Genomic DNA, 72,089 nt, shown 5'->3' on the forward strand with positions numbered 1-72,089 from the left:
GTTGTGATCTCCCCATATTACTGAATACGTCATTATAATTATAAGTAAGTGAAATGCTTACTAATGGACTCACTGGTTTACACGAGAAAGGCTGCTCTGTGAAAACGTTGTGATCTCCCCATATTACTGAATACGTCATTACAATTATAAGTAAGTGAAATGCTTACTAATTGATTCACTGGTTTACACGAGACAGGCTGCTCTGTGAAAAGGTTGTGATCTCCCCATATTACTGAATACGTCATTACAATTATAAGTAAGTGAAATGCTTACTAATGGACTCACTGGTTTACACGAGAAAGGCTGCTCTGTGAAAACGTTGTGATCTCCTCATATTACTGAATACTTCATTACAATTATAAGTAAGTGAAATGCTTACTGATGGATTCACTGGTTTACACGACACAGGCTGCTCTGTAAAAAATCGCAAACTGTACTCCTCCAGTGATGGGTCAAACGACAGGTTAATCGTCCCAACGGACCCATCTTTATCGCTGCAAACATTATTGTAAACAGTTTGCAGACCACTACTTTCTCGACTTTGAAAACGGGCAAATATGGTGATATCCTTGAAATCCGTTCCCATGAGCTTCCAGCTCAGAGTGGCGTATATGTCATTTCCAAAAACAGACCCGCCGTCCATGACTGTCATGTTATTCTGTCTGGTAGATGGAGATACTGAGATCCAATTCCCGACTTCGTCGGAGCTCACTCGAACCGATGTAAAGTTCTGGTCCAGCAACCTTTCGCATTTTTCCCCTGGAAAAAAGTGTCGCACAAGAAAAATACAGAGTGCATGAATTATGCATATTCATCAGATTGCGAGAATGCTACAATACACGCTTAAAAGAAGGCAAGATTTAATTTTTATTTGATTAGTTTAGAAAGAACTATTTCGTTCATAAAATTTTTATGGCATCAGATTTATGGGAGTCAGGAACCCGAATTCCTGGAGTAAACCACCGCCCTTCGCCAGATATCTGACAAACTTTATGACTTAAAGCCGCAGTTGAAGTATATTTCAGGTATAAGAAGTTGAGGGTGCAATTATACACTACACTAAATACACATAGGAATGCCATTAAAGGGTAAAATGCAAATTAACTATGTATCATATGTACAGCGCATTGTCTGAGCAAAGGTAGGGCAGTCCCCTTGTGTTACAAGAGAATAATGCTCAGCCCGGCTTGCGATGGGAAAGTTACACCACTGGTTCAACTCTTCAACTCTTCAGCCTACGCCTCTTTGTACCAACTCCCGGGTGTATATTTTCTGCATGTGACCCGTGGTTGGTTGTCAGAGAATGCCTACAAAATATCCGTCATGTCTACAGTGTTTCCTACTTTCTGTAAAAATTATAGTTTTATAGTTATACAGCATATGTGTGCCTTGACCTTGTGCACTGTCGCCAATTAATTCCATGCAAATAAGGAGCTTACCTTCACCGACAGGGCGACTTCTTACATTGTCGGCTTCTGGGGTCCAGTCACATCGACATCCGGTTAAATTAAAGAACAATGGGTTCACATTCTGGTCTAAAAAGTAATTCACAATATTTCCTGGTAGTAAATCGTAACAGGATTGTCTCACATACAGCTCCTCGATCGTCTCTCTGTTCAGACTAGGCACCAATATATCGTATTCCTGAGGTCGGTCCCTTACAAGTCTGGCTTGACAAGGTTGTTCTAAGAGCGCGCGAAGCTCTGGGGCGTAGAGGCATAAGCATGTCCCGTTGACCTGGGAAAACACCTGAAGTTTTGTAGCACAACTTGTTTCCACTACAGCTGCGCCCATCTCAAAACCATTAGGTGATTGTTGAAACTTCCTCCGGTCTGTTGGGTGTGGAGCGTGGTCGTTGGTGCAATCTAAAGAAATATTGAAATACAGATCAGATCAGAAAAATAGTCGAATAAAATAAAAAAAAATAAATAGTACAATAAATGGAACACAGAAAAGAGAGTTTAACATAAGGCGAGACCATGACGCAAATGCAAAGAGCAAAGTGATGCCAGGAGATAATTTACACCCGTTGAAAAAGAAAACTGCATGAGAAGATTATAAAAACTTGAATAATGCTTTTTTTCTCATATTTCTGACTATACATTGATGAAGACAAGTAACACCGATGATCACTTATTATCACCAAGGCCCTGTGACACCGCTTCTGTGGCCTAATAGTTAGTGTCCGCCTCGAAGTCGGGAGACATGTTCCGTTCATACCAAAAAACTAAGAGGTCATAGCAGGGAAACATGACTGGTTGGCCTGGTGTCAGTATAATGTGACTGGGTATGGTGTCATGTCTGGTGTCTTCGGCATGATACTTCAGTGACCGCAGCACTTTGGCGGCATGGATTCGCCCTACACACCTAATAACCCATCGTCGCAATACGGCTGAAAAATTGTTAAGTAGGACGTAAGTCCAGTGCATCTATATATACATACAATCTAGAAATGATTTATTTATTTGATTGGTATTTTGTGCAGTACTCAAGAAAATGTCACTTATACGTCGGCGGACATCATTATGGTGGCAGGAAACCGATCAGAGCCCGGGGGAAACAACGACTATCTTCAGGCTGCTAGATGACCGTCTCATGCCTTTGTAATGAGTCAAGGCTGGCTCCCTACATTTACTATGGTACATAGTAATCGTTATACCGATTCCTATCCAAATGGCAATTTTCTGTCAGTTTTACAAGCAAGACCATTTACCCCATTTAGTTTCACCCTGAAAAAACGTGTTCGGTGGTGACGGCGTTGTGTTCGGTGCAACCAGCCCAAAAATAACAACCGTGATTGCGAGCCACAGCATGATGAAAAGGCGGTGTCGCTGAAAATAACAAAAGATCTAGCATTAGTGTAAAATGAAACTCAAACTGAATCTATATATAACATATATCTTCTGAGAGTCACCCGTAATACGGGTTACCATTTTCCCAATTATCACACTGTCGTCGTTTGTCTGGAATTACTCCCTATGCTGTAGTCCTTTTATATTTGAGAGGCCTACACGGGTTCAAATGAAATTCTGAGGAGGGTTATATTTATTTATTTGATTGGTGTTTTACGCCGTACTCAAGAATATTTCCCTTATACGACGGTGCCCAGCATTATGTTTAATAATACGCAGGTTTCGAGATCCGATGTTACGACAAAAGATTGACGTCGCTTTGTGGTGTGACATCGCCGCTGACATATAGGCCCAATCCAGGGATAGTATATAGAAAACATAATTAAAAAGCATGAGACTGTACTTGTCATAATGACTTGGCTCGAAAACTGCGTCCTGTGGGACTATATAGAATCTCTGTGCTGTAACACATATTGTAAACTGTAAATCTAGTGGCTAGATTTAAACATTTACACATTATCAGATGTCAATTAACACCAGAACGTTGATTTGAGAACTGTTTCATTCTTCCCAGCTTCGCTTTCCGAAATATAGATCTGTCCTCTTCGATTCACTAACATGGAACTCAGTCCTTTGGAGCTATCCTCAACATGCCATCGCTGTACGCTAGGAAAACATTCTTCCTTTTAATGGTATTGTATAATTCTTACTTCATATCACTTATTAGTAAATAATAAAGACTATAATGTTACAATTAACACAAATGTACCAAGTACATTGACAGCAAGCCAAACTTAGCTAACTGCCATTTTTGATTCAAGTCGGCCGCACTCAGTATCGTCCGGGAATGATCCGGAAAACTAGTGGAACATCTGAATAGATAACAACTTCTCGTTAAAATGGTGAACTGTAACTTGTTCGAGAACCCCTGCTTTGACCATTACTTTAATAGTGAGCCCATGGAACTATGGTGAAAAGAGAACATGATCTTAATTTTGGGAAGGCCAGTCGAATCCACCGTAGCAACGGAGTCAGATGATTCAAAAATGGCGGTGTGCGAAGTTCTGATGTTGTCCGAGTGGATGCGTTGGTTAACGTTGTGTTGAATAAGAACTCATGACTTTTACATTTTAGTACTAATTAAAGATCACGGGAAACCTATTTTCGTCCCCTACATCTCTTAGACTTTAAAGAAAGCGCAGGCGCAGGACTGAGATCTAGGCTAGTGAATGTAACGATTCAGAACGGTCAAACGATCTCGGAGCTAACCAGATCGGTACTCCGATCTTAGGGTGACTGACACAGTATGATAATTTTGTTGTGTTACAATTGATACATACAGCCGACACAGTATGATAATTCTGTTGTGTTACAACTGATACATACTGTTGACACAGTAAGATAATTCTGTTCTGTTACAATGATACAAAATCGGAACCTCCCCCACTGACAACTCATACAACGCTGTGACTGTGTGACGTTGCCATTTGCACAAAATCGATACTTTTTGCTTTGACAACTGATACCGTGTCGGAATTCTGTAGTGTTACAATTTGCACAAGTGATACCCTTTTGTGATAACTGACACGTCAGTAGAAGTGTGTGATTTCTATGATACTGTGACGGTTAACACAGAAACAAGACTCTTTGGTGATGCATTTGACTTTGGATCGCATATCTGTTGTGTTGTAGATTACACAATTCGGTACTTTGTTATGTGACATTTGATACAAGTGACTCAGTATAAGGACACTGTTGTGCTATAATTAACACAACTACATATGTGCTGTGACGAGTGATACGGTATCTGGACTGAGTGGTGTTGCAATGAGTGCTTTCTGTTGTTACAGTTACGTAAGGTATTACTTTGGCATTCATGTTTGAATATATTAAACAATACCAAAGCAATGACCAAAATGCTATATCTGAAAGTCCCAAGTCATCAAAAGATCAAAAAGAAACAAATAAACTTCTTTGATCAAATGATAATCAGTATTAGAGTGGCTTATCGGCAAACTCCAGGTTGTTTACAGTTGGTTAACTAAGGGCTAGTTATTGCATGACATCACGGAAAATCCACTCATCAGCAAACATACAGGACAGAAGTAAGCTGCAATCAAGTACTTACGAACATAAAGTGTTAACAATCATAAGTTTCGTAACCCTACCGATCTAGTAACACACAGCTTTACGTCTGACCATTTGCCAGCTATTACACTGTCGTCGCTGCTCTGGTTTTACTCTCTCTGCTGTAGTCTCTGATTATATTATATACTTCTTCATAAAACTTGTTCTAAGAATGTGTGAATTACACATGTACATCACGAAATAAAATAAACCCTGACATTAACCGTGTGACATTTATTATATCACATTAATAGTCCTTTTTCTGGGTTTATTGTTTTGTTTAAAATTCACAAAATTTATTTCATGAAAAAATATGTTGAGTGAGAAAAACGAAACGTCCAGTACAATCCACAGCTATGTACAGATATTCATATACATTATAAAGTGTCATTTTTATGTATTTTGCAGCTGGGTGCCGGCTTTTGTTTAGCCGTGTGTTTTGTTATATGTAAATAAACCAACACGTTTTTTTTTTCATGGACACATAGACTAAAAAGTTGTAATAAAAGTAAGAAAGTATTAAATGAAAGAATTGAAGTAACGTTCCTACCTTAGACAAGTGTCAAAATTTCTGTTCCATTTATGATCCCTTACTTATGAATAACCCGGTGCATCCGGTTTTTATAGCAAGACCAACGTTTTCCTACAAGCTGTGCTGCTCTTATTAACGTCAAAACCAGTTGTTCGTAAAGTAATAAAAGGATGCCGCCTACTCACCGATTATTTGACTATTTCCAAGGCTGTAAATCCATTTTTTATCTTTATTATTCCATCTAACGGAGTCAATGACTTGGAAGTTTACCACAGGCGACAATTAGCTTCCAATCTGGCCTTCCATTGTCAGAAGCTTTTCACCTGGAAAGTGTAGCCCAGTCTTAACTGGGGTCAAACAACGCACACTGTCTGCATATGAATAAGTATATGGCTACATAAAAACCAAAAAAAGGCAGCTGAGATACTTTAACAGACCTTGCACTTTAGGTATGGTTTGCCTTTATGAACATATGTACATGTACCTTTGAACTGTCACTAGTACATCTCTCATAACGAATTATAAATTTATTATTGTACACTTGTATAACTTAAAAGAAATGACAACAAATAATATAACCTGAGTTGTTTAGGAAAAGAGGTGAAAACGGACCTAAACGGTAACATACATTTACTTGGTATCTGTATAAATCAATTTCTTACGAGGACATCGGATGCTCTATGTTAGAGCACACGGTGTTGTGTCTCCCATACCCCACGCACATATGGTTCAATTGGGGCACTTAATGTTAAAAGAGGGCTCGAGTGACGTAGGAGAAAACAGACGCGTCCTCGGGTTATAGAAATAACTCACGATTGGATAACTCATAACATAGCGGCGCTAACTCATAACATAGCGGCCATAACTCATAACATAACTCATAAAATAGCGGCGCTAACTCATAACATGGCGGCCATAACTCATAATATAACTCACAACATAGCGGCGCTGTAGTTTGTCTCAGTGTGCGTGATGTTCTTACTTTGAGTTGCGATATCTCGCTTGTGCAACAGCACAAAAATAGAAAGCTTTTAAATTTCCTATTGAACACTTTATCGAAGCGTGTATGCATGGTCTAGAGTTGTCTTGTCTTAAAAATTCGTTGCAGGTGACTATTACAGCCTTGCCTCGACTGCTAGATTGATAATAAATGGTTTGATTTTAAATGATTGATTGAGTGATTGATTGACTGGTGTTATACCATATACTCAAGAATATTTCACCTATACGACGGCGGCCAGAAGATGGAGGAAGCCGGAGGGCGACCAGAACTGGGAGGAAGCCGGAAGGCGACCAGAAGTGGGAGGAAGCCGGACAGAGCTCGAGGGAGACTCATGACTATTAGCAGGCTATTGCATGACCTTCCCACGTAGGACCAGAGAGGAAGCCAGCACGAGCTGGACTTAAACTCACGGCGATTGGTGAAAATCTCTTGAACCTGTGTGCTGCGCTAGCACGTTCACTCAGATTTAATGAGTTAGTTATCACAAAGCCATGGACATGAAGAGAGGGCTGTGTCATATGGCGTTTAAAAAGAAGGTGACTGTTCACATAAACTCGACCATTAAACACAGGAAGTTGAAATGACCGACAGAGTGGTTACTTACATTTTATGATTTCTGATGCACATTTCTGATAAAATATAATGTTGTATATTTTTCTAGGTGTGATGCAGAGCCACTTCAGCATTTCCTGTGATGAGTGGCATGCTTAAACGGTTCAAAAACAAGACATCAGCCAGGGGCATAGAGCCTCCTTTGACACGAGGACGAAGCCTGGATTGGAGATCATGCTTGGCTACCTTCATTCTCATTTCAGAGTGTTATTTCACTGTGAAAAAGGACAAGTAAAACATGAACTAAAGTGACTCATCAGGAGTATATATACGTATGTTGTAATATCAGAACAATATAACCAAGACTGATTTAGTTCAAGTCATTTTTCTTGCTTTTGTTTGGATTGAGTAATTTTGATGTTGAGCGAGGACGACAACTTCCCTTCAGCTGTAAGAATATTCGAACACCTTGACGGTGGAGCTTGTCTCCATGGTTCTGTGGTTTGATCTTCTGCTCTCAATGGCTTGTTCATTTTCATCGTTTTACACGCCTACAGCATACAATGTGGAGCTTTGTCTGGACTTAAAGTCTCGAAAAACACAACATAAACTGTGTTGATATGATATAATTTTAAAGGTGCGGTTATTTTGTAAACGTTACAAATGACTACATGGGTGCCCTATTCATAGCATCATTTTCTAAAACTCAACTAAACCCTTCTGTAATATGTGTTGAAATTAATTTTTTTTTTTGATTGGTGTTTTACGCCGTACTCAAGAATATTTCACTTATACGACGGCGGCCAGCATTATGGTGGGTGAAAACCGGGCAGAGCCCGTGGGAAACCCACGACCATCCGCAGGTTGCTGGCAGACCTTCCCACGTACGGCCGGAGAGGAAGGAAGCATGAGCTGGTCTTGAACTCACAGCGACCGCATTGGTGAGAGGCTTCTTGGTCATTACGCTACGCTAGCGCGCTAACCGACTGAGCCACGTTGGCCCCGTGTTGAAATTAAAGGGTGATAGGTCTAAGATACAACATCGATCTACCTAATTGAAACAACACATGAAAATATCCAGAGTACTGATACGTTAAATTTAATATGCCTATTATGATAAAATCACCAAGGTAAAAGACTACTGAGTAGAGAGTAAAATCAGAGCAGTGATTACAGCGTCATAATTGATAAATGGTCGCACTTCTTACCGGTGAAATCTGGCCTCTTTTCAATTTACCTCTCTCAGGGTTTTATTCCAACTGTTCATGTATATGCTTACAAGTAGCAACGTACACACCCCTTAGCACCATGGCTGAGAATAAGGTGAAAACATGCAATGGTGTCAGTTGCAATTTATTAGACGTATCTGATCTAGAATTACTCAAAATATTGTGTTCTGAGGCCTCGAGGATACCAAGTCCACCAGCAGAATGGTGAATACTGAGCATAGAGTAAAAGCAGAAAAGCGACGACGGTAATATGGTTGTCAAATAATCACACGTATCAAGTGAAATCCGGCCTCAAATACAGAACACCACGCCTGTGATAATTGCAACCCACGGTTACACCGCTTGGCCAGAGGTTGTACCCATTTCACTTCAGTTACCCTGTCAAAGTTTGGACCTGGCCTTCCAAGTGTAGTTATAAAATGACTTGCAACCCTAACTGAGTTAATAGAGTAAAATTATAATATATTAATATGGAAATATTTTATATTATATATTCATATGCAGGTCAACACAAGAAGTGATCTGTCAGCAACCTGCCGTGGGGTTTCCCCCGGGCTCTTCCCGGTTTCCCCCACCATATGCTGGCCGCCGTCGTATAAGTGAAATATTCTTGAGTACGGCGTAAAACACTAATCAAATAAATAAATAAATCAACACAAGAAGTTAGGCTGTTTAGGTCACCGTACTCAAGGGAGGTAACACTGGGTTCAATGTCTAAGGTGTGCGGTGATAAGCAAAGATCCAGCACTGGCCGTCATGGTCTGTTTCCTTTCTAGGTCTCTCTGATGGTAAAGGATGTGTCAAAACAAAATGGCGCCCTTCACGGCTGTAGTTCATGTATGGAAGCTAGATTAAGAGACACGGTACGTTGTAACAGTTTCATTACGATCATAACGCTGACAATCTACAGCTGTACACGACTCTGGCTTACGAAAGCAATTAACATTGTTTCATAGTATGATATTTTTGTCAACAGAAGTTTTCTTCGTAAACACACTGAGATCACGCTTAAGTTGTGTTCATGCTACCGGCCCCTAAATAAAGTGTACCCTGAGATACCGTTCTCAATGGTATGGCAAATGGATTTGTTTTTGAAGCTTTATGATTGTGGTTTTGTTTGGTAATCTTTAGCTGACAACATGGTTAAATGCAATATATATGGTATATGTTCAGAGTCTCCTGGGTAGGACGTTATACCTGTATACCAGTGCTTACCAGGCTATATAGAAATGTGCTCCTTCACTACTACCTGAATGGCGCCTCAGTATATTTAATGCTGTGATATGTTTTAATTTGTATTTTCAGGTCAGAAGACAACATGGGGAGGATGTTAGCTATGGAATCCCTTGATTTTGTGCTATTTCATTCCCTTGTCCTGACAATAGTGACCTGTGTGGAATTTGGTAGGCTTTTATTTATTAATTAAGCATCATTATCATATTTAAATAACAAGGTACGTATCGGGTGTAAGATAAAACAGTAATAATTTATCTGTGTTATCGTCATGTCATTTTTATATGTATTTATACTGTATATAATCTACAAAACATATTGCCTCTTAAAAGTGTGTATTTATTCTTTTCCAGAATGTTTTCAATACAGCGACCATTTGACAGACAAGGCAATGTACAGATTGAAGGAACGAGGACTGTGGAAGAACCTAACTTGTAGGCCCGGCACCAAGTGGAACCGGAACGGGTGCTACTGTGCCACTGACTGGACGGAAGAGGAAGCACATGACCCGCAGCACACTCACTGCGACAACTTTCAAACTGTGGCCGGTGAACCGTCTCAGTATAAGCAAAAGAATCCTACCAACAACAGTTGGGAAACCAAGGACTGTCGAGACTTTGATGAAAAACTCTCGTGGAACCAAACAGTTTGTCAATGTGTACAACACCAGGAGACGATCAATGTTGATCCGGGTAACACTCATTTATATTCATTTAAGCGACCAATCAAAAGGTTAAATATAAACGAGTGAGTCCTCCACTATCCCCAGTATAACAACCACAAGCTACACTATTAACAAGTCATTTACGTGTTCTCCAAGTGTATGCATATTCAGATTATACTAGTATACCCAAATTTGCCGAATGTAGTTAGGCTACCTTTGATATAGTCACTCCTCGACCGCCCTCAGATTTTCCCTAATGTACAAAGATTTCTCTAGTGTAGTCAAAATTCCTTAGTGTACGAAGACTCTCCTGGTGTAGTCAGATTTCCCCAATATACGAAAACTCCTCTAGTGTAGTCAGATTTCCCCACTGAACGAAGACTCCTCTAGCTTAGTCATATTTCGCCAGTGTACGATGACTCCTCTAGTGTAGTCAGATTTCCCTCAGTGTACAAAGACTCGTCTACTGTAGTAAAATTTCACCAATGTACGAAGACTCCTCTAGTGTAGTCAAATTTCCACAGTGTACGAAGACAGGTGTAGGGTAGTCAGATTTCACCAATGTACGAAGACTACTCTAGTGTAGTTAAATTTTCCCAATGTACGTACAAAGACTCCTCTGGTGTAATCAGATTTTCCAAGTCTAAAAAGATTCCTTCTAGTGTAGTCAGATTTTGAAAAAAATGTACTATGCATCGTCAGAGTTTAATTATATTTAACGAATGCACTCCCCGAGTAAAGTCAAAGTGCTTGAGTTGATTTCAGTCAGATTTTCGGAGTGTAGGTAGATTACCTGAGTGTAGACAGACCATCGGGGTTAGTCTGATTTTCTTGGAGTGGGCAGAGTGCTCGCGCGTAGTTCCCCTGATGTAGATGATATTTCAAGTACTCCCACGCATGCCTATTAGAAAAGTTCTCCGATTACAACCATATAGTCAGATTCCCATATTCGTTTTATTTTTAAAATTTATGCGTATATTCTAGCCTGTTATTTCGAATTGGATGTGAGTAATTTCCCCTTCACGGACACTGCAAGTTTCTGCCTTGAGCATTTTTGGGGCGTTGGAAATGTGTCACACAACTACAGTTGTACGTCACTATAGAACAATTTCGACAAAATGGTAACATGAGCCAGTGTTTCAGGTAATAGTTTTCAAAACGATGTCCTGGCCACCTTTACGTGACACATATTTTATTTCTGTTTCAGACAGCACGGCGTGTGACACCATGTTTGATTATTGTTTCGACACAGACACGGTCAGCTCTAAATATTACATTAAAAAGACAAACAAACAAAAGACACAAACTGTTGAAGACGTGGACGCATATAATGGCAAAGCCGTTTTCCTCAATCAAGCTCCGCTTTTGGTACCCATCTTCCTCAACAACGAACTGGGAGTCTCCTTTCAGATTTACGTCAGATTTAAACTTGAGGCCACAAACAGGGAAGATTTAAAAGACAAGTATCAAGTGATATTCTCCAGTAAGGGTGAAAATCACACCGCAACTATATCTTGCAGTTATAAGCCAAGCACCTATACTTATCGGTTACTCCTTCAGAACGAAACTCAACCAGCTCCGGTGATACAGGAATGCTTTTATGAAGCTGGAGTAAGTACAACTTATTTACAACTTATTATTGCTCGTTTTATTCCTTTTAGATAAAATATATTAATGTTATTTTCACTCGTAAAACACATTCTATATCTTTGTTCCTCGATACTAACTGATGTGTATGTTTAGTAGAAAAGGCTGATTTCATAACTTTTTACAGGACAAGTTTACCTCTTGGAAGAGCATATATATCCTATATCAGGATGGTGAAGTTATCATGGCTGTTAACGGAAAGCCATGTTTACAGTTTGAGTTCACAGGTAACTTGTTTTTAATATACATGAATATTTTAATACACATGAATTTCCAGACCGAGACTTAAGATTTCATCTAGGTGCTTGATAAACTTCAGGCCAATCTCCTGAATAAACTGAGCAAATGTTACCCCAAAACCCGGTATACTGATATTAAGCTTTGGACGGTTTCGTCTTGTTTGCATTTTGATATGGAATTGATGGATTTATTGACTTTATTGATTGTTGCCACATTCAAGAATTTATATTTATACGATGACGGTCTATATTATGGGTAAAAAAAACCGAAGTGCCCAGAGTAAACCGCCGCCCTTCGGCAAGTATCCGATATACCTCCTGACTTAAATCCACAGACGAGACAGGGATAGCTGAATTTGAGTTTCAAGGACCAAGGAAGGGGTCAAGATTTTCCGGAAACCATAAGCTAACCCTGTTATTTTGTCGCGCTCGCTTCTATAAGCGCTTCCATGTGACAGCCATATCTCTACTTTCACTGTGTCTGTTGTGCAGGGTATCCAAAGTTTAAGTGTCCTTTGGCTATAGGGGGGTACCCATCTACATATGATGATGGACGGACCTCGGATGAATCCATTATGCTCGGATATATTGACGTGGTAGGTAATTTGAAACTAGATCGGTGTAGTATTAAGTTTTAGCAGTAGTTCATGGTGGTAAACTGACCGGAATCCTGAAAATTTGTCATCATCAAATATATAATGATAGGTACATCAATGTAATTTGACTTTGCAATGTCATTTATACCTACCATTTAAAAATTTAATCAAACCGAATACTCGGCTGATGCCATACCTCACTGGTTTGTGCTGGGTTAGTCAAAACTGCTTACTTCTCGATAATATCAACTGGGTTTTATGGATTATATATCTGGGTAACTGATAAATCAAAACTCTGCTATCAGCGATAAGTCAAACCCTGCAAGGCACTAGGTCGTTCTGAAGCCTTGAAACAGCTATCATTATTTTAAGTTTCCTCCTAGAAATGATGGTTATCCCAATCTATTCACATCTATGCCTCATGTTTCTTTGTTTTCAGATGTCAGTGGACAGGAATTGCAGGTCGCCAATCCCGTAATAAACTGATTTATCAGAAATGTCCGTAATGTAATAAAGGGGGATAACCAAGGGAATCTACATACCTAAGTCCTTATGGCTATACTATAGTTTGCAGCCAGGACTTGGGCATCATCGCACAGCAAGTGACTGATTTCCCTGCCACAGGTAGTCAGCATGAATAAGTGAATAGTTATTAATGTGCTTATCTGCTGCAGCAATTGGGTAATTACCTTATCATTATGCAATTCGCACGCATACATCTAAAAGCACCACTTAACTGTTGTTCTTATTAGTTTTAGAAATGCATATTATATTTATTATGTTTCTGATATGTGGCAAATTTATGTTCAAAAATGTGGGTTAATGTCTGTGTTATATTTTGAACTATTCCTCTGTATGTGCCAAGGGTATAATAGCCATAATCTGGCAACTGATCTTGGTTCAGGTAAAACAGACTTCCCTTCTCATTATAAATGAATTATTTCCAAGTTATTTAAGTTATGGTTAAAAATAATTTCCCACGAGAGGTGCTCACATTAAATACTATCTGTAGATGAGAGTTAATAAAATTTACTTACCTGTACAACAGTTTAATTAGCCGTGTGCATTGGAGATGTCTCTATGCTGACATTTTTCTACTTTCATTATTTTCCACATGCAATGAATTTTATAATGCTCCAGTGACTAGCATCTTTGAATACGACATCAGTGATAACAGCTGTGCTTTATATACACATTGTTTTATATACTAGGTATATATTATTGTCTGCATCTTGTCATCTTTATTTAATTTTATTATTTTTCAACGTGCAGTGAATTGTATAATGTATGAGTGATTGATGCTCTGTGAAACCTACATTTGTGAAAATTGAAATGAAGCTGTTGTGCTACATCTTCATGTACACAAGAATGAATTCGTCTTTCATTTAGTGTGTTGATATGCCATAATGCGTTTATTCTATATTAGCTATCAAAATTTTAAAAAAATAATAAAACAAAACATGTTTTTCATGGACTTGTTTTTGATCGGTTGGTTGTTTATGCGAATCTCAAGTATAATATAACAATATGTTATTCGGTTTACGTTGATACAGTCACTGGTCGTCTATGTCAGTTTACTCATGAAGTGAGGTGAAACTAAATTCACTCAGATTGTGAGCTTACTAAATCATTCAGATCGCTACATTGTTTATTACCTAATTCTTCTCAAGCCATGGTGCTGTAGGTTGTGCAAGCTGCTACTATTTATGCATTTACCTCCACAGTTAAAATAAAACCTATAACTGAGGTATATTGACTAGAGGCCCTATTTCACTGATTTCGTGCAATTTTCCAACAATAACGATGTCGTCGCTATTCAGTTAATAAAGTCAAACTTTCAAAATTACTCTTCAGGAAAATGTGATTTAATCTGTGCGTTGCTGTGATTGGCATACAACGCCCAGGGCTAAATTTTGGGTCAATCGCTCACGACGGCATCTTGTACGATATCTGATGATTATATATATATATATATATATATATATATATATATATATATATATATATATATATATATATATATATATATATATATATTATATATATATATATATATATATATATATACACACACACACACACACACACACACATACACTTGAGGTTTTCAGTTATGTTACGAGGAGGAGTCATTGGGTGTGTGTACATATAATGTGTCTTCTTGTCGATATCTCCAAAAGTGCTGCCTCCCCGGAAGTATGACGCAGAAGCCACTATACACCCAACCCAGTCTCAGTGTACTGACACCGGGCCAACCAGTTATGTTTCCTTGCTCTAAGTTCTGCCGACTTCGAAGCAGACGCTTTAAGCAGACACTCTAAGCCACCGAAGCGGTTAATGCAATATCTGTACATAAGACATGTACACGCAGTAAATTCTGAGGAGAAATTCTAGGAACCTTTAGTTATGAAAAGCTGTATATCGCCGCATGTGCAAGTTTTTTGCTAATGAAACGGGCTGTCTTTATTAAACTCGCAACAATCATATTTCATATTGTCATATTGCATGAAAAGAGGCCACATCGAATCCGGCTAAAGTTAATTTGATCATATTTTAAATTATCGCTGATGAAGCCTGGTTGAATGACCTTCTAACACACCTTAACGCAAACAATCGGGCTTATCGCCTTATTAACTATTATTAAGGAGAGATTCATGGCTGACAGAAGTAGCTACATACCCGCAACAGTTATTCTGTCCTTGTGCTTTGTTGACACAAACCAAGATGAATGATATGACGTGTATTCTTTGATTAATGTATGTAGATGTTATCTGATGGATAAACAATTAGCATTGAAAGAAACAATATGGCTTCGTTCATGTGTAATAGAGTGTTTTCTTAGAGATCACTACAGCTCATGCATCAAAGGCTCTTCATCTCGATTCACTGGCTTGTTGGCATTTAAATGAAAATGCAGAATCAAGTTAGACAGCCTCTCTGCATGTACTGTGGGTTGCATAATTTGATTTTAGCTAATAAAGGGAAAACTGCTACGATGTATTATGCCTGTACGAGAGAGATAAGCGAGATTAGCTACGTAGAAGATGATCATCCTGCCCGAGATACGACCGCCTGTGCATGAATGACCACCAATGCATGAAAGATTGCCCTTATCACCTTTTTTCCTTTGCAAGTGATGTTTTTTTTAAGACTGCAAGAGATCTTGAGATTATCAAAATTACTGCAATCTGACCGGGGTATCTTATTAATTAAAAGAACTGTAATTTAACCTGTTGTGTAGATAAGGCGCATCTCTACTCGCGTTATATATTTTTACTATTTTTTCTGCAATGTTGTGTAAGAAATATTTGTAATGGTAATGCTATACCTGTTGAAAGGATGGGCTTATATGATTTATGTATAAAGTATTCCCTTGCCGCTGGACTGTTCCATGACATTTGTACCCATAACATAATGTAAAAATGAGTTCCTATATTAGTGCATTGAATAAAATCCTTAACTAAATCAACACAATGACCTATGAGCCTCCCACCAGTGTGGTTGCTGTGAGTTCAAGTCCAGCTCATGCTGGCTTCCTCTCCGGCCTTACGTGGGAAGGCCTGTCAGCAACATGCGGAATCAGTATTACGTTTATAAGTGTACAATAGTAGGGAGCAAACTTGCCTCAGTACAAAGGCATGGGAAGGTCTGTCAGTAACCTGCGGATGGTCGTAGGTTTCCCCTGGGCTCTGCCCGGTTACCTCTCACCATAACGCTGGCCTCTGTTGCATACATGCAATATTCTAGAGTAAGGAGTAAAACACCAATTAAATAAATAAACAAGTGAATAAATCAAATTATAACTTAGCCGATTCGATTCAGTATGTTTTTTAAATTTGACGTGTAACAGTCATGATGAATAAAATGAATATTAAAGCACGAAAGAGGCACCTCAGGGATCCGTTCAACATTTTGGTGGAGCGCATAAATACGCCATGTGACCTGTGCTATACACCTATAAAAAGCATATATATGTAAAAGAAAAAAAGAAGAAAAAAGTAATGGTGCACCTAAATGAAAAAGAATCCCTTGAAACGATATCTAAGTTTAGGGTAGTTGATCGCAAACTATTTATGACATAGATCTTCTATTGAAAGTCTAGAATACTTTCAATACTTTCATGCTTGTTTTCTAGGACGTTAACGCCCCACCCTCCATGTACATGCACGTCCGTCTCTGCATATTTGTGTTTAACCTAGAGTAAATGTCTTTTTTTTCAGGCAAAAAAGGCTCGAGGTTTTCATCAAAGCACATTCCACGTGTCTTTATTTTTGGGATCTATTGATGGACAACCAGAAATAAATACAACACAGATAATGATGAGTTGCACATACCCATACGAATAAAATATACTGACAAATATAACCCTGTTTTAAAGTAAAACACCGAAATAAAACAATAGCTAATTTGCCAACACAGCAGCTGTGAATAATGTATACTGTTCCCGGTGGGTCATCTAATAAAGTGGGTGATTAAAGATGTAAGTGTATACCCTCTGTATGCACCAGGACAACAGCTCGACAGTTAAGGCGTCTTAGAGCACCGAGAGGTATCAGAATTGTTGCATTAGTACTACTGACTAATTACCACTACTAACTCATATATCACCTGCATTTTGTGTATGTCGTCTTACAAACACATGGCCTTTTTAACAACTTCAGTCCGTTAAAAGCACTTGTTCTTATAACCTATAACCCATAGGTAAATAATTAACCAAAAGTATGCGTTGTCACATTAAGCTGGATATACACGTGTAAAATACTGGGCAGCACTGTCAAATCATATATCATATGAGAAGAGCATATACGGTTTAAACACAAAATAGATTATATTTTAAAGGAAGAGTACCCAAATACAGTCGTTTTGCATTCCTAGATTGATTTACCCTCATAGCTGATCACAAACGTTCGCATCATGGTTGATTTTACTTGTCTGATTGGTTATTTACGCGCTACTAAAGAATAACATCATATTTGATCAGGTTGATCATTGACTGTTTTATGTGATGTTAAAAAAGAAAACATTGCTTACCCAATCGCCAATTAAGGTCTGTAACTTAAGAAATCGATATACAGGTCCGCAATTGAACTCTAACGACTAATTCTCTAAGTGGAGAGGTATCCGTCATTTGTCACACGGTCATATACATATTTTCACCATTCACACACATGCTATTTATTCTGCTTTTTTGTGGCTTGTATTACCTACACCACAGTCATTAGCCGAGATTAACCTTGTGGAGGAAATAGAGGGTTCGGTCAAGACGAGCCGCGGGGGCTAGCCAATGGCCATCGGGGGTTATCTTCATCTGGGTTCCACACCCACGATTTCTTACAAACCAAAAACAACACCTGCTACACATTTTTTTTTATCATACGCCCAGTGATGGAAAATCACTTATAAAAAGTCAGAGTAGAAAAGATAAAAACAAAAGACGAAACTGGAAAATAGCACGAAACTATAGGATAGTAAAAGTAAAATGTTTGGGCCACGAAAGGAAAAAAAAAAACCAGGAAACCTACAGCATATATATAGGGCATGTGTGAGAATGTCCCTCAGACAAGCCCCATAACTCTGACTGAGGGAGACGGGACACATCCGCAGGAGTAAGATTCCGCCAAACTGCTCAACGAGTCAAAGGTTAGTTAAACATTTTTTTTACACGGACGCAGTCGGTATGCCCAACTTTAAAAGCATGTCCTGGTGTTTTTAACTCAGTGTTTTAAAGCATACCTTCAAACTCCCCTCACTTTGTGCTAGCATGTATTTTCCACACCTCAATAATGATTCTTCATAAACTGCGAATGTAGAGAGTGTTTGTGAAGGGAACAAATGTAAGTACTGAAATAGTTAATTTGTAAAGAATAAATCATAAAATCAAGTCCCAGTTAGAATCCTTTTGCTTAAAGTACACATAGATATATGTACAGAAGAATTAACTTACTACTGGTTCAAATGTATTACGTAGGCGTTGAATTTAGCTTCATCATTGCACACGTGTAACGCCCATCACCCGGCAAGGTTAGCTCGATCCGTATCACTCAGTTGCTATGGGCGAACTCTACTATAGATAAATCGTGAAATAGCCCAGGCGAAAAGATCTTGTCTTTCTGTGTTTTTTTTTAAATTTTCAACTCATTACCATTTATCTGAGATGAATGACTAAGAGGAATTGAAGAAATGAAATGCCTCAGGCTAAATTGGAGAATGTTACGAAATTAACAAAAAAGACATTTCAAATTAAACTTAAATATGACAATTTATGCATTCTTTTTCTAAACTTTCCTCATGCACACCCCAGTGCATTCTCGTAGACGTGTAAGCACTATCACCTTCGCCTCTGTACATTCTCCTGCGCGTGTATACATAACCACGCATGTCATTGTACTTGCTCGTCAGCATTTGAACAAAACCCACGGTTGTCCCAATACATTTTCCTCTATCTGAATACAATCGCGTATGCCTGTATGCCTCCTGGTGCTTACACTTGTACGAAAAATCATGACTGCCCTTAAACATTCTCCTACAAGTGTATACATACAATCATGTGTATCGTTATGCCTATGTGTGCATGTGTACGATCAGGATTTTCCACGTACATTCTCCTACTCCTCTGCACACAATCCTGCAAATCCCTGTGTCAATTTGTGCATATGTACAATCACGATTGTGTGTATACATTCTCCTACACGTGTATACACACAATCATGTATATCCTTATGTCTATTTGTGCATGTGTACGATCACGCTTTTCCCTGTACAAATCCTGCACATACTGTACGATCACGATTGCCCCTGTACATTTTCCTACACGTGTACACAAAATCTTGCACATCTCTGCCTCAGTTTGTGCATATGTACAATCTTGACTGTCCCTGTACACTCTCGCACACGTGTTTACACAATCATACATATCTTTATGCCCACCCGAGCAGGACTGTCCAGGTAGATTCTCCTACACGTCTACAAAAAATCCCGCACATCACTGTGTCAGTTTGTACATATGTACGATCACGATTGTCCCTGTACATTTTCCTACACATGTACACAAAATCCTGCACATCTCTATGTCAATTTGTGCATGTGTACGATCATGATTTTCCCTGTATATTCTACTACACGCGGACATAAAATCCTGCACATCTTTGTGTCAGTTTCTGTATATGTACGATCACAATTGTCCCTGTACATTCTTCTAGACGTGTACACAAAATTAGACATATCCTTGTGTCAGTCTGTGCTTATGTACAATCGAGACCTGTCCCTGTACACTCTCGCACACGTGTTTACAAAATCATGCATACCCTTACGCCCACCAGAGCATATGTACGATCATGATTGTCCCTGTACATTCTCGCACAAGTGTACATAGAGTCATGTATATCATGATTGTCTGCGGTTGTTCGCACAGTTATTCACACCATGGTATGCATTAACGGGCTTACCATTCTCATGAGATTGGTGTTTTAACCTATTGCTATACAAAGGCATCCCACCGCTCATTAAACATTCGGATTTCAAAACTTGTCTTTTTACACTAATGATAAGATGATATTAAAGCATTTACTTCTGTAACTCTTAATCCATTTCTACGAATGACTTTTGTCACCGTTGAACAAAATGATACAAAGAACCAAATGTCATACCTGAATATATTTTTATTTTAAGAAATTTATGAATATTGTTACTGACATGGTCGCATACCATGAACATGTTTAAATGTTGTTAAACAAGATTTAACAAGATTAAATATAAAATATAAATGATGTGTCATTGATTGAAAATATTAATAAAAATGCCTTAAAACAAAATACATTAACAGTTAATAGATTTGTTGTTATGTTTTTCGAGAAGATTATTTCCCCTTGTATGGATTGCGGTCCAAATGCAAGTCTTCCGTGTATTTATATTATGACACCATTACCTAAATACATTTCATTTAGATGTTTGGCTAATATGTGTAATATTTAACAAACTGTTGCTGGGATTAAACAATGTGCAGAAAATCAGCATTTTCCCTTTTTCTTCTCAGAATATATCGGTCACAATGCTAGTATACGCTGTATGCCTGTGCTTAATAGCTGCGGCACATGGACGAACAACCCCACCACCAACCGACAACCCACCCATAACAACGACGACAACCGAAAGCCCAACACCAAGGAGAACAACGCAAAGGCTCATAACAGGTACTGGTTGTACAGTACGTAACAGATACTGGTTGTACAGTACGCAACAGGTACTGGTTGTACAGTAGGCCTACGTAGCAGGTAGTGGTTGTTCAGTGCGTAACAGGTACTGGTTGTACAGTACGTAGCAGGTAGTGGTTGTACAGTGAGTAACAGGTACTGGTTGTACAGTGCGTAACAAGTACCGGATGTACATTAATTAACTGACTGACTGAATTAAAAAACAGCTGGAGAACTGACCTGAGGACAAGACCTTTCATTGCAGATAAATTGTTCATTACCAATATTGCGGGAGTGGACTTAATCCTTATTAATTACCCTATTCATTCCATAATGTTCTAAAATATAATCAGTGAGCTAAATGTTTTATAATTTACAGAATGCGAAGCAGGGAGAATCAGAGCTCACAGTGATCAAAATAAATTTGAGGTGTTGACTCAAGACGAAAACGGCACAGATACATGGGTCGTGTCTGACTGTCAACTTTCGGCGCTCATATTTAATGAGTCGTTCTGCGCTTGCGTGTATCCTCCTCAGCCTCCGTGCCCTTATAATGCGGTCGAGGGGTCGTCTGTGGAGTATCAGGAAGCCTTGCCTCCCTTCAATGTCCATGTTTGCACCCCTATTAACACATTCTGGAATCAGACCGGCTGCAGGTGTGATTGGAATCCCGACGGGCCTCAGGCAGTCCCCGTACCTGACGGTAAACGTTCAACTGTAACTATTTTCCGTTTCCTTTTACTTTAATATACCAATATGTGGGCGTTTAAAAGACTCATTTAGATAAAAAGAGCTAGAGTAATATCATACTTAAAATTTAAAATCTGATCAAACACATTTTATTCACATTTTATTTAGAGTAGCTTTTTTGGAGGACACTCTTGAGACCAAACGCGTCAAAGTAATGCTCTTTTACAATTCAACCGTACACACTAAAAATAAGTGTTTCGTTTTTAAAGGCTTTTCTGTCACTGTTTTGGAACACGTCCTTTTGTTTATTTATAGAAAGCTTTATTTACTAGCTATAGTAAAGAAATATTTCTTATAGTAAACATGTCAGATAGTAATGTGGTGGATATTTCAATAAACACAAATAGTCCAGTAAACATGACTGTGTTTATATTAAGTGTAAAAGCCGATAAACATGTAAAATTGATGATTGAGATAAACACATCTTCTTAGTTACCGGTATTAAACACAATTCGTTATGAATTAACACCAAGGCACTCTTCCAAAATATAACTATGTTAAAAAGGAATCACTTATTTGTAGTCTCGGGGAGAATCAGACAAAGGGGAAGTCGTATCTATTTGTTAACAGCCTTTGCTTGATTATTGGTAACCATGGTAGACATTCAGGCCTTGATTCCAATCAAACAAAGCTCAGTTGTTTCATACATAAAAATTAACAGACGAGTGTCATGTCGGTTGCTTGAAATACAACTTTCCTTCTTTCATTTTGTTACAGTTACACCATGTGAGACGATTTTTAGTACAGACTTTAATTCTAGCCCAGTTCCTAATGTCATAGTAAGGGGAGCGACTTCTGTCAGAACAGTTGACGCACTTGGTGCAAACGGTAATGCTTTAGTGATTCTGCCAGAGCGACCTACTTTAGTGTGGAAGGTGTCTTACACCGAGTTCGGACCAGGATTCATCATGGACTTCCGCTTTAAGTCCAGAAATGACATTGGGACGAGAGAGAGTTATGTCGCACTGATCACCAATGGTTGCTGGGCCGAAGAAACAATTGTCGTTGCTTATAGAGCTATCGATAGGTCGTACCAGGTCGTTCTAGGAGCAGTTTTGCTGGAGGAACGGACGACTGATCGCATCGAATTCACTTGTCAGGATACATCCGCCGTGTCGGTAAGCAAATTAAACCTCGTGCATATCATACAGTTTCATACCGATTCACAAGAAGGCTACAGATGCACATGCACAAGAAGGCTACAGCGTGGAAAGCAAAACCAGAGCAGCCACGACATTCTGATAGTTTGCAATTGGCCATATTTGAAACTGGGCGAAATCCGACCTCTTGTCAAGACTCCCTTAGCTTAAGGTCACCTTATATTGTCAGCAGGACTATACCACCTTCTAAAACACTCATTATATTAAATTATCTACACGCCTATTTATCCTGTTTTACCGTCTTCTCCATTCTGTCCTGTATCTTCTTCGATAACGTTACATGTAACAGATTATGGGAACTTGGGTTGTTTTTGTCTCTAATCTATGTGTCGAGACAGACATTCGTATATCAGCCGTTAACAGTTATGGACGTAGGCTACGATCAATGGCATTGAAACAATCGTAAATATACCATATACATTCGTTACACACGTACCTCTGCAATTCAAGCAGTCTGAAAACACTCAACATTGTTCTCTTTTACAGGATGGCTTCCAATGGAACAAAGTATCCCTGTCCTTCCTACAAGGGGTTATTAATCTAACTGTAAACGACGTACTTTGCAGAACTGAAGAGAGAGCAACCGGTAAGAAAGATTTTCTTACACAACCCGTTAAAGATCTCATTGCACAAAGGCTAATTATCTGCTTTGTACAGCTTAGTTCATAACCACTCTTCATTTGGCAGGAATAAACAGTCATGTATCAACTGGTTACTGAACAGTCCCACTTCAGATGATAACATCCTGTTTCAGTTTCAGTCAAAACATGGTGGTGTTCAAAGATAACGTTCTAGTACCAACTGATTTGTACTGTACCGATCCCTTCTTTGCAATACCACCAAGTTCATAATCAACTGGTAATCAATCATGGTTGGCCTGAGCGTCTGTGTGTTCAGATATTTTCACAGATTAAAAGATAATATCAATGTATATGAAGCTTACGCCCAGGCCTGTAAAGACTTACTTTTAAACTGTCAACTAAGATACAATGATTTCGCAATTTATCCAACCTTGTCAAGAGCTAACATTTACAAGTAACAAATAATGGTGTGGATGCGCTGTATAAAAGAGATAAAAGTATAAGTAATTGTGGTTTTCTGTTAAAAGCTGTCCCTCAACAACCGAAGTGCCCCTTGGTCCTCGGAAATGATATACAAGGAGAAAACGCAAGACCAAGTCTGTTTGGATGGTTTGATGACGTATGTATTAACTACAATCATTTCGAATACGATACTTTACGGTTAAAAGAATATATTCAATTAATTACAAACCGATTGTCCCTTAGCTATCATACGGCTGGCAAACATATTTTCCAGTAAAATTTCAGACGGCTTTATATTAACACTTTTTCTTTGTAGTTTGACTACGTTTTCATTTAAATATTATCTGATAAAAGTTGCAACAAGTATTGTTTAAATGTGTAAACAATAACATCATTTTAATGCTGAAGTTAATTTTGCATTGCATAATAATAATTTCTGTTTATTTTCCGTTCTCAATTTGTAGTTCAGCCTGAGACGATATTGTCTAAACTAAGTTTTCCGATGTGATTACCCTCTCCGCTGCTCCACAGCCTTCATCTGATAACCCCTAATGTCAAAAAACGTGCCGAACGAGCATATATGCGTCTGGAAAGAATGTCTCTATTTACATTCACTAGTCACTTGATGATTATACGTCTGGATGTTGGAGAAATTTCTGCATATCCAACCCTCTAAGAAACAGTTAAATTTGTTTTCATACAAGGCGTTCGTTCTAATGACTGTGAGGAGCCAGGAATTGGTTAGCAATGTTGTTTTTAAAACACTTATGTCATCTAAATTAATAATATACTCATAATGAATTTTAAAATTGTCTTGTTTTCTTTCAATGTGTTTGTTCTTATATTTAACACAACCACATATTTTCAAACACAATTTAATCCAATTGAATAGACATCAGCTCTTAAATTTTAGACCTGTATGCAACGCCTACACAAAAAAATGTAACAAAGGCTCTTGTGCTTGTCGCCCATTCAAAGAACAATCAAGACGAGTATAATATCCTCTATCCTCTACACATCACCACAAAGCTATCATAGGCTATGCTGATCGTACACGACATGGATAACATATGCAATTGACGTATTTCCTCAATACAGAACTAGTCAGATTCTATAAGGTAATGGCAGACTAACTTTATTGTATCATGCGTTGTTATGCTAATTACAATCAACAATCAACAGTTCTTAGATCCGATACATATCTCTGGTTTATTTCTTGGTTTCCTTCACGCAAAGGTATTATGCATGAACGCACCAACGTCGAATCAGAAGCTGAAATGGAGATAATCTATCATGAAATTCTACTAGTTTTACGACAAAGGCATATGAGTGAGTTCTTCATATTTCATTATAAGTAAAATTGTAGGTATCGCCTTTCTGTGTAACAGAGTACAAAATATATATTCGCGCTCATTTTTTATTGCTCATTTATATGAATAGTTCTTCTGTTCCGCATGTATATACGGCACTGGCTTCCCATAGCATAAATGACCACTGGTAACCTTATTACAGAATCTTCCAGATAGGTTAATCAGGTAGGTTTACTCCGGGCTCTGCCCAGTTTCCTCCCACCATAATGCTGCATGACCACTGTTGGATAAGTGAAATATTCTTGAGTGCAGCACAAAACCCCAATCAAATAAATTTAAAAAAGTTGAAATATACAATTTAGGAAGTAATATCCCAGTCAGAACAGAACCTATTAGAAGCTAATAAGCTGGCATCATTAACAATTTACAAACAGTTTACAGAAGTCTATCAGGGGAGCTAATTAGCGTTGATTCAGTATGCAACGAAATCGCCGTCGGATTTCAACAATTATAGCCAGACTTTAACGAGACTTTCTATACACCAGATGTACTTTATTAGAATTATTGTAGATTTACTAGAGGTATACACGAACTCGCGGATACATATGTATGAATAAATTACCTCATCTAGGTATCCCCAGAAATTTTCACTGGAATTGCGAGAAATTCCGCCCACAGATAGAGGACATGGTGTTAACGCTGGTCTCCCTGCAACACGTTAACAATGATAATGACAACATTTTCTGAAAGATCAACATGCAAACAGGCAATCTTATCTGTTGCATCAGTCAACACCTAATGGTGTATGTAAGCTCATGTTTTTTTATGGATCAAGCCTTTCATGTATGAAACCCTATTGTGTATGTGAAAAAGTGTTGAAAACAAAACGGCGTCGCTTTTCACTCAAAAACGGTCAGCCAAGAATTCATGGAACTTATGTATGCTTTAGAGAAAGGATTGAAGTTGTACCCCGTTACTGTAGGACTGATTGAGTCACCTGACCTGGTGGCCATACTAGATATTAAATAAAATGCTTTAAAAAGACACTTCTCCAAAACGGCTCAAGCCACTGACAACAAAATAATGCAGATCATTTCCAAACTTCTGGCTTTGCAATTTTCGAATTTGCAATTCGTTGGTGCTTTGGTCTTACTCTCTGTGCTGTACGTCTGATTATATTATCGAAACCGAAGGAGACCATATCCCCTTTGCACATAATCCTAAGGACATGACATTATCACAATCGGATGAACAGCTTGGACACCGAAAAAGCTGTTTCATAACAGCTATAATTGTTTTTTTTTGCACTGAACAGGATAGATACTTAATGACTTTATTTATATATGTGATCGGTGTGGCCAGCCGGAGTGTCCAGAGTAAACTACCAACCTTGGTAAGAGGGGTATCTAAAAAAATTCCTAATTTAGAAAGAGCCGCGGCAGCGATAACTCTATTTGAACACACGATCTGTTTGGTCTGAGGCCTACAAGTCGCATCGAGCGAGCGCGTGGGCTGACGTGGGTAACGGTTTTCTTACCCTATCCGTGGGTAGAAGTTATATTAACATATCTGTTGGTAAAGGTTATATTGACACACCCCAGAAAGGAAATCACTCTTCAACTTCAATGATATCCATAATATTTGTATAATAAAAGAAAAACCTCATGACTCTGCTCGGTTTGAGGAAAGGCTTGTATGTTGGTTTGTTTGGGGTTTAATGCCAATTTCTGTTAAATATCCCGACAGCTTCTCCCTGTAGTCATGAGCATGCAGCCGGTCTAAATTTTGGTAGTGATGCCTATCTGGAGCGCAATGCCGAAGAGACAGACACGTGGCTATAGATACACCAGTTCAATACACGTCTGTGGGAAGCGACAAGGGAGGAAGGTTAAAATTGGCAATTTTAAACAGACATTAACGGTTTCAGGATTGAACTCATATTTGCCGATGAGGAGACAGGAGTTCTGAGCCTCTCCAACGCGTCCGACGACATGATAGATTTAACTATGGATCTTGTTAGACCGTTTTTTTTTTTTTGATTCTTTGATTTCCAGACACTGATGTCCTGCGCATAATCGTTGTCTTAATTATTTTTCTGTGAATACATATTTGATAATACTTCCAGAAGAAACTTGCTGTTCCATAATGTGTTATACCACTTAAAAGTTTGTTAATGCCAAGTTTCCCCTTTTTAAATGTTCCGACGGCATAGAACACCTATGCAGGCGGTAGGCTTTACGTAAAATATAATGTCGATGTGTTTAAAACACTGTTTACACTAAAACTGGTATAAATACACATAGAATAACACTGCCCATAATGTGTGTAAACTAGTTTCTCTTACACACGTTGTGTTCAATGCACTTTGACAAGCGGGTATACCATACCTATAAAACCCTCGGCCTCAGCACATACTTCCCTGTCAGCTCTGAGTACCACCCTGCCGTTCTGGTATTCCAAGGATACATCTTGAAACCCCCAGGGAGACTATTTAATTGAAGCAAAAATGCAATGTAATCTTTACTTTGTGCCCTAATTTCAAATTTGACTATTTTTATCCGGAATGCCTTGTGGGCCTTGTCTATAATATACTCATCCATTGGATCATTTCTTTGACTAACGATAATTAATTGCTCAAAACCATGGATTAATGCTATTTTCAAACCAGCAAGCGTAAAATTAACTACCCCCTTGTGTCTTCATAAAAAGCTAAAAATTTACACTGATTAAACCCTGAAATTTTACACGTGTAGTCCACCATCATGGGGCACGGGAAAAAATGTAAATACACGTCATTTTCCACTTGGTTTCTTTAAAAATGTAGCAACAATGCTCTTGTGGAGTAATCTTCCATCGTGGATAATTGTTCTTCCAGATTATATTTATTTTCAAAAGTTTGCTACGTTGCTATGAATTATTGCAATCTTTTTAACAAATTTTCATACGAAATCTTAAATGTGTCCTTTAAAAATGTCATCAACAAAATACATAAGACACTGCCCACGGCTTTATACATACATAATATACATAACTATAAGGCGTGCACACTTACAATTAAAATAAATCGTTGGCTTCCGTAAGGTGTTTGTTATTATCTCAATTATATTCTCAAAACCTTCCTCTCTTCCCACACATGGCGTTCATTCGATAGCGTTAACTAATCATATATACTTACACTTACATCTCATGCCGTCCTATACATACTGTATAACTGATATTATTTATTTGATTCGTGTTTTACGCTGTACTCACACGACGGCGGCCAATATTATGGTGGAAGAAACCGGGCGGAGCCCACGGGGAATCCACGATCATCTGCAGGTTGCTGACAGACCTTCTTACGTACGACCGGAGAGGAGAGTTGTCATGAGAGCTGGACTTGAACTCACGGCGAGCGCATTGGTGAGGGCTCCTGGGTCATTGCGCCGCGCTGGCGTGCTAACCCCCTCGACTACGGACTCCCCCCAAGGGTGTACAAAACATGAAACATCTGTACTTGGTTCAGATATGATCTTGACTGTATTAAATTGTTTTCTCTTTTCACACATCAAGATTAGATGTGCTGTGTATACGTGCGATAATGTAGATGTAATATAGTTAATGAGACAGATGCCTTCTGATTGTTTTACTCTGGCGAAAACCTTCGATGGCCACCATAGTGATCTAAGCGTTCCACATAGAATTCCAATAAAAGAGTGTGTACAGTAATTGTTGTTAGACTAAATACCTATACCGATTTTCCAAAGGCGGAAATAATGTTACCTCTTTACACAGCTGATATACGAATGTTTGTTCCGACGCATAGATTTGAAAGGAAATTTTAGACTTACATTTTTCTTCATTGCCACCTAAACATTGCTGTTGTACAATTAAGAGGGCTATGAAAGTCCGCAACAATTTATGCTGAATATGTAGATAAGATATCTAAGGATATTAAAAGCAGAAAATAAGCGTTCACTGTGTACTTAGACTTGTCAAAATCCTTTGAAACCATCAATCATCAACTCTGAAGTAGCTTTGTTTTAATTCCTATTTCCCGGATGAAATCAAAGGATTGTTAATGGCCATTTTTCAGCTGATAGATATTTAAGTGGGGTTTTTTCTCGAGATGCAGAAATATCCATTTTAGATCCGGTTTTAATTGTACTTTTTATCCTAATAAGTTGTCTACATTTTTCGGACAGTTCGCACAGTTTGTAGCGCGTCCGCTTCGGGGGCGGAAGATCCAGGGTCAATCATGGGTCGAGTCACACCTAAGATCTTAAAAGAGGAAGTTGTAACTTCCTCGATTGGCGTTCAGCATGAAGGCGAAGTGCAACGAATGGTTGAACGTATCAGTTTAATGGCTCGGGTGGGGAGCCTTACTGCCTTCGGTAAGGCGTCTCAGTGTAGCAGAGTGGTGGAAATCCGTCCCGCAACAAGGAGGCACATTACATGCACTCTAAGGATTCTTTCGTCGTCATATGAGTGTACGAAGTTAAACCTCAAGCACTCACTCACTCACTCACTCACTCACTCTGACAGATCGATATTCACAGACGGTCCCAAGTCTGATTTATATTAGGCTCCATTTTTGTCATTAATTACTAAAACACCTTATTGTGTACACCTTATACATTTCTTCAAATCATAACGACTAGGCTAAAAATAGGTTAAAGGCATGTAATTTCATACCATATAGAACCAGGCTACATTTGGATTAGACATAAAACCTGATTTGTGTAAGACTCTCGGCTGAATATGCAGCATGAAGTTTGACACGGGTATCGAAATCGAAACATGTGAAAGTACATTCCCGTGAATAATCATGCAAGATCAAAAGTTATAATACAAGCACGTAAAGAACAACGTAGCAGAACGAAAATGTGTAACTGCAGGATGTCTGGTGCAATATACTCACCACGGTTTTATGTTGGCAGTTAAGTATTTCACTTTTGAAGTCATCTCTAATCATGAGTCGGAAAGAACGGGAAATAGCTCGGTATTCTATCACAATGGATGGCTTTCCCATTAGACAACCGTTGTTCACAAGCGAGGTGAAAGAGACGTCGTTCTGTTTAATGCTACTCTGGAAACGGAAACGAATTTGGAAAGTGTCGCTGAGATCATTGTTGTTGAACACCCATAGTTTTGCCACACCTCCATGAACCTCTGCCGCCCCGCCGCCAATACACCCTTCAGGTGTCTTGATCTGGAAGGACCCGTGTGGCATGATTGTCACAGCTGTCTTCTGTGCATCAGTCAAATCATCGTTGAATGTTGCGTTAAAAATTGTTTCACATGGTCTCTGTCCTATTTTGAGAAAAAGGAGCAAGAGTCAGAACTAAACATACGTGTCTTATGTTTAAATTTTATTCACAGTAAGTTAGAGGCTTTATAAAACTTTTAAAATAAACACGGTTAATTGTGTAACGCATGGCAAACTGCAATAGTATTATGGCCCTATATATGACCAAGAAAACATTCTCCACTTTCTATATAGTTGTATTTCGACTGCTGTTGCGAAATGTATAAAAATCTTTATTTTATTTTGAATTATTATTACATTTATAGAAAAAATCGAAAAATCGAATCGGAATTACACTTAAACACAAACATTTATAATCCGTACCCTTATACTGCAAATTTCTGTAAGAAATGTTTCAAAGAGCATATGTAAGTACATACCTGATAGTACTGACGCAATGAACACAGGGAAACAGAGCATTCGCAACATTTTACCTGGAAATATATTAAACATATAATATAAATTGCAAACTTGTAACATTTATAACTCTGTTGAAAGTTAAACAGCTTTTTGCCCGAATATAGTTGTTGGCAAATATTGTACAGAACTTACGTCATGTTTACTTTCAGTAAAAAAATAACAACTATACATACTTATACTCCGAAAATACTTTTTGGACGAAACTTACTAAATGAGCTGTTAGTCAGAACAAATCACCGAACCCCTGTTCCGATCTTTAGAAATCTAGCTTAAATGTAGCTGGGCGTTCCTCCCATATATTTATGTATAGTGCAAGGCAATGTAAATAACTGCTTTTTTCTGTTGGACCCTATAGTAATTTCACCATATATATTCCTTGTTCTCTGTATTACGCAAAATAATACATTTCCCAATTATAGAAATATCTGTTCGTTGAGTTAATGTGAATAAATAAGCGTTCAAAAGCACAAGTAGGACATCATTTGTTCATTGCAAATTTGACGATGTCCTGGCCGCCTCGTTTGTACACACAGACTACACCTTTAAAATGTGTTAAATATTTATTTATGTGCAAAGACCGGCTTAACCAGTCACTCTGTGTACCAACGTTCGTCATGCGTTGTACAAAACCTCCTAAACTTTCTTAACACAACACACTTTGTGCGTTGGCTAAATTATCCAACGGGACATTGCTTTGCGGAAATTTCAAAACTTTGATTTTGATTCGTTTAAATCAAATTAGTTTCAGCATATCCTCTAAGGCTTAACCATTTCTCAGTACCGTGATACGAGAGACTGTCATAGATCTTTTTCTTTCATCTCTTGATTGTATTCAGTTAGAATATAATATAGTATGAACTTGAAAGGAAAATACGCAAAAAATACATTCTCAGTAAAACCAGTGCAGGCGGTGACCAGGAAAATCTGACTTGACACGCTGCTTCATGGCTATGTCTAATACCTGGACCTAGAACGTGCATTTTGGTTAGCGGCTGGTATACGAATGTCTGTTTATACACATCTTCTTAGTATAGATCTTCTGCAAGGCTTAAAGTGCTGGCGTAAATAGATGCAAGCAAAACACTATAGTACTAGTTAAGTAAAATATTATTATTATTGATATTATGTGTATATCTAAATTCGTGCACGCCACCACCTACTTGGAAATGCTGCAATCCTCATGTGACACCACCTGCACTGTGAAGCAGCAATCCTCATGTGACACCACCTACACTGTGAGGCTGCAATCCTCATATGACACTACCTAAACTGTGAGGCTGCAATCTTCACGTGACACCACCTACTCTGTGAGGCTGCAATCCTCATGTGACACCACCTACTCTGTGAGGCTGCAATCCTCATGTGACACCACCTACTCTGTGAGACTGCAATCCTCAAGTGACACCACATACTCTGTGAGGCTGCAAACCTCAAGTGGCACCACCTTCTCTGTGAGACTGCAATCCTCAAGTGACACCACATACTCTGTGAGGCTGCAAACCTCAAGTGGCACCACCTACTCTGTGACTGCAATCCTCAAGTGACACCACATACTCTGTGGGGGTGCAAACCTCAAGTGGCACCACCTACTCTGTGAGGCTGCAATCCTCACGTGACACCACCTACTCTGCGAGGCTGCAATCCTCGCGCGACACCACCTACTCTGTGAGGCTGCAGCCTCCATGTCCTACTTGTGATTATGTAAAACTAATGTACTCTCTTTGATTATGTAATACTAATGTGCTACACCACGCTCTATCTGAGGTTCTGCAAAACTGATGTGCCACACCAGGTTCTCTGTGGTTCTGGTAAACTGATATGTCGCGCCACTCTCTCTCTATGGTTCTGTAAACTGGTGTGCCACACCACGTTCTTTGTGGTTCTGTAAAACTGATATGTCGCACCACTCTCTCTCAATGGTTCTGTAAACTGGTGTGCCACACCACGTTCTTTGTGGTTCTGTAAAATTGATATGACGCTCCACGCTCTCTCTATGGTTCTGTAAAACTGATGTGCCACACCAGGTTCTCTGTGGCTCTGTAAAATTGATGTGCCTCACCACGTTCTCTGTGGTTCTGTAGAACTGATGTGCCACACCACATTCTCTGTGACTGCGTAATACTGGTGTGCCACACCACGTTCTCTGCGGTTCTGTAAAACTGATGTGCCACACCACGTTCTCTGTGGTTCTGTAAAACTGACGTGCCACACCACGCTTTCTTTGACAGAGTAATACTGGTGTGCCACACCACGCTCTCTGTGGCTCTGTAAAACTGATGTGCCTCACCACGCTCTCTGTGGTTCTGTAAAACTGATGTGCCACACCACGTTCTCTGTGGTATTGTAAAACTGATGTGCCACACCACGTTCTCTATGATTCTGTAAAACTGATGTGCCACACCAGGTTCTCTGTGGTTCTGTAATACTGATGTGCCACACCACGCTCTCTGTGGTTCTGTAAAACTGATGTGCCACACCAGGTTCTCTGTGGTTCTGTAAAACTGGTGTGCCACACCACGCTCTCTGTGATTCTGTAAAACTGATGTACCCCACCACGTTCTCTGTGACAGAGTAATACTGGTGTGCCACACCACGTTATCTGTGGCTCTGTAAAACTGATGTGCCACATCACGCTCTCTGTGGTATTGTAAAACTGATGTGCCATACCACGCTCTCTGTGGTTCTGTAAAACGGATGTGCCACACCACGCTCTCTGTGACGGAGTAATACTGGTGTGCCACAAAACGCTTGGCGTTAAGGGGAAGTGCAACGACAGGTTGGCCTGTATCAGTATAATCTCTCCTGTGGGGCGACTAACTTGCTTTCGATAAGTCGTGTCCGCTTTGGGAGCGGTAGATCCAGGGTCAATCATGGTCGAGTCACACCTAAGACCTTAAAAGAGGAAGTTCCTCGCTTGGCGTTCAGTATGAAGGGCATAGTGCTACGACTGGTTGACCCGTATCAATATAATGGCTCGGGCGGGGCGGCTTACTTGCCGCCCTACAACAATGAGGCACATTACATGCACTCTAAGGATTCCTTCGTCGTCATATAACTGAAAAATTGTTAAGTTCGACACTCGATAGATCGTCTCAGTGAAGCAGCACTGGATAAAAGAGTGGTGGAAATCCGTCCCGCAACAAGGAGGCACATTACATGCACTCTAAGGACTTTTTCGTCGTCATATGACTGAAAAATTGTACGACGTTAAACCCCAAGCACACGCTGACTCACTATTCTTGACATTTCACGTAGGAGGTGTTTCTTACTCTATCACAACCCTATTGTGGTTTATATTCATTTAATGGGGTTAGGAAACCGCGTTACCAGAGGTAAACTATATCCTTTGGTGGTAGCTAACTTACGCGCCATTTTGGTCGAAGATGTGGGGTCTCGCCTAACGTCTAAGACTGGTTATTACCGCGAAGGCCATTTCCAACACTGACAGTCTTGGAACCTGTAAACTTTCCATTCTCTCACTGACGTTAAACACCAATGAAATAAATAAGTAACTATAATTTCCTGTATAACCCCGGGATTGAACCCCGCCTCATGAGCTTCGTGGTTAGAACTCCCGAATCTTACTCATGCCCTGACCTAGATCCCATTCCCTTAACCTTACTTAAAATGAGTGAATGGGTCCATGGGTACTAATAGTCTACATGTACACAAACTCGATGGGTTTTACAGTAAAATAATTCTTTTATTTAAGGCATTCACAAATTGCGACAAATACTGAGATCGTTCAATATTTCTGGTATATGACCGAGTGTCTGTGACTAGGATTGTCTTGATCTTTAATGGCAAAAATGAAAATAAGTTAGTAAATTTCCTTTATTACTACAATGATTTAAATCTTTGTTTGGCTTTCTGTGCAGTTTTAAATAACGACTTCATCACAGCTTGTAGATTGATCAGACCATCCGCCTTAAACAGTAATGACACAGTATCTTCTGATGACAATCTGTAAACGAAACGAAATTATAATGTCTCAGAAACAATTTACATCAAGACAATAATAAAACAATAATATTGTCAGATCTTTAAGTAATAAGTTGACAGGGAATAAAACGACGAATTTAACAAGTGGGTCTCTATGTGATAAATAATATATCATATATTGTTTACGTATAGCGAATCGACCTGTAAAATTTAAGCTCATATTTGGTATGTAAATGTCTTAACTCAGTGTTTCACATCTGAGTTACTGTGATAAGCACGCTAAAATCACCCAAAGTAAATATAATATTTGCTATGCGCTGTTCAGATGTTGTGTAAAGTGTCTGTGACAATCATTGACGTGCCTTTAATTTATATGTGTAAAAAATTTTAGAAATAAATTCTTCATATACGGGCTACATACACGTTTCAATAAGGACAAACCAAGTCATTTATCATACTGTACACTTACCTCATCCATATATCCATTCAGGTTGCTGTCCACTCCAAGAGGATCCCCACCCAAGGTAAGAGGACACTGGGAGATGGGAGGCTGACCTGAAGAGCACACAAAGAAATGGTCTTGTAAATCAAACACAAACATATTATCACTGATCCTGTTATTTTATGTGAGTATGGTGTTAACAAATTAAATTAATAAAATTTATTCGTTATTTTATGTAATTCTTGAAAAACGAAAATCTAATAAACGACATGTGTAATTTGTAAGTATCGAATTAAAATAACTCGTATTCTCTCACCAGCGAAAGCTGTGGGCTGACATGCAGCCTGGCCATCAACCACAAGGGCGAACCTCCCTTCCTGTAACTCTAGGGAGACAGTGACGAAATCTTGAGGGGTGGACTGCAACATAGCGGAACAAAAGTAAGAATACGTTAACGAAAAGTTGAACAATAAAATATTTCATAAATAAGTTTAGAAAACACATACAATTTGTAATAATTTTAATGCTGTGGAGATAAAAAAAAATTTTGAAGTACAAAACGTAACTAGGTTTAGTATAGTCTAAAGCAGTATGCAAAGTCATTATGACATCCTTATACACAGCAGCAGTAAAGAGTTTTCAATGATGCCGGAATTACGCAAGAAACTGTATGGGCGAAAGACTTTAATCATCACGGAAATTGTGCAAACCACTGCTATGTATACAAATATGTATATTTCTATGCACAGTAGCATTTTTATTACAACTGTTAATACAGGATCTCCAACGTGGTAAAGGCTTACCTGGGCTTGACAATCGAGAGTTGTGGTTCCATTGTTGTCACGGAAAAACACTTGGTACTGGTTGGAAAGAGAGTTGTACTTGACGATGATTGAGGGATCAGAGCTTCCACAATCGTTGGAGAAAAGTGTGATGTATCCATCTTCGGCAATGTCCACCTTGAATCTCAGCTGGATTTGGAAAGCGTCGGAAAAGTCGTTACCTGCCAAAGCCCAGATGACCATTTTTGCGTCATCCAGGCGGACAGCGCCACCTCCAATAGCTCCCTGAACATCCTCAATCTTGACTGCCCCCAAGGATCACGTCCGATGTAGTAGTTGGACTGGTGCTCTTTGATGTCCTTATCGAATGTTGCGTTGAACATGACGTCACAGGATCGTGTCAGGGTCGGGTATTCGAATCCTAATGCCGGGGAGAAACAGTATAGCTGTTCATATATCTGACTTTGATCTAAGTGTTTGTATATTACTTTGACTTGTGTTTGAAGCCGTAGAAACGAACATGTTAGTCATATCAAAGCCTTCGAGTCATTGGATGAACTAAACCATCACACCTTGTCAGGCCTCTGTCAAAACTTTTAACCTTCTAAAGGCCATTTTTAAACTAGTCTGTCTCATTTTCCAAGACTTTTTACATGGAACGCAATACAGTGATAAGGATTACAGATCAGTGAAAGTTAATAAATTATATTTTTTAAATTTCCACTCACAATTGAATGTCGTCTTTCTACTTGAGACGATAAAAAGGCACAAATTAATGCACCACTTGCATCAATTTTCACTTTAGACAATTGCTCGTCAGATATTTACCAGGTGCTTCCACCACGCCACCGGGTCCTTCGGGGTCCCAATCGCAACGACAACCAGTTTGATTCCAGATCTGGTGTTTGGGACACTCCAAGGCCTCTTCCTGCCAGACACCCCACACATTTATCTGGTACTGGTTAGGTACACCTGGGACTTCTCGATGGGCGGGACATTCGATGTCTCCCGTTGGAGGGTTCTCGCATCTGCACAAATCTTGATCCCAGACTAGAGCATGGAGGCAAGTTACGTTCATCCAGTCTCCTTGTGTGAATACTTCATACATGTGAATGTCATCAGACGAGGGCGGTACAAACTGCAATCTGTATGAGAAAAATAGTTTTGTCAGCAAACACTGGAAAAGTGCAATCCATTTTTCTGACAGTAGAGCTCAAGCTTACACTATAAGAGTTTGAACCTGAATGCCAAATTAGATTTAACGGGTATACTCTAATTTCATGATACTTCTTGAACTTCGTTGGTTAACATTTACATGAACTGTCAGAATGAACCACTGTGACCATTTGTCAATTATCACATTTTCGTTGCTTCTCTGGTCTTGCTCTCCTTGTTGTAGTATTTCATATGAGAAAGTATTTGTTCGTATTTAAAAGATCACCGTGTTATGTTCCTGAAATCTCGTAATAAAAAGTGATAGCGAGCGAATTAACTTACCAATGAAGTCTGTGGTATTTGTTTCCGGAATGTCGGTTGTGGTGGGCATTCCTAAGCATCCGCCTAGGAAGGCGATGGCGAGTAGGGATGTGAACATCTTGACTGGTGATGAAGATTGTCCTTATAAAAGAATAAATTACCCCATTAATGTTAAATATACACGCTGTATATAGGTGGTAATGTGCCCATGTCATGCAAAATCCACTATGGCATTAACCGATTTGTATTTTGCACGAATACTCCAGGTAATATTAAAATGTTAGATAAAAAGCCTATGTTCAAAGCTTTACATCTGAGAGAAAAATTGGATGTGAAACCGACACAGGTACACTAACAGTAAGTTTAAATATTGATTATAATGGTTCACTAAACAACAGTGACATATGCACTGCAGAAAAACATCAAAATCTTTATAGCGTATATAAAATAAATTGTCTTCCGCGATGATGTACTTAATCTGTTACCGCATATACATATGCATCTACACCTGTAAACCTTTAGGGTGACTCCATTCCACTAAGCAATAAAGTCATGACCGTCTAGAGACAACACATAAGATGAATGTCCATACATCACAAATATCTTAAACTGGTAGAGTGGAGCAGAAATTATAATCGATAGCTCTCTAACCAGCCTTACCTGATCAGTTGTTAGTAAACAGGAGCTCCAGACTTTTTACCTGAGGCAGTCAGTGAATTGTGAACTGGGTAGAATCGAGCAGGCTTTTATACTGTTCTTGATCAAAATACTCGTCCCACACGTAATGAGGAGTGTATATTTGCTCACGATCGCCTCTCATTCATTATAACCTCATCGCTTCCGATGGATCAAAATAGGTACCGGATGTTAAGTACAAGTAGATCACAACTCTTTGAGAACAGGTCAGACGCACCCGTGATGTATGCAAATACCTACTCACTTCAGTGAATGACCTAGGTCTATCTTTTTTTTTATTGTCTATTAATCTGCGATTGCCTCGTACGACATGTCAAGTTTTAAAAAAAAGAGCCTGTAGCATACAGTGGTGTATTTTTTTAGCACGTCTCAGTCATTAGTATGCTCGCCATATAGTTTTTAAAGCCATGGCTCTGACCTAGAGATTAAAAAAAAAATAATTAAAAAACTTTACGTGTTGCGCCTAAATTTAGTGGAGACCTTACCTTAATGGACATCTACGCCTAAAAATGGAGAAATTCTTGCCTGGTATAATTAACGACCTTGCAAGGCAGAATGATGCGGATTTTCAAAAAATCAGTTCTTATGCTGTAAAGTTTGAATAGACAGATACAAAGGCAAGAGTAAATAAAGAAGGATTTCATATTGTTTTCTTTTTTTTTCATCAGGTAGGGCAGAATTGCAATCCTGTTTGCAATGACTATATAAAGAGTTCACATGCTATTTACTGAAGTTCTAAACAGGCACCCTCTGTGACACTGTCTTGATGCGGTGTTTTCTGTTAACATCATATTGAACGCAGTCCCCTTTTGAACATACCGGAACTTCCGTGTAGGCCATCTCACTTTGCTGTTCGGACCGCCCCACTCTTCTCCAGTAAATACAGGATAGTCGAACAAGGTCAGGTCGAACTTAGAACTTTCATGCACAATCCAATTCCTTTAAAAATAATTTTCTCCCTGGACCCCCCACACACCACCTTCACCACTACCTTTGCAACACCTTAGTATACACATATAAATCTGTTATGATATCAACGGTTAAAGAAAATAACTAAAAGGAGACATTATCTCATAATTATAGCATTTGTTTTCAATTCATGTACTTCGTTGAATTTCAGGATATGCACAGACCACAGAGAATTCACTTAAAACAAAGAGTAGTCAAAGCGACCTCGTTCAGTCTATATTAACAGCGTGACAAAAGACGATCTGGTTGAGTGGAAAGTTCATATTTCTTTGTGTGTAATGAAAGATTGTGAGATTATAGTGAAAACTGATATCGTGAAATGGCGTTACTGCCGTTTATATTTCAGCTGAGACGACGTGTGTTTACAGTGAAATTTCAGCATTTTAAATGAACAGAAATTGGACCAAATAATTATGCATCAATCTATAGCTACTTTGTTTTTAGCAACTTTTTGCTGGTAATCCTATACTGCTCATTGATATCTGATGATAAAATATGAAATGCTTGTTAAGTAGCTGATACGTCTACTATGGCGTACCTAAAAACCAAGAAGCGTTAATGCTTATTTATATCTCAAAGAGAGATACTAAAAGAATTATCTAACTCACTGTGACATTTTAGAAAGAAAGAAGATATTCCAAGGTTACGAGAGAGCGTATACAGAAACAAAAAGCAGTAATTACCCGTGTCAAAGTTTAACAGAAATCTTTGCCTAGGATGAAGTGTAAAAATAAACTGCAGATATGCATCTTAATGATCCAGATGAATTCTGTATTTACATTGCTTAGGGATATACACATTAAATATCAGTGCAGTCTTCACCTCTCATTTAAAGGGGTTTTGTAATCACGCCATTGGTTGACACGAGGGTGTAGGCAGTCCATACACAAATTAATTTTATGGCCTCATCCCACAATATGGGACATTTACGCAGTACTGAATCAAGTCAGATATTTTTGGAGCTATATACGATAAAATAGAGCTTCCTCTCGAATGAAATGCCTCCACCCTTTCCTGTACTGGGGAGGGTGGGAGGGGGATGTTGTGAACGACTCTCACAGAACTGCGAAATTTCCTGATTTTCAAATTACATTAATAAAAAGTAGTAGGTGTAGATAATGTTATTGATAAAAAGTAGACGGCAGATAAAGAGCATTGGTTGTATAGTGAACCACCCCTTTACTCACAGGGAGTATGATACACACAGGATGGCCTCTGGGATGATAGTGAATGGGTAATGCAATGGGTGTGCATGTATCAATAGAGTAAGAGCCTACATACAAGCACACACGCCAACCTATGTCAAAGAACAGGGATAAAATACTGTTGAATATCTATGATAAAACAAACGAAAAGTTTAAAGGAAGCAGAAAATCTGCCTCAGTTGCCTTTTTCATCTTGATGTAATTACTTATCCACTGGTCCATGTCTTCTGTAAGTGTATGTGTGTATTTATAGGCCTATGTATCTATGTAGGCCAAGACTGCTTTTGTGGTGCCTTTTTTCCGCCTTTTTAACGGGCTGTTAGACCGGTGACGTGGTCTTTTTCACATGTCATGTAGGCGACCTTTCTCGATGAAGTGGAGAGAACTTCTAGATGACGAATCTAGCTAAACTTATCGAGGTTCTGTCCGATAACTAGCCCAGCGCGTATGCATCAGTCAATCGTACTGCAGACAGTGCAATGTAATGAACAGTCAGAGCAGCAGAACTTAATCTTATATTCTAATTAGTAAAGACGAAGATGTAAGGCTTATTTCATAGGTGTTTACAAAAGCTGCAGTACTTCTCACAGACTTCACAAACAAACCTAACCAGTTTGCTAAGGGCGCCATTTAAAAAAAATATACTTTGTAACCATACAATTTGGTTCCATTGTGAACTGATAAACCAATCTTTACTCACTTCTAGTTAAAAAGAGAATAATAATGTTTGTCTATAAAGCTGAAATGCCGTGCACGTGTTTGTCTTCATAGTATATAAAGGTCATCTCGGTGCAAATCTTGCAACAAATCTGCTGACAGACAGTGGCGTGAGCGAGATGTTGAAATTAAAAACTCAGTGATTCTAAATATATGCGATAATTTACAGTGGGGTAAGTATTTACACCTTTCTCACCGGTAAGACAGGTAATTTTGTTCCCTTGCCACTCTTCATACATTTTTCAGTTCTCAGCCAAGAAAAACATAGCACACAGCTTCTTTCTTCAAACCACCAAGTTAAAAGTACAATGAGTTAACATCACGGGACAACCCTTCTTATACATCTGTATATTGTCAGCGGTCAGAAATTATTTTCTGTTCGTTGTGAAGTAAAGTGAAAACCTTTTACTACATTCATTCAGAACACATTCTCTTTCATACAATGTGATAAATTCGTGACATATAAGTAATATATTCCCTAATATTCCCTATATTCCCAAATACCAATCAAGACCAAGATACAGAAATTCAACTGCCAAATTTATGTTCAAATATGAAAACTTACATCATCTTATTAGTTTGGAAGATACAATTTAAATTTGTGAAATATTCCACAGAAAAATCCCCTTTCTGTAAGACGCAATCACCAATCCTGCAGTAATCAATCAATCAAGAAAGCATCACCGTCTTCGGTTGCCATCTAGCATAATAATAATAATCTCTAGACATTATTTATTTATTTGATCGGTATTTTACGAAGTACTCAAGAATATTTCACTTATACGACTTCGGCCAGCAGTGTGGTGAGAGGAAACGGGACAGAACTCGATGGGAACCCACGACCATCCGCAGGTTGCTGCAGACCTTCACATGTACAGCAGACTATGCATCATACCTGCATGTTCATAAATATAAAACACAAATTATCCACCTACCATTAAGGTACATATAAGTAATATACATCCATACACGATCAAGCAATCATGCATTTTTCATTCATGGAACGGGGCATTTGGTAAAGTTGCTTGCATTTGAATTGTTAGGAGGGACACAAGAGGTGCGGGTTCAAACCCTGATCTTGACAGGATAGGGAATCAGTAGATTCCCGCAGCTTGACTGTTCGTGGCGAACTGGTGACAATAAGTGGTCGAAGGCGTTCGATGTGTCGTTTGCGCGTTTAGTCTTCCACGAATATCGTGTGTATGTTGGTACGTCACACTTACCCATATACACCCCACATGTCTGTCAGTAACTTGCCAAAGTTTGCTGGTTTTCCCCTGACACTCCAGTTTCCTCTACCCATAAAGCGGTACATACGTCTAATTCATTCAGTCATGTTTCAAATCTGTAAAGCCATCCAAGTAAATTACTTGTTCCCATGAAACCTTGATCACCACTTTGAAAGCTTCTTGAAAATTATCCAGTCAGTTAATCGGCTCTGCAATGGCGCGCAGTCAGTTAGACGTCTCTATAAAACTGTTAAGCAAGTTTTCCAATCAGAAACTTGTTTCGCGGAAAGCTTACATATGCTATCATCAGTTTCAAGCGACAGATTCATTCAGTTTATACGTTTTATTAAATCTTCTTGCAAAACTATCGAATCAGTTACAATGTACTCGAATGTGCAAGCTTCGAACAAGTTATACAGTCCTAATGAATGCCTTGTGGAAAGTTTCAAATCAGTTACACAATTACTCGTGCAAGCTTCCCACTTAATTACTCGTCTCCTTAAAAGTTCCTTTCAAATTATTTTATTTGTTGTCTACGAAAGCTATATTTGTTAGCTTCGAGTTAGTAAATTAGTAAATCATTTCATATAAAACCTTTTGCAAGTTATCCAGTCAAATAAACATTTCTTCAGAAGCGTCTAGCTAGGTGTCATATAAGTCACTCTTATCTGTGAAAGTTGTTTGCAAATTATCTACTATCATTTTCATGTTTGGGTTCAATTTTCTAGCAGCTTGCCCAGTCAGACTGATTTCTTCCATCTATAAACAGAAGTAAAAACTTGATGTGAGTGTGTCCCAAAGTAATTCAAACCTTCTTGTTGGCAAATGGAATCGACCCCAGAACTATATAACTTAGAGCCTGAGTACAGAAATGAGTCGAAACGGCCTCTTTATAAACGCATATCCGTTTATCTATTGCATCCGTGAAAAAACAATAAGCAATGTGCCATCTTTGTCGTATTTCTGATTCTATTCATACGCGCTACAATTTCGTTCACGTCCGCGCTAACAAAACCTTTTACAAAACCCAGTTTTAAACGCTGTCTGTAAGTAATTATATTACTACAAAGGTGCGTAATGCTAATGCAATATAGGTATTTACGTAAATTAAGCACATGGAGAATTTCTACCTTTTTTTGGCGAACTATATATTGCACGGAAGTGCACGGCCTTGTGATGCGGTCCATGAAAGGTCAAGGTCTTCGGCAGTGTAATAGCAAAATGTAATACAAAAGTGATATCTGACTAGTTAAAATATCATTTTTATCAGTGAAGGAAATACTGCTATTTCAATGATGTATAAATAATAATACAGCAAACCGATACAGTTTTAGGTTTACATAGCTTGTGTCTTTTTTTTATTCCCCGAATTACGTGTCGCGTGGTGATTTATTTGGTCAAGAGACACAGCATAGAATCGATTGATTGACTTACACGATTATGACTTAGCTGCCTAGGCAAATGCATTTAAACATACTGAAAAGGAAAATAGTATGATAAATAGTTAGTGATACTCCAAGGTATTTATTTTATAAATGTTATCAAACTTATAAAAAAGTATTGTATTCCTAATGAAAACAAGCGTAAAACTTTATCTTATTTTTTTGATTTCCATGAGAAAAACCTTTTTCAGCAAATACGGAGAAAATCTTGTTTTGCGTCATGTAATCTATTCTTAGCGCTCAAGATTTTACTCGACATGTTTTCCAGGCTACCTGACTTATCACCTGCTAGCGATAACACTTTACAATATTTGAAGTCTTATTACTATTTATTGTCGATTTCTGAAGGATGCATTTTGCAGTTATGCGTGATTGTTCCCGATAGACCCTGCCTCAAATTTTAAAAAAAATACAATAAAGCAGTTCTCTGCGGGAATTTCTATTGTCATTGCTGGAATCCCAAGAGAGCCTCATTTGATGGGCGGCCGGCTGGAAATAGATGAGCTCATTTGGATACAGATACATTAAACAGCTATTACCAATATAACAGCACCTTTGACATTAATTCCCTATATGGGAGTGCCTACAAGAACAAGGTCTCCTTTGTTTAAGTTCTATTGTTAGCCGAGTTTTATGGCTATATATGAAGTCTCGCTTGCTGTAGTGTATAGTTCTTGTGGCTGAGGCGAATACAAGCTCAAGCTTCCGAGTGCAACATACACGGGGTTCCACAGGTTATAGTGGTAGGTAACCTTGTAATGCTACATTATGTAATGTAGACCTACCTTTTAAGCTGAGAGCTGGGACAATTATCTTTTACAAAAATAAAAATAAAAACAAGAAAGAACTAAGGCTACTAAACTTCAGAATTTGCCTTGTCGAAGATATTTGAGTCGAAAAATGTACGAAAAAAAGAAATAAATGTGAAATCTGATTTAATCTGATTTGCTTTTGATTTAAACCTTCCGTTTAAAAAGCTATATGATGTATACTTACTAGATGTTTTGGTATTCTTTCAGGCGAAGAAAACAACTCCCACTATGCAAGTATTGCCGTTAGCTATGCTGTTGGGTCTGTGTTCGTCAGTACCCACTAACGTACCAAGTGGCCCTTACATTTTGGATCTCACGGGCGGAGGAGTGCAGCCTGGACAGGTCATTGGCCAAGTAGATGGACAAACAGGGAATGTGATACAACCGGGCGTGCTCATAGACCCAGTTCCTCCATCCCAGCCTCGAGTGGAACTCCCAACTATTCAACACCCTACTCTACCTCCATTGCCAACTCTGCCCCCTATTGATATACCGGTTGCACACTTTCCATTACAGGTGCAAACTCTTCCTGAAATTGTGCAAAATCCTTCACGCAATAATGCCGTTCAACCCACTGTTCAACATGTTAATCTGCTGCCAGGCATTGCAGTGGATCCCCTGGCAACTGGAGGTGGTGCGACACCTCCACCACCGTCTGTCAGCGGAATAGGTAAGCATTAACTATAATGGTTTCCGTGGTGTCAAAGAATCCTTGTAATTGTAACAGTTATCAGAATACAGAGCACTCTGTAATATTCGACGTAGGGAATTAATAACGAGACAATTAGTTGCTGTTGACAATCAAGAAATTATGAAGAAATGCCACTTTGCGATTTCACCCCAGTCGGTAGTTTGGTCTAAAAATCACCTGCACGAATTTTAGAAAGCTTCACTTTCCTACAAACGTCTTTCCAAACGAAAATAATGTCGAGCAGTCTCTTGCATAAAATTTTTCGCACTTACATGAAGTACGCTGGCCTTTCGCCTTTCAGACTGGACATGTGAAGGGTACAAACCGCACCCAACCAACTCCACAATGTATCAAGTTTTCTACAACAACCAGTGGGCTGACCGTTCTTGTTACGGTATACTAGAGTGGAACCAGGCCTTGTGTAGCTGTTTGGTACCCGAGCCCACAGGAGTGGTGGATGCCAACTGTCCTAATAACCGTGCACATCCAACAGATCCTAAACTCTACCAAATTAAGCACTTGGGAGTGTGGATAACAGAGCCCAAGAGCTGTGGAATTCACCAGCTCTGGAACCAAACAGGATGTCGGTGCGACTGGGACCCCGTGGGACCTGGAGGAGTATTTGATACACCAAGTAAGAAAGACTTGCATTTTGTTAAGACTTTTTGAAGTTATATGAAATGAAAAATCAGGTTACCACCTTGCAATCATATCATATCTGTATTCGAAAAAAAAAAAACAGTTGGACTGCTAACAGAACAGATTGACAAAACTAAATCTCACCAGAACAGCAACTACGGTATAAAAATCGGAGTCTGGTCTATTATAGTCGGTGAATAACGGGCACTTTATACATTTTTCTTGGTGATAGATTTTCTTTAATTTAAACATTTTAGGGATAAGTGAAATATACATCACTACAGCGTAAAATAAATTAAGAAATCTTATTCTAAAATGGGTTTAAATATATTTATTATTGATTTTTTTAATACAAACTTTTCATCTAACCTTTTCAGCTGGTGGCATCTGTGATCTAATGTTCAATGCTACCTTCACAAACTCGCTTAAGGATGACGCCAACTTTAACTCCATTGGTCGTGACCCGTGGTTTAATGTCAAGGTCGAAAATGGCACCGCGCGGTTAGACAAGGGAAGGATGCCAGTCTGGGCTTTCGCTAGCAATGACTTTAAGAGAGATTTTCAGGTGCAGATGAACTTTAAGGTGGATAATATAGCCGCTAATGTGAATAGCTACACCACTCTTGTCTCCAATGACTGTGAATACGACAAAGCGTCGGTAGGTGTGAGCTACAGACCCGTTGATCAGAGTTATAAGGTGTTCTTCAGAGACACTTATTTGAACAGTACGCTGGAGTGTATATCGCCAACAGTTGTAAGTATTTTTCTTTTTAACAATTATAAAATGTTACCTGATCTTTATCTATATTATGCAATGGCTTGTTACAATTTTTATGTCGCTAAACTTAAATAAAAGCCATTGAAATGTTGTCAGTGTGGATATTTTCCCGATACAGCACATGGTTTAAACGTTTTCTTGAAACTAAAAATCCTAGATTTTTCTCTGAGAGAATTTCACAAACATGTTAATTGAGAGCATCTAAAAATACCTTTGAAAGCCTCAAAGGCACAATAGTCAACAGATGTCAAACTCTCTATATTTAGTTTGTCTTCTCATTCAATCTACAACTTATTTGACACGTTTTCTTTCTTTAGGCACCCTATGCATTTCAGTCTATGTCATTAGAATACCAGTCCAGTCAGCTCTCGTTGAAAGTTAATGGAGTCAGTTGCGTCGAATCCAATAATTTTGGCGGTAAGTTTAATTTTATCAACGGCAGAATGATGTGTATTGTCCAAGATGTATCCAACATTATTGCAGCGGCATTTCCTTGTCTTTGAAAAGCATTTTCACATGTCATAAGATGTACTGAAAATGACCCGATTAATACATGCAAGTGGGTGTCACGAAAGTTGTGATTAAGGCATACGGGTTTGATGGGTTTATATTTACAACCAAGTCATGTCAAATGAAAATGTTTATATTCTGCAACAGGTGATGTAGCAATATCTCAGTGTCCTTTTTACTTTGGGGGAGATGGACGACAGCAGTACATGACGGGCAATCTAGACGACGTAAGAATCGTGTTAAACCAAGTTAAATAATAACAAAAAGAAATCTGCAACCATATCAAAGATAACATATTCTACGAAGGGGTATGGAAAACAATATTTTCGATCACCAAAAGTGAACTTTTTTGAGATTTTCAAAGCGTCACTTAGAGTTAAACAGGCATTAGCCACGATAACTTTCACAAATTTTTCATGTTCAAAGGCAAGCGAGTTCCTCCTCCTGTTTGAGTCTAAATATGGTAACACTGTTCTAAAAATAATATCATTTCAACAGCACAGAATAATTAATTTCTTTTACGATAGGATAATAGCCCTTTCCTTCTACTTTTTATAGGTTATTGTGAGGCGGTTCTGTGTGGTACCAGCTTGATTTTTGTTGGCCTAATCTAAAACGCATTATGTATTCGATGCTTCCAAGCTGCATAAGAGGTAGAGTGGAAAGGTCAACTGACGGACTCTTCCAGCTATGCGTGGCTGAACATTCCATGCATTCGTGGCCTGTAAAGTCGTTTGCGCCACAATACCGGCAAAGAAACAGTGCATTCTTGTATTTGTACCCAGGAAGATGTACAACAGTAAGAGGACTTTTCTTCTACATTACTGACTTTCTCTAATACGTTGACAATATAGTTAACATGTTACGTATCATCGTGTTGATTATCCGTAGTACTGGGTTTCGCTTTGTACGTTAAGTTACAACTTCACGCTTTACTAAATCCATATTGCTCATATGTGAAAAAGTGATCTTTGGTAACTGTTTAAGATATAGAATAAAACACATGTGGAAACATACATGGTGATTGGAAGTGTTAAAACCTGTATGTTATAGCCTTCAGTGGTGTACTTCATCTTCTAGTCTGAATGGTTAAACAATGATTTAATTTCAATGTATTTGTCGTAGCGTAAATCTGATCGAATAGGTGACCATAAACCAAACAATGCCTTGATCTCGCGAGGGCTAATGATGTGTCATTCTTTGGTGTCACTCAGTCTTCATATAGAATCAACCAAAAAGCAGACGTTATGTCAATATTTAGCTCTTTCTATTCCCCGAGTAAATTAAAAGAAACGAACAATTCATGAAAGGGTATCAGAACTTCAAAAGGAGTTCCATTGTTTACGGGAGTTAACAAAGAGGAAAGGGTTTCGGCTTTTAGTGGTTACCATTCACAAGAAGAGCATTGTTATAAGAAGTCAAATGTCCAGATTCACTAAATGCCTGCCCGAGGCCATCATTTACTTGTGAATGAAGTCTTATTTATTCATTCATGTCTCAACAAAATGGCTGATTTATAAAAGTCGTTTAAAGTAACGCTTGTGTGTAATTCACTTTGCGGCTGACAGATTGAAATACCGGCATACTTTACTTAAATCTGTAAGGTAAAGTACGACTCGTCGACTAGATTAAACCACATACATGCATCAGAAGGCGCCTGTGGAAATCTGCATTATTGGAATACACGTTACTAAAACTCTAGTTACACGCTCACTGCAGATACACACTGAGCAATAGCATGTAATATTAAAGAATGCCTGTTTAGCGCACACCCTATTCCTATTCACATTCATTAAATTGTCCGTCGTCTCAAGACGCGTTAAGAGTTGGTTCTGTTTATGCTGGCCCTTCTTCTTCTAGGCAGCCTCTTCTGAATATCACCTAAAGAAAGAGGGGAAAAGATGACGATAAATAAGAAAAACTAGACTACGAAACTATGGACAAGGTTTATCACATTAATTGTCGAAAGGTTTCTTGGGTTTACTTTAATATATGAGGAATTGGGAGATTCATGCTTTTCAAACCGTCGGTCAAGATTAATAATAGTCTCTTACCAAAATAATAGCTGACTAATTCGTATTGTTTCATTATAAATCTTGGTGAGTCACTGGTAAGCGTCAAGAACCCGAAAATCAGGAACAATCTAAAGGAACAACTTAATGCCAAGCACCAATGGTCAAAATACGTACTTCGTCAACGTAACCATCGAAATTACTACCTCCAATCCCGATAAAACACGCCGACGGCATCATACCAGCTAAAAAAAATGTAAAGAAAAACATGTAAAAACATATCGCTTTATCCAGTGCGAATTATACCATGGCATGTTATGCTATATGCATTCTGATTCTAAAGTCATCTTTGTTAATAGACTCGTAAAATAGTAAAAACATAACCTGATTTCATTATGTAAGATAGAAAGAAGTCTCCAGATGACGATCATCTGGTTCAGAGACTTACTTTTGAACGCTGCCGACCCAAAGCATTCTACACCATCCACGGTGAGTGTGAGCAGTTCGTTGAAAAAAACCAAGTCAAGATGATGAAATCCATATGGATTCTGAAAAGTAAATTTCAGAGGTCATGTGATATATCACATAGGTATATACATCTAGACTTGATATAAGCACACAGACTTTACACATTCACGCGAGAGAGTAACGGTCAAAACAGACATTCGTACCAGCTGTCAACGAAAATGGGCGTTCCGTGTCAAGAACCGCAAGGCCAATTCCCAAGACGACGTTTAACACAAATCACCAAACAGCTGTGAAAGCATACATAAAATATAAAATAAGGACGAAATAATGCAAGACAAGCAGCGAACGGTTTTGATGTTGGAAAAATGCAAAGTATCTTCTAGAAGAATGAGTGAAAGCAGTATTCGTGTGCCATGGTTGTATATAAGTTGTCGATAATATAATATGTAATTCAGTTACGGGTTAACCGGTGTTAGACACAGTTACGAAGCGGTGCCATTAAAGTAAAGACGAGTTTCTGGACACCTTGTCCACATTTACTTACAAAAGAATTATACTCTTTGTAAAACTTAAAAAAACTTTTAGTTTTTGCAGTAACAACTTGTGACGTCGGTTGAAATCATCACATAACACACAGGATCTAACAAATGCTACAAGGCGGAATATGAAAACGAAATATGCAGGGCTCTTCTGTTCTGTTCTCAGATAGGCCAGAATACGGTAATAGATTTTAAAGTGGGTAACGTGCTGAAGAAATGAAAACAAAATATCAAACCAATGATCAGTTATCAAACCAATGATCACCTATCAAACTAATAACACAGTAGTTCGTAGGTGTTTTGGAAAAATATTATTTACATCATCTTACACACTACATCAATTGGATGCTTCTTCATGTTTAACAAATTACATAAGGTGTACAACTTACGCCGGATTTCGAGGAGCAGAATATCCTCCGGGAAATTTCCCTATCCATGAAAAACACGCTGTATTGCTCGCCATCTGGTCTGTAGTACATTGCTATTGTTTGTGGGCCACCTGAACAACGCTGGTTTGACAGCAGAACGATGTCCTCGTTGTGTTTGTGGCTTCCTTCAAGAACCATAAACCTTATTTGTATCTGCAGCTTTCCTCCAAAGTCATTTCCACCGCTGAACCAAAGTGGCATGCGACCTCGTCGAATCCTGGCGGCACCACCGTGAGCTCCTTCCATATTTGGTGCTATGCTGACGGCTTGCCATGGTTCACGCCCCACACTAAATTCAAACTGGCTGTCGTCCTTGATCGAATGGTCAAATGTGGCATTGAAGATAGGAAAGCATGGTCCCGTCACCTGTTCCTGTATGACTAATTTTAAGAGGCACGTAAAGGGATGAAACTGATATACTCTCTGAGGCGGGTATAATAAATATAATCAAGAGCTCAATATAAAGAAACGTATGAAATATATTTATTTACTTTAAACGCTCTTCTGTGAAATATTTAATAATATTTACCTGGTCTGCCTATTAAACTGTCAGGGTCTTTCGCTTCACCATAGTCACACCAACAGTTGGTTTGGTTCCACACTTGGTTCGGTGGACAACTTATTGGATTTTTAACCCAGACACCGTGAGCTCGTGCTTGATATTTGGTCTCATCGCCGGGGTAAGGACGGTGATGCGGACAGTTCGGGTCTTCTATGACCACCGGCCTTGCCTGACAAGAGCACCGCTGCTGGCTCCACACCAGTGGGGGCTGACACGTGAAGTTATAGTACACACCAGCGGATAAAAGCTGGTATGTTTCCGGCTCACTCCCTGCTCGAAATCCTTCGCAGTCTAAATATCGAAAAAAAAGTACCAAGAATATTGGACATGATCGAAACTGAACAAAAATTATCTTCAATTTGTTATGTCATTCTAGCAAAGCGTTATAAAATTAAAATGTTCTAAAATTAAAAAGTGACTCACCTTCAGCCAATGACCCATGACCCACTGATTTCACCATGACTTAATACTGTGATTATGGCTTGGAACTGTAACCACGGCTTACTGCTGTGATCATGCCTTAGTACTGTAACCGTGATTTACTGCTGTGATGATGGCTTAGTACTGTAACCATGACTTAGTGCTGTGACCATGGCTTATTAATGTAACCATGACTTACTGCTGTGATCATGACTTTGTACTGTAACCATGACTTACTGCTGTGGTTATGACTTAGTACTGTAACCGGGACTTACTGCTGTAATCATGGCTTAGTACAGTAGCCATGACTTACTGTTGTGATCGTGGCTTAGTACTGTAACCATTACTTACAGCTGTGATCGTGGCTTAGTACTGTAACCATGACTTACTGCTGTGATCATGACTTTGTACTGTAACCATGACTTACAGCTGTGATTATCACTTAGTACTGTAACCGTGATTTACTGCTGTGATCATGGCTTAGTACTGTAGCCATAACTTACACTGGTGATCGTGGCTTAGTGCTGTAACCATGACTTATTGCTGTGATCATGGCTTAGTACTGTAGCCATGACTTACTGTTGTGACCGTGGCTTAGTGCTGTAACCATGACTTACTGCTGTGATCATGACTTTGTACTGTAACCATGACTTACAGCTGTGATTATCACTTAGTACTGTAACCATGACTTACTGCTGTGATTATGATTTAGTACTGTAACCGTGATTTACTGCTGTTATTATGGCTTAGTGCTGAAACCACGATTAACTGCTGTGATCATGGCTTAGCACTGTAACCATGACTTATTGTTGTGACTATGACTTAATACTGTAACCGTGATTTATTGATGTCATTATGACTTACTACTGTAACCATGAATTAGTGCTGTGACCTTTACTTACAGTTGCGATCATGGCTTATTACAGTAACCATGATTTACTGCTGTGATCATGGCTTAGTACTGTAACCATGACTTACAGCTGTGACCATGACTTATTACTATAACCATGATTTACTGCTGTGATCATGCCTTAGTACTGTAACCATGACTTACTGCTGTGGTTATGACTTAGTACTGTAACCGGGACTTACTGCTGTGATGATGGCTTAGTACTGTAACCATGACTTATTGTTGTGACCATGATTTGTACTGTGACCGTGAAATACTGCTGTAATCTTGACTTTGTACTGTAACTGTGACTTACGGCTGTGATCATGGCTTAGTACTGTAACCATGACTTACAGCTGTGACCATGACTTATTACTGTAACCATGATTTACTGCTGTGATGATGGCTTAGTACTGTAACCGTGACTTACTGCTGTGATTATGACTTAGTACTGAAACCGAGACTTACTGTTGTAATCGTGGCTTAGTAATGTAACCATGACTTACTGCTGTGATCTTGACTTTGTACTGTAACCATGACTTACTGTTGTGATCGTGGCTTTGTACTGTAACCATGAATTAGTGCTGTGACCATGAATTAGTACTGTAACCATGACTTACTGCTGTGATCTTGACTTTGTACTGTAACTGTGACTTACTGTTGTGATCGTGGCTTTGTACTGTAACCATGAATTAGTACTGTGACCATGAATTAGTACTGTAACCATGACTTACTGCTGTGATCATGATTTAGTACTGTAACCGTGATTTACTGCTGTGATGATGGCTTAGTACTGTAACCATGAATTAGTGCTGTGACCATGACTTATTACTGTAACCATGACTTACTGCTGTGATCATGGCTTAGTACTGTAACCGTGATTTACTGCTGTGATAATGGCTTAGTACTGTAACTGTGACTTACTGTTGTGACCGTGGCTTAGTACTGTAACTGTGACTTACTGTTGTGATCGTGGCTTAGTACTGTAACCATGATTTACTGCTGTGATCATGACTTTGTACTGTAGCCATGACTTACTGCTGTGATTATGATTTCGTACTTTAGCCATGACTTACTGTTGTGATCGTGGCTTAGTACTGTGACCATGAATTAGTATTGTAACCATGACTTACTGTTTTGATCATGATTTAGTACTGTAACCGTGATTTACTACTGTTATTATGACTTTGTACGGTAGCCATGACTTACTGTTGTGATCGTGGCTTAGTACTGTAACTGTGACTTACTGTTGTGACCGTGGCTTAGTACTGTAACTGTGACTTACTGTTGTGATCGTGGCTTAGTGCTGTAACTGTGATTTACTGCTGTGATCATGACTTTGTACTGTAACCATGCCTTACTGCTGTGATTATGACTTAGTACTGTAACCGTGACTTACTGCTGTAACAATGACTTACTGCTGTGATCACGACATAATGCTGTGTCCATGGTTGTGATTATGATTTAGTCATGTGATCATTACCGAGCGTTGAAATAATTAGTGATATTGTAACCATAATCGTGTGTCCATAATTTAGTACTTCGTCACGTGACCATGATATGATCATGACCTTGTTCTACAGTAAACTTAAGCTAATACTCTTAGTATGACTTGGTGATGTGACTGTCGCTATGATTTCGTTCTGTGGTCATAAATTGATGCTTTGACCCAATAATATTGTACTGATTCGCTGATGTTCCCGTGACCAAGTGAAATTTCAGTGACTGATGTGATGATCACACTGTTCAATGATTTTCTCATGGTGCAATGATAACCCATATCTAGGAAATCTTTTTATGACCTTGAAACAAAATACCTGATAATAATTCTTGGTTTCCAGTTTGTTCTGACACGTAGATAACTTGCCACATGAATGTTAGAATTTCTTTCAGGAATGCAGGGTACATACATATGTTTTACTTACAGTTCGAACTTGTGAAATTTTCCACGGGTTCTACCGACTCTGTGACGACTACACCATTTTTTACAATGAAATTCCCAGTGGGATTTCCAGGCTGGCCAGGCGCTGTTGTTCTTGCCACGGTTGTTTGCTCGGTCACAGGGTCAACTTCTGGTGGAGGAGCTGTTGAATATGATGGGTTAGTAATCGAATGCTAAAATGTCGGTGTATTTTGCGAATGAGTCTGAATAAATAACCTGGGTCATGCCTCTTAAAACAGACCGTGTCCTTGTTCTAATGTTCTAATCTTGTACCACCCTAAACTGCGAAAAGAAGACTTCCAAACAACATCTTGGAAGACTTGACCTTCATGAATGATACATACATATATACTTCACACATCCTTACAATATGTGGTCGAAATCTTAAAATCAGTCGACAATACAGACATTCGTATACCATTCGTCAACATAATGGACGATCCAGATAAAAATTCGCAAGACCAATTTTGGAGAAAAAAAAACTTCAACACAAACTACCGCAGAACTTTGAAAGCTTACAAAGTAAGAAATAATAGTGATATAGGTAAAACGAATGAATTAAATCAGAATCTTTATCTTGTGCCATGTTAATCAATAAGATGTCGATACTCAAAATGTGCATCTCACTTTCGCTGTAACTGATCATAACTGGCATAAAAGCATACCTTCGGTTACTGGAGCATTGGGATCAAAGTCACACCAGCAGTTTTCCTGCACCCAGATTTGACCCGATGGACAAGATACTGGAGAATTGAGCCAAACGCCATGGGCACGCACCTCGAACTTCCTAGGATCATCTGGATATGGTCTGTGATGCGGACATTTAGGATCTGTTATTTCCACCTCTTTGGCCTCACAGGCACACTGCTCTTGGCTCCAAATTAATGGGGGTTGACAGGAAAAGTTGTAATATATATTCCCGGACAAGAGTTGGTAGGTTTCTGGTGTGTCCCCAGGTTTGAATCCGGAACAGACTGAAGAAAAATCGATTCACATCTAGATGCATTCACTAATAAATAATGTCACGACTGGTCGTAGAGGCTTCAGGAGGCACCATTTTGAAATTTGTGAGAGTGCTCAATATTTCAGTCAGTTGCTAGTGTAGAGAAATATATATATATATATTCTCCACACAAAACACCTTGTTTTGAAATCTAACACCACAACTTGTGTTGTTTTCATTCAACACTGGAGACCCGGGATCAAACCCAGGTCGGGTGAAACCAAAGACTTTAAAAATGGTACTTGTTGCTGCCTTGCTTGGCGCTCAGCACTGAGTGCTTAGAGTACGGAAACAGGATGGGTTTCTCCTATTGTCAGTAAAATGTGACTCGGTGGGGGTCATGTCTGGTGTCTTCGACATGATACTTAGTGCCGAAAGCACTTTGGCGGCATGGACTAGCCCTGCCACAAGAAGACACAGTATATGTACACACACCTAATGTCTTCTCGTCGTCATATGACTTAAAAATTGTTATGTACGACGTTAAACTCCAAGAATTCATTCATTCACTCAACAAAAGACTTTTGTTATCTGAACACAAACATGTGTTAAACAAATGTGAAGTACACAAAGACATGTTTGTGTTACAAAATAATAAAACACAAACTTTTGTTGAATCAAAATGAGGTAATTTATGCATATTATGTGTAATTATGTACAACATCTAACACATCCAACACAATAATTCTAACAACACAAGACCTTGTGTTAATTCAACACAAAATAGGGTTTTTCGAATATAACACAAGATTTTTGTTGTAAAGAACACCAGTCTGTCTTCATAAAACCCAACCGTTTTTTGTGGGTCACTTGTGTGTTTGATCTTATTCATATTTTTTATAGCAGTCCCTGGATAATTCTGTGTAAATCATGCATGCTATACAATAATAAATAAAATGTTGTACTTTGGAAAGGTTTCTAATTACTCACAAGTTTGCTCCACAGTTCCATCTTCCAAGGGCATGGATACACAAAGACCAACCAAAAGAATATTCAAACTTACAGCAAACATGTTGGCGTTTGTTCTCTGCAAGAAAATATACATGAGAGTTGAATCTATATGCTGATAATTCATTTACATCCAAAGTGAGTTCTTACAAATACACTTTTTGGGTATATTCAACAAAAAATAAAGGTCAAGTACACCAAAAAAATTAGCTGACCCTAAGTTGTCTTCTGAAAACGTACTCGTATCTGATCTTTCATGCACTATTTAGCACAGCAATGTATAAATTATCGTACATTTAAATAGGGGCTTAACATTGAGAGACTTACCATGTAGAAAACTACTACACGAGCATTAGGAGATTTGTGCCTGCTTCCGTGATGTTAGCTTTTCTTATATACCCTAATAAACGCACATTTTTTTTCTTAAATATTTTGTACATTTTAAGCCTTCAGGGAAGAACCTTCTAATGACCAAAAAAACTTATCAAGGACAGAAAAAAAATCGAAGTTAACCTTCCATTAACACAACCATTTCCTCTTCCAGTAGCCTCTATTGTCTCGATTACTTTGAGTCTGCAATGCATACTTTGAACAATGTAGTGTCGCTCAGTGAATCCATTGTAGGATTAAATGTTTGCAAAATTCGTTTGCGTAACCCAAGCCAGACCCAGTAAATTTAATAATTATAATACGGATATGTGTTTGTGTTCTACATTGCCAAGAGGCATCGTCTCATTTCACCGGCTCTTTGACATGACTGAAACCTGGCACAATGATTAATGTCCTAACTCGTTATGCGCTCCACTGCCTCCAATAAAGCATTGCGATGCATTTCGTTGTATATTTGGCCAGTAACATGTGATATTACTCACTTGATTAGGTTTTGCGTCTTTCCCAAATCATTGTCCAAATTTCACAACATTTCCACCCTTACTACAATAACCTAGACTCGGTGGGATGTTGATAATCAGATGAAAAAAAAAACGCATTGCTTTCGCTTATTACATATCTCTTGTTTATAGAATTTTGAGTGATTTTTCACCGAACGACTGACATTTAAGGTTTTAAGGAAATAACCAAATATCGCTTTGATGAATGTTTGATGAGTGTTAATGATAATATATATAGCAATGTATACAATCTAGACCTTTTCTTTCAAATATATTTGATAACATACCTTTGTATTGAATGATCCCGGTGCAACTATAATGGATCAATTGATTTATCAGATCTTGGTCAGAGTACCCCTGTAGAAAAACACAAATATAGTTTTACAATTGTGCATAATTAAATATAAGAAAAACATGCACCCAACAGAAAACACCAATTCCTATGTGAAAATATATGCATATAAGGCAAGCATTTTCGAGCTTCATTTACATAAAACCCGTCATTGGTTCTTTTATACTACAAAGAAAGTGATGTAAAAATTAGAAATAAAAATGAAGCATTTACGTAGGCCCTTTTTTGTTAATTTCTGCTGCCATACTGGATCATAATAATTATTACTCACGCAATTGTTACTACCTGTTTGTCGTGTGTCCGGTTTACGAATGAATATGTAAGTTTTCTTTCCATAGAGTCTCATTAAGACGCCTGTATATATAAATACAAAAAAAAATTATTTTTCAGAAACACTTTAACATGTGTACGATTCTAGCTTGCATTGTTCCAGGCTTTTCCCCTTCTTGTGCTTTATTAGGATATGGTATAGATATACATTGCTCAGACCCTACGTCATACAATTAGGCCCAATCCAGTTTTAATCCTTTACCCTTGCAACTGCAAGAGATCAGCCCCCACTTCACTCACTCGCAGTTGGGTTTTATATCTTACCAAAATATCTGACATGACATACGACTCACACACCTACATATCCGACGCATTCTATTTCCAGCACGATGTACTGCTCTGCTTATATAAGTTAGGGGTTTTGGTTGTGTCTTAATATGCCTGACAGCGTTGTTCGAATGTACATCGAAACGTTGCGAATACAAATCAGAAGTTGTTTTTCCATATCTAAATTATGTGATGTTATTCTTTCAACTTCTACATGCCTCAAAAGAACTTTATGAATGAAACCGTCTGTATGATGTGCAGCCCATACACATTTTTGTATGGAGTTTTGCTAGGTGACAAAATACAAATCACAGTTCATGACATACAGTAAACCGAAATATAGAACAGTGTCCAAACCCCCGACACCCACAACAGTACGCCTCCTGATGCCATAACGGATAACGCCGATGGATTCCTTTCCATCCTTTCCGGATCAGCCTTCCTTCAGGTGGCTGAATGATTGACTGGGTAAATGTCCGAAGCCTTGAAAATGTTTGCAACGGTGGACGGTTTGTAAAAGGCCTTTTGTCTGGTTTTCTTCTGAGAGTCAGGTTCCATTCTCTCTTCAATGGCCCAAAGATTCCAACATGAAGTTGAATAAGGTGTGTTGAAAGAGTATCGACTAATATGGGGTGTTCTTGGTAACACCGTTTTGCTTACATGAAATCGTGACTGAAATACTCTTACATGTATAGGCTTTGCAGCGGGGAATACTAAATTAAGAATATGGACCTTGCAACTTTCAGACAAACGACGATGAAGGTGGTCTGGTATATCCGACAGCTGTTTTCAGTTGTACTGACCTCCTTGATCAAAGGTATACCTATGTTGTTTAACTGATATAACAATGATCCGTGGTAAGCGCAAGACCTTCAGTGTTGTGATGGTATAACGGACTTCTCACAAGGGATGTATAGTTCTCCGCGTTTATGCGCCAGAAAGTTTTAGAGTTTTGGGTTTAGAACACAAGATTATTGAAGCGGTTAACACCATCTGAATCAAGATATTTATGCTCATGCTGTATGCACAACCTAAGTATGTTAAAATGACTACACAATTTATACTAAGAAAATAACTGTTGCTAATAAAAACACCAGTAAAAATATATTTATGCTATTCTTGTAAATACATGGTAATATCATACACTCCTTCACCATATTTATCAATAGTTTAAAAGTCTATCTACCAGTTTCCCCTCTGTTTTGATCATACTACTTTTCGGTGGGAACAGCTCGAACTTTGGCCGAACATAGCTCGTCAGCACTGGTTTGCTATTCTGACCGTACGGAATGTCCCAGACAAAGAATCATGCTCATCCAGGCAATAGCCCATACTACTTGGTTGTTTTGCAACACAGAGGTCTACAGCTAATGCAGCTTTCTTCGTTGGACATACATCGACATATTAACTCTAAGATACATACGATTCATTTCGTTTCTACTAGAAACACACCACTTTTATTCGTACTATAGACTAATTTTGACGTCGAATTTTATTTATTTATTTAATTGGTGTTTTACTCCGAACTCAAGAATATTTTACTTATTTGACGGCGCAGCCTTATGATGGGTGTTGTTACCAGGTTCAGGTTAAATCCCGGCTTTGGACACCGGCTCTCTACAAAATTCCTCCGCTCTCACTGCTAGTGCCTTTATAACAAGATGTGGCAGAAACAATCACGTGGTCCTCTATGATGTGCATATCTATACGTTAGATATAGGTGAGTAAATCGGTAAGAAGTAAGGTAGTTAGTTTACCACGGGCAATACGGCTTCCCGCGCCTAAAATACTGAATATTATCGTATTAATAAAAAAAAATCTTGAGTATGGCATTAAACAACAATAAAATAACTAACTAACTCTCAGTTGTTTTGCACATTTGCGAACAGGCGGGTTTATTCCTTAATTTCCTCATGCTAATTTGGCTATAATACCTACTGATTTCCCTTTCAGTGCATTATTGTTTTACGCATTCCTTTGGGAACTGGTATTTTAGGCTGATGTCAGAAATAATTGCAAAATCCTTTTCCAAAACGACAGTTTACGCAATAATATTTATTAGTGAGAATGCACGACATTCAAATCAAAGTTCACACTCATATACAGTCCATGGATTTTTTCCAGACCGTTCGCTGTTTAATAAGAATCAGTATGCGCTTATTACTGGCGTTCTGTGTATTTGCAGATATCTGACATCAGGAGAAAATAACCTTGTCTCGGTAACAACGGCATTTGAACTCGGGTGTTTCTGTATAATATTTAGCTGTCTTACCCCTGAGCTATCTATGTAAACTATACCAGTACAAATATAAGTAAATTCTGGCATTTCACGTTCTTGATTTACCCGGATAAAATCAAATGGTTATAATAAAATGACTAGGTTGCTTGTGGCCCTGTTCGCTCTATATGCTAAATATATATGAAGTTCGTTGTTAAATCATGTAAAAGGGTTTGTGTTAAATGCACACGGACAACATTTGTTGTCAAAGAAGAGACTTCTTGATACGAACAAAAAAAAAATCCTCGAAATTTACTCGTATACTTTTTAACCATAATTAGAATTCGTGGGTAAGGAACAATTGGTCTAAAGACTCAGCTTGTTTAATTTTGAGCAACAAAAAATCCAGAAACAAATGAACCGGACACAAGATTTCGTTCATGCGCGGTCAATCTGGGTCTTGTGAGATCTTTGTAGTCTACATCAGCCAATCAGCGTCTACGGAAATATCATGTGAGTACATAAAAACTGGAGGCTACTTCCGAAATGACACTATTTTGGGAGGTCATATGACCCTGAACGCATCATGTAACCGTCTCTCTTCGCTTGAATCTTCAAAAATGGACAAAAAATGTTGCTCGCGTTGGGGTAACTGACATTCCGGATCATTTAGCACGGGAATCTGAAAATCATATTTTCGACTATTACAAATGTTGTCCGAGTGCACTATACTTCATCTTTCACTTAACACACGAACAGTTTTTATGGTATTCTACATTCGAGTTGGGGGCCTACGTGGCTCAGTAGGTTAGCGCGCTAGCGCAGCGTAGTGACCCAGAAGCCTCTCACCAATGCGGTCGCTGTGAGTTCAAGACCATCTTATGCTGGCTTCCTCTCCGGCCGTACGTGGGAAGGTCTGCCAGCAACCTGCGGATGGTCGTGGGTTTCCCCGGTACGTATACAACCTTCTCATTATGGCCAATTTTGTGAAGAGATTCTGTTTAATCAACAAGAAGAACAACCATCAGGACACAGCAACAAACGTGTCGGATTTCTGGCTCCTGACTGACGGCTCATTAGTAGTAATACTGGTGGATCACAAAAGCCTACTCTATCACTGACGATTTATATTTCTGTGGAATTGTTTTTTTTTTGTTTGTGTTTACTTTACTCAAATTTTAATGATTTTTCTAGTGATATTTAAACCATGTATTCTCTTCCTGTTCTATATCAAAGCTATATTCAAAACATATTTTTCACGATTTGGGGTTACTAAATAAAACGCATATAAATATTTCTATTCAGTGGTGGTCTTGTGATGTAGAACGTAGTTTTTCTTCTTCTATGAATTCTGCTGTATATTAAGAACAACCAGCTATTCCAAATTAAATTAGTTATATTTATGACTTCATTGCCATCAAATTTTTACATTTCACTCCAGAAAAAAGTCTAAAAATAAAACCAAATGTGATTTTGAATGAATAGTTTACAGTGGTTTTCCAACTAACAGTGCGGCGAAATGACGCAGTCGCCTCTCACAATGCGATAGCTATCAGTTCAAGTCCAGCTCATGCTGGCTTCCTGTCCGGCCGTAATTGGGAAGATATGCCAGCAACCTGCGTATGGTCATTGATTTTGCCTGAGCTCTGCCAGGTTTCCTGGCCGATCCCGTATAAGTGAAACATTCTTGAGTACAGCGTAAAACACCAAAAACATCATATCAAATATTCTAGCTTATATATGTATATATTTCCTTTCATTGTAAACATATATTACGCACACATTAGATGAATTTGACAAATTTACTATATAAATAGTAAGGCAAACATATACATTATTTGTAGCCCGTAACGGAAGCTGGACTCGACCACATTCGGGCTGCCTTGCTAATTTTGACCGTTTTGTCCTATTTGTAACTTTTTTCAAAACCTTCGTATTAAACTGAAAATTGTTACAAAACATTGAAAGGATGAGTTAGATATCAAAGAAATAATTATATAGAATGCTTGTTGATCAAGGTTTACTTTCTTTACGGCTAAACCGTAAATGGAACTTACGAAAGTTATGTCTTGAAGGTGCCTTACACAGTATCTGGGATCTACTAAAAGCATTGATTCGCTTCAACCTTTAGACGAAAAAAGTATGAAAAATAATTATCAATAACCCTAAAAATATTATCGATAGACCTGCGTCAACAGTATATTTGGCCAACCTGATAATTAATGCAAGATTTCTTAAATACAAAAGAAAAATTTCCAAAGTAGTTGTCGTAATAAGAGACACTTTAGGTTAAGAAAAGTATCAATAAAAAGTCCTTGGACTAATTCATATCCGTTCCACAGACTGTGCAAATGGAAAGCTACTCAATATAATTATTGCCCACAGACAAAGAGTTTGTCTCTCTGTATACGAAGGCAGTCAGTTTCATGGGTCAGAAAACAAAGAAAACCACAAAACTTTGGCAAGTGTGATATCTATAAAACCTTTCAAATATGGAAGGTACAGATGTATGTCATTTACTGGCCGATGGTTCCCTCTCCATGGCTCCGGTGGATCCATCGCCTCATATGTCATAAAGATATATAAATATGTTTCCTGTCAGTTATACATGGAACATGAGAGTGGATATACGATTAAGAAGACGGTAAAGCAGGACAAAATCAAACCTATATTTTGACTTTCTAACTACATTAATATTCATCAGATAGTGCACAAGCTTAAATTGGTATTTTTTGTTCGTAAGCCTTCCCCCACCATAGTACTGGCCGCCGACATATAGAGTACGTCTTGAGTACGACGTGAAACACCAATCAAATAAATAGATAAATTTATTCATAAGCCTAAGAGTGAGTGAGTGCTTGGGGTTTAACGTCATATGACGACGAAGGAATCATTAGGGTGCATGTACGTGTAATGTGCCTCCTTGTTGCAGGACGGATTTCCACCGCTCTTTTATTTAGTGCTGCTTCACGACTTACCGAAGGCAAGTAAGCCGCCCCGCCCGAGCCATTATACTGATACGGGTCAACCAGTCGTTGCCCTTTCATGCTTAACGCCAAGCGATTAAGATACAACTTCCTCTTTTAAAGTCTTAGGCGTGACTGAATCAAAGATTGATCCTGGATCTACTGGTCCCGAAGCGGAGGCTTTACCAACTGTGCTATCCGGGCCGGTCACATCATAAGCGTGCGTGTAAGTTCACATTCTATTTCCTCTGGAATATTGTTCCGTGTATGACGTTATTACTGTTACGTAACTTTAAAGGAATGTAAAGTCATGCTATCAACCGGAGGGCGTTTAATCTCAAATTCAGACAAACAGTTCCACATTTAAACTTACAGAATTTGGAACCCGCGTCACCTTCATCCTCCAACTCAGTAAGGAAAAAACTCAGAGCTATTTCACAGGAAAAGTACCATAGCTGTTGATCGTAAGAAAGTACGTCTATTCAAGCATAATGTCTTACGAAGTGACCCAAATGTGACATATGTCGTACTAACCGCTGTTCCAAAATCAAAGCTTTGGCAGTTAACAGAAAAAACCCGTGACCAGATTCAGTTTCCCTTCAGAGAAGTTTCAGTGATAAAATTAGACACCCAGCCCCAACCCCCCAAACCCCCACGGCACCTACGAAAGAAAAAATGTAATTTAATTCGGAAAAATGTTTTTAATTCCAAACTCAATGTTCTTTGCTATTAATAGACGGAGGGTATGATAAAGTACAAGTCACCTTTCATTTTGTCATTTGATATAAATTCCAACATAGAAAAATGTATCTTGCCCACCATCTGACACAATTGTTAATATAGACGGCGGAAATCTCCAGACAGCTTTTATATAGCTATATAGCTAAATAAAAACCGTTGGACATCACCATAACGATGGAAATCGTAAAAAGGGTGAAGTGTAATTAAGAAAATAATATTTATAGAAAAGTGTTTTTTTATTTGTTGTGTCGTTCTCATTGCTTTTACTAAACTACTGCATGTTAATTCCCCAGCTGGTTCACTCTGCGTTTCGAAGCGATTGCTTTGGGGAACATATATTCTTTCCCAGTACTTCAGGCGTATATAATTTATTACTTAGATATTTATTTTATGTTTCTCGGCAAATAGGTTGTTATTAAATCTTACATCGTAATTCAGTTTTGGACAGTAATTTCCCAAGGGACCGTCGTTTGACGCATGTGCATGCATATACCCCTTGGGCTACTTTGTAGCCTGTCAAGTGTGTAATGTGACCGTATACATTTACATTATACGTTATACAGTATACATTGTATATTATACATTATACAGTATACATTGTATGTTATACATTATACATTGTATATTATACATTATACATTAATTAATATTACTACATGCACCGATTTTCTTTCAAAGTGTTTGACGATGTTCTGTAATTAAATGGGAGGTCGAAGACTCCAATCTGATTTCGGCACAATTATAGAAGTATTAAACAACCTTCTATGGTTGGTTCATTCCATATGTAACCAGTGAATTATGTCCAGCCTCTTCTCAATTTCCCTCAGTAGGGTTTATTGCAACATTTCACTTAAATGATTAAATAGTAGCACCATTAAATAGGTGAATTCAGAGCTATCTGTGATAATTCTGCACGCACTATAGTAATCAATGAGAAAGAGCAAACATAGATTAAGAGTTAAATATAAGCGTAGATTATAAAACTTATCACGTTTAATGAACCAGTGTACGTCTCGTGTAACGTGTCAGGCAGTTGTGACTTTCAGGTACATTCCCATCTAATTGACTTTAGCTAACTGTCATGTTAAAGAAAATTAACTTGCCGGTGGGCAGTATGTACACATATATCTCGAACCGCTGTATACCTGTAAACCGCCTCTGGTTTTGAAAAGTTAATAAAAAAAAGTCGTCATAACAATCAGGCGATAATTTGATTTGAAATGACAAGATTTTAGCATTTACAGATTACCTTACAAGGTGCGGTATTTTCGATCATTGTGTCATTATGTACTTACTATTTTTTATTTAACGAAAAAGATAAAACTTCATCTTCATCAGGCACATCTAAAACATGTCTTCGTGTATACATATATGTTCTTGAACAGAATATAATGCACCTCAAGGTTTCAAATCTAAAGTAGGATTTTGTGGATCAAGGCCATAGGGTTGGGTATCGATGATGCCCAAACCTTTTTTACCCTCGACGACGGATTTCCTGTGAGGATTTCTCCTTTTTATGTATAAATAGACATTGCAAAATGGACTTCACAAGAATTATGCCTGTACTCAATCTCAAAGATAGAACGAAAAAGACCGTGTGATTTATATTTATTTCATTATGTATATGGCATATATTGCACACATTATAGTGTCCACTTATTTGTTTGTTGTCTTGGGGTTTAACCCCATTTCGTACATGCAAATTACAGCAATATGCCTCAGGGATACTTTGGTTGTTCTTATCCTTTCCCTTAAAGATTATAAAACTCAATATAATAAATCAATTAAATAAGACGAACACAGTGTCATTGTAAATGTGCCTCAGTTCTTGTACTTCGTTAAGCATACAGCAATGAAAGAATTCTGTCAAGCATGCGTCACAAAAAAGAAACAATATTTGGTCTAACGAAGGCGCCATACGCTCCCATTAAGCCTACGTTTTTAACATATAGGGTCACATTGCCAAAAATCGTCATTCGTCATTGGTCATTCATCTACACTACATGGACACAATTCATAACTTTCATAAAAGAAACCTTAATAGCAGATAGACCCTGATCATTCATATCACTACATCTAAAAGTATGTTGAAATAAAATTGAAATTTCGACAATTCTCCCTATGGTCTAGTCATTAAATTTACAAATGAAGTCCACTGGAACTATAAATATCAGATTTATAAATCTGAGTCGTCGGGTAATACAGTACTTTGGTAAGAGTGTCGATGTCAATAAATTTGATACTAATAAATTTTTTTTAATTTATAGGTTTAATTCCGGCGCAAGCCTTTGTCAAAAAATAAATCTATTGTCCTTCTAAACACCCTCTTCTGAAGACAACCTGCAAAGAAAAACCAAGCAAACATAACCAAGCGAAAGCAAAGCTAGGTAATGTTTATAGGTAAGAGCGAAAACCTTTTGATTAACAATAAATCTTTTGTGTGATGCCTCGTATACGCTTGTCTCGACGCCTAGATTTATGTACTTGACTGATGTATAATTGTACAAGACAATTTCACTTGTATGAGTCAGGTTTGGGGATGGAGAAAATTTAGTGCCAGATCACAAAAGGTGCAAACAAAAACCGTGAAGAACAAACTTTAACTGCTTAGCTTCGGACTTTGGAAATATAAGTGTTATTAAATGGCCACTATAAGCTTCCTCAAAATTTTATAATTAAATGTAAACCCTTTAACCTGAAAGTTGAAGCATTGTTGGCCTAATAGATGCGCCCTAAATCTCGATAGCATATTTATATCTGCACATACCTCGTCAAAATATCCATCAAAGTTCCTTCCACCCAAGCCCATATAGCACTGGGTTTCTAAGAGCGGATCTGTGAAGTGAAATTAGAGATAAATTTTACTATATCTTCACTATAAACCAATATAGCTTTAAGGCAAACGTTTGTAGAACGGTATTCAAAGTCAATTTTTAGACAAAAGGCTTTTTTCATAGAATTTTGTCAGAAATTTCGCCTCTACCTGGCAGGTTAATGGAAATGTCGAGTGAAGGGATTGCTGTTGGTTCCTTTTATTAATTAGCGAACGAAAGAAAACATTCAATATGATAAAATGTTAGAGATACTTACTATAAAAGATAGCTCCAAAGCATTCAACTTTGTCCACAGAAAGTGTCAGCAAGTCGTTGAAGAATACAAGATCAATGTGATGGAATGCATATGGATCCTGAAATTGAAACAAAAGAAAAAATAGACTCTAGCTTTCTTGTACATCTAATGTTTTAATGGGCTATTGACCTTCGCACTTTCCAAAACTCTAAAACTTACCGAACCTTTGTGGTTACACCGTATGGTACGAGCGACTTTTGTATCACGGAAGAAAACGGTGTATCTCTGGTCAACTGGGCGGTAGCTTATGGACACCGTCATGGGACCACCTGAACACTGAGGGTTCGAGAGTAGTACAATATCCACACCATCCGGCACAGATCCTTTATTGACCATAAATCGAAACTGTATCTGTAACTTTCCTCCCAGATCGTTTCCGCCAGTGAACCATAGCGGCATTCTGCCGTTCTTTGCCCTCGCAGCACCCCCGTTAGCCCCATTGACAGAAGCCACACTGATAGCTTGCCAAGGCTCGCGTCCGACGCTGAATTGAAACGGACTGTCATCTTGGATACCCTCATCAAATGTGGCGTTGAACAGCGGAAAGCAGCTTGTTGGGTCTTCCGTTGGTATTTCTCTCTCATCTGAAAAGCATAAAATTTAGTCGAGACAGACGTTTTTATACCAATTATCAACCATTATGATGATTTTAGATCAATAATCGCAAGATTATAACTTCCAAAACATCCTTGAACACAAATTAAGTACCATTCGTGGATTCCCCAGTTTTCATTGCCTGCAGGGCCTTGGTCACAACAAACTATCGACGACGCTCCTGTGGCCATTTGTGCAGTCATCTCTTTGAAGACCAAGCTGGTCCGTAACTTTTCCTGAGTACCCATTCCTCCTCTAGTGAGAGTACTCTCGACCATAATATAAGTCAAACGTTTTTGAGTAAGGCATTAAACAAAAATAAAATTAAATCTAATCAATAAACAAAACGCAAATCATGACTGTATATAAGTTGCCGTCAATCAACATTATGTGTCTCGGTGTCTCGCATTAATTGCAACTGTTCATATATCCAGCGCACAGAGGTTATTCAACCGATGCATGCCTAACCCGATTTTAGCGGAAGTAAACACATCAATGAATCAGAGTATCAGGGGTTCTAAACACTCCCGCTTACAAATGGGATATTTATAACTAGCAAATCATCAGTATACTATCTGGTGTATGAGAATGGTCGATCTTGATAAAGATTACCAACTTATGCATATGGTCATATTTGTACGAAAAATACACTAGAGCTATTTAGGGATGGCACAATTTGCAGGTATCGGGACACTGCTTTAAACTGCTGATATTTGATTTCACAAGTTTCACACAGATGTTACTGATGAAAACTTCGTCCAAAAAACAACGAGAAATTTCATACATGGATTACCCCTGTACATGTATGTACATGTAAGAAAAAACGAAACAAATAAGAAATTTTTCGGTTAATCTTTCTGACGAACAGTAATATCGAATGTAGAAAAATCCCAAAATGTAACAAAACGTCTACTCTTTGAGTGAGGTATGTCCAGGTTTTAAGAAGGAACCTGACATTTACTGATGACAACTTCTGAAAGACACATCAGATATTTATCAGGAATTTCAAAGTACCGTTATTAAGTTAACCGTTACACATTATCCAACTTTTCTACGTATACGATATATATATACCTGGTTTTTCTGTGGTAATGTTCAGAGACGGGTCGAAATCACACCAACACTTCTCTTGTATCCATATCTGTCTTGGTGGACAGCTAACGGCTTCGGGTATCCATACACCATGTGCTCGCACCTGGAACTTAGTTGGATTGCCGGGATAAGGTCGGTGGTGAGGGCAGTTAGGGTCCTCAATTACAACCGGCTTTGCCTGGCAAGAACATTGTTCCTGACTCCAAACGAGGGGCGGCTGGCATGAGAAATTAAAGTATGTACCACCAGATAAAAGTTGGTAGGTTCCAGGTTGACTGCCGGGGCGAAAACCATCGCACACTGAGGACAGAAAACATTCAGTAAGATAGCTGTTTGGAAAAGAAAATGTAGCCGACTGTGGCAATATATACCTTTACTTACATGCTAAGAGCGAAAGTGTATGAATGGCATACTATTGTCAGACTCGAGGCTTAGATTGACCTAAAAAACGTCACTCTGAGAAAACGCCAAACGTCCCAACATGTAGAAGTAGAAGTTACTTGTCCCAACAAGTAGAAGTTACTACTAATTTCAACATAGATTAGTTGCATTTTAGCCATTAAAAAGCAAACATTTAGCATATAAATTTGGATGACAACATTTTACTCACGGGTGTCCTCTGTTACAAATAAAGAATCAGTCGTCTGTTCCAGTTCTGTTGTTGAAGATCCGACCGTGGATTCCCGTGAAGCACTAGTTACTTTTTCAGTGCTTCCATCCACTAACCCAGTTCTCTGGTCACTACTGCGGCCAGAGGTGGTTTCTACCCCAGAGGTGGTTTCTAACCCAGAGATTTCGGTTGGTATCACTTCCCTTGTAGTTTCGGTTGACATTTCTGTGCTACGTTCCGTTGCTGATACAGCTGGGGTTTCTGTCACAGGCTCTGGTGTTGTCACGGTCGATGTTTCTGCCAAAGGCTTTGATGCAGTCAGTGTTGTGGTTTCTGTGAAAAGCTCTGGTGTTGTTACTGTTGTGGTTTCTGTCACAGGAGCTGTTGTTCTTGCGGTTTTCGTTTCTGTTACAGGCTCTTTTGTTGCCTCGGATGTGGTTTCTCTCACAGGCTTTGGTGTTGTCACTGTTGTGGTTTCTGTTACAGGCTCTGGTGTTGTCACTGTTGTGGTTTCTGTTACAGGCTCTGGTGTTGTCACTGTTGTGGTTTCTGTCACGGGCTCTGTTATTGCCACCGTAGTTGCTTCTGTCACAGCCTCTGGTGTTGTCACTGTTGTGATTTCTGTCACAGACTCTGGCGTTGTCACTGTCATGGATTCTTTTACAGGAGCTGGTGTTGTCACGGATGACATTTCTGTCACAGGCTCTCTTGTTGTTTCTGTTGTGGTTTCTGTCACAAGCTCTGAGGTTGCCACCGTAGTTGTTTCCGTCACAGGCTCTGGTGTTGTCACTGTTGTGGTTTTTGTCGCAGGCTCTGGTGTTGTCACTGCCGTGGTTTCTGTCAAAGGAGTTTGTGTTGCCACGGTTGTGGTTTCTCTCACAGGAGCTGGTGTTCTCACTATTGTCATTTCTGTCACAGGCTCTGGTGTAGCCACAGTTGTGGTTTCCGTCACAGACTTTAGTGTTGTCACTGTTGTGGTTTCTGTTACAGGCTTTGGTGTCGTCACTGTTGTGGTTTTTGTCACAGGCTCCGGTGTTGTCACTATCATGGTTTCTGTCACAGAAGATGGTGTTGTCACGGTTGTCGTTTCTGTTACAGGCTCTGGTGTTGTCACTGTTGTGGTTTCTGTCACAGGCTCCGGTGTTGTCATTGTCATAGTTTCTTTCACAGGGGCTGGTGTTCTCACCATTGTCGTTTCTGTCACAGGCTCTTTTGTTGCCTCGGATGTAATTTCTGTTATAGGCTCTGGTGTTGTCACTGTTGTGTTTTCTGTCACTGGCTCTGGTGTTGCCACTGTTGTGGTTTCTGTTACAGGCTCTGGTGTTGTCACTGTTGTGGTTTCTGTCACAGGCTTTGGTGTTGTCACTGTTGTGGTTTCTGTTACAGGCTCTGGTGTTGTCACTGTTGTGGTTTCTGTCACAGGCTCTGGTGTTGTCACTGTTGTGGTTTCTGTCACAGCCTCTGGTGTTGTCACTATCATGGTTTCTGTCACTGGCTCTGGTGTTGTCACTGTTATGGTTTCTGTTACAGGCTCTGGTGTTGTCACTGTTGTGGTTTCTGTCACAGGCTTTGGTGTTGTCACTGTTGTGGTTTCTGTTACAGGCTCTGGTGTTGTCACTGTTGTGGTTTCTGTTACAGGCTCTGGTGTTGTCACTGTTGTGGTTTCTGTCACAGGCTCTGGTGTTGTCACTGTTGTGGTTTCTGTCACAGCCTCTGGTGTTGTCACTATCATGGTTTCTGTCACTGGCTCTGGTGTTGTCACTGTTATGGTTTCTGTCACAGCCTCTGGTGTTGTCACAGTTGTGGTTTCTCTCACAGGCTTTGGTGTTGTCACTGTTGTGGTTTCTGTTACGGGCTCTGGTGATGTCACTGTTGTGGTTTCTGTTACGGGCTCTGGTGTTGTCATTGTTGTGGTTTCTGTCACAGCCTCTGGTGTTGTCGCTGTTGTTATTTCTGTCACAGCCTCTGGTGTTGTCACTATCATGGTTTCTGTCACTGGCTCTGGTGTTGTCACTGTTGTGGTTTCTGTCACAGCCTCTGGTGTTGTCACAGTTGTGGTTTCTCTCACAGGCTTTGGTGTTGTCACTGTTGTGGTTTCTGTTATAGGCTCTGGTGTTGTCACTGTTGTGGTTTCTGTTACGGGCTCTGGTGTTGTCACTGTTGTGGTTTTTGTCACAGGCTTTGGTGTTGTCACTATCATGGTTTCTGTCACTGGCTCTGGTGTTGTCACTGTTGTGGTTTCTGTCACAGCCTCTGGTGTTGTCACAGTTGTGGTTTCTGTCACAGGCTTTGGTGTTGTCACTGTTGTGGTTTCTGTCACAAGCTTTGGTGTTGTCACTGTTGTGGTTTCTGCCACAGGCTTTGGTGTTGTCACTGTTGTGGTTTCTGTTACAGGCTCTGGTGTTGTCACTGTTGTGGTTTCTGTCACAAGCTCTGGTGTTGTCACTGTTGTGGTTTCTGTCACAGATTCTTGTGTTGTGATGGTTGTGGGTTCTGTTGTTGAAAGAACAGTGGCTTCTCTTCCAG

General features: G+C 38.8%; 4 protein-coding genes and 2 long non-coding RNA genes across 7 annotated transcripts in view; 3 read left to right on the top strand and 3 right to left on the bottom strand.

Annotated features, from left to right (window-relative positions):
* Positions 1 to 9,100: 9,100 nt before the first annotated feature.
* LOC135471637 (uncharacterized) lies at positions 9,101 to 14,130 on the top strand. The gene is made up of 7 exons (XM_064750942.1): positions 9,101 to 9,158; positions 9,601 to 9,698; positions 9,882 to 10,220; positions 11,400 to 11,803; positions 11,967 to 12,066; positions 12,571 to 12,674; positions 13,114 to 14,130. The coding sequence occupies exons 2-7, from the start codon at positions 9,614 to 9,616 to the stop codon at positions 13,150 to 13,152; spliced, it is 1,071 nt and encodes a 356-aa protein (XP_064607012.1). The 5' UTR covers positions 9,101 to 9,158; positions 9,601 to 9,613; the 3' UTR covers positions 13,153 to 14,130.
* A 6,633-nt stretch (positions 14,131 to 20,763) lies between these two features.
* LOC135469971 (uncharacterized) lies at positions 20,764 to 22,443 on the top strand. The gene is made up of 3 exons (XR_010444367.1): positions 20,764 to 20,863; positions 21,243 to 21,566; positions 22,331 to 22,443. It is a non-coding gene; the product is annotated as an uncharacterized LOC135469971 (long non-coding RNA).
* Positions 22,444 to 22,553: 110 nt separating this feature from the next.
* Positions 22,554 to 24,410, top strand: LOC135471748 (uncharacterized). Its single transcript, XR_010444467.1, has 4 exons — positions 22,554 to 22,731; positions 23,260 to 23,359; positions 23,882 to 23,973; positions 24,281 to 24,410. It is a non-coding gene; the product is annotated as an uncharacterized LOC135471748 (long non-coding RNA).
* On the bottom strand, positions 24,056 to 31,094 carry LOC135471747 (uncharacterized). 2 transcript variants are annotated; one of them, XM_064751074.1, is made up of 6 exons: positions 31,042 to 31,094; positions 30,794 to 30,847; positions 30,030 to 30,418; positions 27,514 to 27,613; positions 25,749 to 25,834; positions 24,056 to 25,088 (listed from the first exon to the last, which is right to left on the bottom strand). In XM_064751074.1, the coding sequence occupies exons 2-6, from the start codon at positions 30,840 to 30,842 to the stop codon at positions 25,056 to 25,058; spliced, it is 657 nt and encodes a 218-aa protein (XP_064607144.1). In that variant the 5' UTR covers positions 30,843 to 30,847; positions 31,042 to 31,094; the 3' UTR covers positions 24,056 to 25,055. The 2 variants fall into 2 exon arrangements, with proteins under 2 accessions (XP_064607144.1, XP_064607143.1); XM_064751073.1 differs by having other exon boundaries at positions 30,027 to 30,418.
* A 3,421-nt stretch (positions 31,095 to 34,515) lies between these two features.
* On the bottom strand, positions 34,516 to 38,259 carry LOC135471711 (uncharacterized). The gene is made up of 7 exons (XM_064751031.1): positions 38,136 to 38,259; positions 37,497 to 37,616; positions 36,828 to 37,144; positions 36,021 to 36,420; positions 35,534 to 35,636; positions 35,245 to 35,330; positions 34,516 to 34,797 (listed from the first exon to the last, which is right to left on the bottom strand). The coding sequence occupies exons 4-7, from the start codon at positions 36,240 to 36,242 to the stop codon at positions 34,762 to 34,764; spliced, it is 447 nt and encodes a 148-aa protein (XP_064607101.1). The 5' UTR covers positions 36,243 to 36,420; positions 36,828 to 37,144; positions 37,497 to 37,616; positions 38,136 to 38,259; the 3' UTR covers positions 34,516 to 34,761.
* A 31,568-nt stretch (positions 38,260 to 69,827) lies between these two features.
* Positions 69,828 to 72,089, bottom strand: part of LOC135470937 (mucin-2-like) — a 3,028-nt gene continuing 766 nt past the window's right edge. Inside the window, exons 1-2 of the mRNA XM_064749986.1 lie at positions 69,922 to 72,089; positions 69,828 to 69,836 (exon numbers count right to left, since the gene is read on the bottom strand). The exon at positions 69,922 to 72,089 is cut by the window's right edge and continues 766 nt beyond it. Coding sequence (XP_064606056.1) covers positions 69,828 to 69,836; positions 69,922 to 72,089 — 2,177 coding nt within the window. The remainder of the gene's footprint in view (positions 69,837 to 69,921) is intronic.

This window comes from Liolophura sinensis, chromosome 7 (genome assembly GCF_032854445.1).
Source record: "Liolophura sinensis isolate JHLJ2023 chromosome 7, CUHK_Ljap_v2, whole genome shotgun sequence".
NCBI classification, from domain to species: domain Eukaryota; kingdom Metazoa; phylum Mollusca; class Polyplacophora; order Chitonida; family Chitonidae; genus Liolophura; species Liolophura sinensis.

Excerpts from the sequence above, each read along its gene's own strand:
- LOC135471747 (XM_064751073.1), bottom strand. The coding sequence starts at position 30,842 with ATGTTGCGAATGCTCTGTTTCCCTGTGTTCATTGCGTCAGTACTATCA. Across the intron at positions 25,835-27,513 it reads TGAGGCCGAGGGTTTTATAG|GGAGACCAGCGTTAACACCA; the intron begins GTATGGTATACC and ends AACGTGTTGCAG. Across the intron at positions 25,089-25,748 it reads TCTGGGGATACCTAGATGAG|CTTCTGATTCGACGTTGGTG; the intron begins GTAATTTATTCA and ends TCTCCATTTCAG.
- LOC135471637 (XM_064750942.1), top strand. The coding sequence starts at position 9,614 with ATGGGGAGGATGTTAGCTATGGAATCCCTTGATTTTGTGCTATTTCAT. Across the intron at positions 12,067-12,570 it reads TTTACAGTTTGAGTTCACAG|GGTATCCAAAGTTTAAGTGT; the intron begins GTAACTTGTTTT and ends TCTGTTGTGCAG. Across the intron at positions 12,675-13,113 it reads TGCTCGGATATATTGACGTG|ATGTCAGTGGACAGGAATTG; the intron begins GTAGGTAATTTG and ends CTTTGTTTTCAG.
- LOC135471711 (XM_064751031.1), bottom strand. The coding sequence starts at position 36,242 with ATGGTCATCTGGGCTTTGGCAGGTAACGACTTTTCCGACGCTTTCCAA. Across the intron at positions 35,331-35,533 it reads TCAGCCCACAGCTTTCGCTG|GTCAGCCTCCCATCTCCCAG; the intron begins GTGAGAGAATAC and ends TGTGCTCTTCAG. Across the intron at positions 34,798-35,244 it reads TGAATGGATATATGGATGAG|ATTGTCATCAGAAGATACTG; the intron begins GTAAGTGTACAG and ends TTTCGTTTACAG.